The following is a 61,433-nucleotide window of genomic DNA, read 5'->3' as shown; positions in this document are numbered from 1 at the left end:
TATCTTCTAGTACTTCCTACCCCCACGCCCCACCCTAGTAGACCCAAAGTATTACCCTATGTTTTATGGCTCTGTGCCTTTATATCTTTGCTTGGAATACCCTTCTTCCTCTCTCTCCCTTGTGAACCCCTAGTCATTCTCCACAGCCCAGCTCAATTGTCATCTCCTCTGTGAAGACTTTCCTGAATTTCATCAAGCAGAAATTCAACTTCATAGCCCTTAATTTTTTTAAGGGCTTCCCGCTGAGGAGGGAGCCCAATGTGGGGCTCTATCCGAGGACCCCAGGATCACGACCTGAGCTGAAGGCAGACGCTTAATGACTGAGCCACCCAGGTGCTCTGGGTGACCTTTATTAGTGTAATTGACCTTTATTAGTGTAATTCCCCAACTAGACTGTGAGTGAGGGTATAGACTATATCTTATCCATCTTTGTGTTCCTGGAGTATAAAACATAGTAGACACTCAATAAATCTTCATTGAATGGATTAATGAATGATGAGGCTTGTGTTATCCACAGTTGTATCTGCCATGCCACAACAGTGCCCTGAGCTGGTAGTTTTCATTCAGTAAATGTTTGTTCACCAGCTGTAACCTGATATCATTATTTAATCAGCCACAAGTGTGACTATCATCACCCCTCATCCCCTCTGAGGGGCCCGAATAAGTATGCCACTGAGAGAGCTATATCTGAATGCCCAGATTCCAGGTATGTGACCTAGATTCATGCCCAGGTCATCAAGAGATTCTGAACCCACAAGTAACATGCCATGAAGCCATGGGTCCCCTCCTGTCCCACAAGGATCATGCATATAGAATCATGATCTCCTGGAATAGAGCCAGAATCCAAAGTGTTTAATCATGGGTGTAGTGTGGGGGTTGATCAACACCCACCTCCTCATCCTCCCCCCACCCCCAGCCTCCCAACCCCCGCACAGACACAAGCTGCCAGGAAGCCATATCAAACTGCCTCTTGAGTTGCTTGGTTGTGTTGCTGGTTGTGGAAGGTCCCAAGGGAGAAATGTAGTGCTGATGTAGGGGTGTAAGGGCGGGGAACACTTGGAGGAGGACTCCCAGCAGCTATTCTTTATGAACTGGGACAGAATATTTTCAGTATCTTAACAGTGAACATAAACCTTTTTTTTTTTTAGATTTTATTTATTTATTTGAGAGACAGAGATCACAAGTAGTCAGGCAGAGAGAGAGGAGGAAGCAGGTTCCCCGCTGAGCGGAGAGCCCGATGCAGGGCTCGATTCCAGGACCCTGAGACCATGACCCGAGCCGAAGGCAGAGGCTTTAACCCACTGAGCCACCCAGGCACCCCCAGTGAACATGATCTTATCAAAGAATGTTGGTTGGGTGCCAGCTCTGCCTTGGGGTGACACCCATCTGCCTCCCTGTCTTTAATTATTTCCAATAGAACTTGAACTATTATATAAAGAAAAAAATAGAGAAAAAATTTTAAGCTGCAGTTGTAAGGACTGAAGCTAGACATGGGAAGGACTTTCCTTACAGCTGAGAGCCACTAACGGGAAACTAGAAGGAAACAAGACTCCTGTGGTCTCTGGAGAGAGATCTGTTTGGCCTGGGTCTTGGATTGTGCATTGGAGACCAAGGGATGATGGAGCAACTTCTGGGGGTTACTTCTTGCCCTGAGAAAGAGCTGCTGTGGGTGCTGGGGGATCAACCCGATATCCTAAGACATGTGCTGGCCCATCCAGAGGATGAGGCTGCCCTGTGTTTGGGATGCCCTGCCTGGAAGAAAGGAGGACAAAGGGCACCCAGGGCCCCCTTTAAGAGAGGTGAATTCTGTCGCTGCTGGGTGCCCTGTGCACATCTAACTCCCCTCACACACTGACAACAAACCTGGCCAAGAAAGAGGCCTTTGTCCTAGGACATCTGAGGCTGCTGGGGGAGGGGAGAAGGCTACAGGTGAAAGGACACATCAAAGCAGCCACTGCCCCTCCTCCCCAAAATAGCTCCCCTCCCTCTCTCCCAGACCCGAGGCTTTCCTTAAATAAAAGCAATGCCCTAAAAGCCCACTTGCCTTAACAGCTGGGACACTAGACATTGGGTCCCTATCTTCAGCAGCTATGACTCAGTTTCCCTGTCCCTAAGAGAGTTAGGGGGCAGAAGGAAGGAGGTTAGACTTGTATGAAGTTTAGAGGTCACCTTGGAGTGGGCCACTAGGTTGGATTTCATCCTATGCAAGGGAGAAACGCAGGCCTGGCTGGACTCCTGGTCTCGGAAGGAGGGCTGAGAGGCGCTGGAAGCCATGTGTGCCCCCGCTGGCCGGGAGCAAGGTGGGGGGCGGGGTGTGGGCAGAAACCACACCGGGCTCAAGTTTCCTCTCTTGGCCAGAAGGGGCAGGAGGAGAGGAGGGCCACGGGGAGAGGGGAGGGCTGGAGGAAGGACGGAGAGCTCAGGCCGAGGTCTTCAGAGAGGAGGCTGGTGCGCCACCAGGCGCTCCCCGTGCTCAGGCCGAGCCTCCACACTCGGCGCTCAGAAATGGCCCGGGGGCGGGGCGCGGCCTTCCCCCGTTTCCAGAGGTAGCAGGGATCCTCACCCGGGAGGTGTCAGCGCAGGCCCAGCCTCCCCAGAGACAGCAACGGGAGCCACATCTCTCTCCTCGCCCAGCTCGGACCCTGCCACAGGTGCCTGAGGGGCGGGGTGGGAGGTAGATTCCAGTGGGATCCCACGGGCGAGCTGGGGAGGTGGAAGGGGCAGAGGGAGAAAATGACCAACTTTCCGCACACCCGCAGGAGACCTCGGGCCTTCCCTGGCTGCCCCTGGCTTGGGAATTAGACATCTTTGGGAATTCATCTGGGAGAGAACCTAGATGGCTTATTGAGCACTCTTGAGATTCTTGGGTGAGAGGCTGTATGTAGGTGGGGACCAGACAGTCATCCTCTGAGGCCCCTTTGAGGGGGTGGGGGTGACCCCGAGTAACCCTTCAGCAGGAGGGTGACCCCCCCGGGGGGGTAGCCAACAAAATCTTAGGCCTATGGTACCCCCCTTTCCTTTACTCAATTCCATCATGCTGCCCTGACTGGCCAGCTGGGAGGATTTGGGGGAAGGTGAGGAACTGGAGACCCTGGATGCCTGGATACCTGGATGGGTGAGGAGCTCTGCAGAAGGATGGGATGGTGGGCGCAGAGCTGTTGAGGTCTTGCCTCCTTTGCTCCTTCTGGGCCTGGGCAGTTGAGCTCACTAGAACTGACAGGGAGAAGAAGGCATCCTACCCCGGTACAGTTTCTTCGGACTGGAAATCTTAGCAGCTGGGAAAAAGTAGGAGGTTGGGTAGCAGTGGAAGAGAAGAGGGGAGGTAACAGATCTGCTGGGGCTGGGATTCTCTAGTCATTGACCCCCAAATGACTGGCGTTTGGTTTCTAGGACCGAATGAGGATAACAGAAACTTGTTCCTTTCTGCCTTGTTACCATCCACCTGTTTGAGTTGTGTATGTCCTCAGGAAACTAAATCTCACTCTGATCAACTCTCCCTCTCTCTTCCGGTTTCCTCTGTTCACCTCTATGTGTCTCTCCCTCTTTGGGGATGGTTCCTAATATTTCTAAATAGCTTGCTCACCTGCCACTCCACACCCCAGGTTTCCCTGATACTTTCCCATCTTTTCACTGCTCCTGTTGACACAGGGAGAGGTGGGTTGACCTACTAAACCTCAGAACAGGATCCCAGAGGCAAGCACCTTCTCTCGTTCTCTCCATCAAGGCACCCCCACAAATGGTCCTCATCTTGAATTCTTGAATATAAAGCTGTGTGTCATTCTGTGAGTACTCAGAGACTGTGATAAGAGCTTTCTGGGGAGCACCATCAGATTAAGGATCAGAGTAAGGAGGATGGATTATAGCCCCTGGAGATGGCGCCAGTCCTACCAGGTACATGTTGGTAGGGAGGAAGAGGGCTGTGTGACTTCAAAGTGCAGGTTAAACTGGAAAGTGGGAACTGTTTATTGTAAAGCAAAAGGGACACAGGGAGGCCGGCTCTAGTCTCCCAAGAGCTGTTGTTTCTGCATCCTCTGTGACGTTTCGTGAGTCAATTCTGACTATGCCGTCCTCCCTACTCTATATCACTAGCTCCCAGTCCAAGTCACCCAGGCCCCCAGGCCCATCCTTAGAAAGGTAGGCTCCTAAGGTCCAGAGGGGCCTATGCCTGGTGTATAGACCACCAACAACCACTGACTATCTAGGGGAAACCATACTATTCCCCTTTGACCCGGTGCAAGCTTGCCACTGCTCCAGAGAGGTGGTTGGAACTAGTTGATCTAGAGATTCTCATCAACTCCCTCTTCTCCGACCTCCTGCCTCCCACAGGGACCCTTCTGGATTCTCATTTCCCTGTCCCAAAGGTGCATGAGGAGGGGCTGATATTCTAGTCTTAGAGACCAGGACAGCCTAGAACCCAGCCTAGCCTGGTCTGAAGCCTGCGTCTGGAGATCATTTGCCAGGCTCTTTTCTGGCTTTGTGTTCTTTCCTGTAAGTACATATGGTTGGACTAGTTTAGCATTTTTCAAGGTGGGATGGGCCTCTGGCATCAGAAACACTAGGGCACTTGTTAAAATGCTGCTTGCTGGGTACCCGCACTTATGAATTCAATTCAGTGGGCCTTGGAGGGGCGGGGATACTGACAGGAGCCTGTGATTTTAGAAGTACGACAGGTGAATTCGGTGCATAATCAGGTTTGTGACTCCCTGAGCTAGATGCCGTGTACTGCAGCATGGAACTTCTCTGGTCCTATCTCCATTTGATGGAAGAGACTGAATGGGGAACTGATTTGACCAAAGTCATGCTTTTGGAAGGCCAGAGAACCTGGTCTCCTGCCTCCTAGGGCAGGATCTTTGCACTGCACCTACGAGTCAGATCCAGGAAGATACAAGGAGGGACAAAGTTGGGGTGGGGTGGGGGGTACGGTGTGAAGGACTATGAGGCAAGAGTCATTGTCCCTGCCCCCTAACCCCCTTCTCCATTCACTTTGCCTTTGGGCAATTTCCTCCCTAACCTGGGTGGGGGAGGGTGGGGTTCCGGTGTTGAAATGGCATCCTGGGCAGACATAAACACCCCACCCACTTTGCCCACGGGCCAAGCTCCTGGGCCTACACCAGCTCCCAGCTCTAGGGATGGCAGTATAACAAAGGGGCAGGGGGCTAGAGCTAGGGAGATCCTCCTTCCAAAAGATAATTTGCAGTCCTTACTAATTTTGGATTAAGTCAAAGAGTGGATTTCATATTGGATAGCTGTGATAGGCCATCCTTGTAGTGATCTAAGGTCATGCAATTTGAGGTCATCCAGTCCTGGCCTCTGTTCTTTTCTAAGTGTCTCCCTCTCCCAGCCTGCCTGCCTTTACTTATATGGTAGGGGTGGGGTGCTGTGTCTGGCCAGAAGATATTGGGAGGTCCCTGTGAAATCTACTTGTCTTCTCTTGTTGAAGGCTGGGGGAGCAGGTGCAGGGAGACAGGTGTTAAGGAATAGGGAGGTGGGATGAGGAGAGGGGCAGATAGAAGGGAGAAGATGAAGACAGGGGTGAGGGTTTGCTGAGAACTGTAAGCTGCCCAAGCAGAAAGGGACCTCGAGTTCGACTTCTCCAACTCCCTAGTTTTATAAATGAGGAAACAGAAGCTCAGAGCAGTGTGACAGCTTTGCCCAGCCTCACATGGCTGCTCTGTGGCTGACTGGCAGCTAGAGCCCAGATCAAACATGGGTGGGGGTGCTGAAGGGGACTGTGTTTTTAAAATTCCAAAGAGATACTCCCCCAGAAGAAAAGAGATATCACAGGATGAACTGACTGAGGTGAACCGCCAGGAGAGGCTCGGAGTCTGGAGACTCAGGAGTGGGATGGGAAGGTGTCTGAGAGGCTGCTGCCTGCTAGCAGAGTCGGCTAGTAGACATTCCAGATGTATGCCGGCTCTTTATAGGGTTGAGTCTCAATTTTTGAATGGACCCTATAGAATCTTTGTGAAAATCATTCTCAAACTAATTCTTGTAAAACATCAGCATAGCTCTTGACAGTGCTTAATAAGCTTTTGCTATGGTTGTTGTATTCCCTTAGGAACCTTGGAAGCCTGGTGGTTTGGGTTGGGGTATGGCCAGGATGACCCTGTAGGGCCATAGGACAGAGGTCCAGTGTCTCCAGAGACCATTCCTCCTCTGCTGCCTCCAGCTGATAAACCTCTTATCAGGCTCAAGCAGGGGAGCCCAGAGTCAGGATAGGAGGAGAAGGCAGAACTGCTATCAGCCACCAGGCCTGGGCCATATCTCAGAGAAGGGGAGGGGCTATCTGCTTGGCTCTTCCCACAACATGCTCCTTGGGGATCCCGAAGTACTCACTCTCAACCTTGGATGATGAGACAGAGGAGGAAAACTGAGGACCGAGGGGGAAAGCAGGAGTGATCCCTGGAATTGCCCCAGAAAATGGGAGAAAAACAACCCCAGAAGATGTGACTTCTTCCCTGCCCGCTGATACAGTTTTGGGGAGCAAGAAGAAGGGGAAAGGGAAGGCACCTTGTCTGAAAAAGTAGGTAAAGACCTACTGTGCTCCCAAAGGACCTGACTACAGCCACAGCAGGTGAGGTGGAGATCACATGGCAGGGAAAGCCTTTATAGCATAAGGAATTGGTTGATGAGGACAACAGAGCTGAGGGCATGAAGCCTCTCCTTCTCTCAGCTGAGGCTGCTGGGAGATCTCCATGGAGGCAGGACAAAGTTGCTGGCCCCTAGCGGGGCATGCTTTAACCTAGATCTTTTTTTAAATCTCTTTCTCCTTTGACACAGGTTGCTGGGGCCTTTTGGGCTTTGGGGACCCGGGACCAGGCCCTGGCCCAGTAGGATGCCCCCGTGTCCTCCCCAGCAGAGCAGGAACAGGGTGACACAGTTACCTGCTCTGGAGCTGGGTGAGATGGAGTTGACTTGGCAAGAGATCATGTCCATCACTGAGCTGCAGGTGAGCAGGGTCGGGGGTACCTGGGAAAAGGAAGAGCAGAAAAATACAGAGTCTGGCTGGGACCTGAGGCAGGAGGCTGGAGCAAGCAGGGAATGTTCCAGGCACTGGAAAAGGATGGGCTGGAGTAGGAGGGAGATCTGGATGGAAGACCAGAATATGAAGGGGAAAAGGGTGTGGAAGAGCAGGGGAAAGGAGTGGTGGGGAAGAAAGGATCTGACTGAGAGTATAAGCTCTCTGGGCAGCCACACTGCTCACATCTCTCTATCCCACCTTCTGCTCCGCCTTTCTTTTCTCACCTTCTTCCCTTCTGAACTCCTCTCCTCCAATCCTGCCCATCTTCTTCCCTCATTTCCTCCCCCTGTCTTCAGATGCTGGGCCCCTTTCCCTCAGGTAGCAGAGCGGTAATTCAGGGGCCTGGAGAAGGGGGGGTCAGACTATGACAGGGTCCTTGCCTCCTGCTAGTTGGACAAAGGGGTGTCTGTTGGTCTAACAATGATGCCTTTGTCCCATCTGGGCTGGAGCATGGTGTCTCCTCCATGTGGGTTGGGGGCCCTGTTTTCCAACATGTTCTCTCCTCCTCTCTGCACCTGGGCAGGGAGAGAGGGACTGAAGAGGAGAGGGTAGAGCTTGGGCTGGCTCCCCAAGGTGCCTCAGCCCCCAGACCTGGCTCTGCCCACTGACCCCACCCCTCTTTTCTCCCCTGTTGCAATGCCTGGGTCCTCAAGATCTGCCCTGAGCCCTCCTCCTGCTCAGCAGCTCCCTCTGCTGGGAACCCATGGGATGGCCAGGGTCTGAATTTGACCCTTTGACCCTAGATAACCACAGCAGGAAAGGGTTTGGGGAGGTGGGAGGGTCATCATAGATAACAACTTCTTGTCTTCCTGAAGGAACTAAAGGAAGAAGTGCCACTTCAACCCAATAAGAACTTCTCCTGAGGAGGAGGAGATTCTATATTGTTGCAGCCTTAGATAGTCCTTTCCCAAGTCTGACCTCAGTGACTTCCATTCCTGTTTAAGCTGCTTTCTGATTGAAATAGCTTCAACCTTACAAGAAGCTTTGAATGATTTTTAGCACTTTTCTGTTCCCCTGTTATCTCACTGTATCTTTCAGAAGGACCCAGCTTCTTCTGGAGAAAGAACTGGTTTCTGTCCCTCAGGCTGTCTCCAAAACCTCTTTGTCTTTTCTTGCAGGGCCTAAACGCTCCAAGTGAGCCATCATTTGAGGCCCCAGCCCCAGCCCCATATCCTGGGCCCCCACCACCCCCAACTTACTGCCCCTGCTCAATTCACCCAGATGCTGGCTTCGCCCTTCCTCCACCACCTTATGAGCTTCCAGCACCCACATCTCAGGTCCCAGAGCCTTCATACTCCTATGGCAACATGGCCATCCCAGTCTCTAAGCCACTGACCCTCTCGAGCCTGCTCAGTGAGCCCCTCCCAGACCCCTTGGCTCTCCTGGACATTGGGCTGCCAGTGGGGCCCCCCAAGCCCCAAGAAGACCCAGAATCCGACTCGGGATTATCCCTCAACTATAGTGACGCTGAATCTCTTGAGCTGGAGGGGACAGAGGCTGGTCGGCGGCGCAGTGAGTACGTAGAGATGTACCCAGTGGAGTACCCCTATTCACTTATGCCCAACTCTTTGGCCCACCCTAACTATGCCTTGCCACCTGCGGAGAACCCCTTAGCCTTAGAACCCTCTTCAGGCCCGGTGCGGGCCAAGTCCACTGCACGGGGGGAGGCGGGGAGTCGGGATGAGCGTCGGGCCCTGGCTATGAAGATTCCCTTCCCGACGGACAAGATTGTCAACTTGCCGGTAGATGACTTTAACGAGCTGTTGGCACGATACCCACTGACGGAGAGCCAGCTGGCCTTAGTCCGGGACATCCGACGGCGGGGCAAAAACAAGGTGGCCGCCCAGAACTGTCGCAAGAGAAAGTTGGAGACCATTGTGCAGTTGGAGCGGGAACTGGAGCGGCTGGGCAGTGAGCGGGAACGGCTTCTCCGGGCTAGAGGGGAGGCTGACAGGACCCTGGAGGTCATGCGCCAACAGCTGACGGAGCTGTACTGTGACATTTTCCAGCACCTGCGGGATGAAGCGGGCAACAGCTACTCCCCTGAAGAGTATGCTCTCCAACAGGCTGCTGATGGGGCCATCTTCCTGGTGCCCCGGGGGACCAAGATGGAGGCCACAGACTAAGCTGGCCCAGAGGGATGGGACTGGTGATGGAGATTTCCTTTATTCCCTTCTGATAAATGTTCTCCCCAGAAGAAGCTGGGTTCTCCAGACCAGAAGGGGACAGTGGGAAACCTGGCATTTGGAGGACCCAAGGTGTATTCAGTAAGGCTTGCCTTGAGACAAGTGTATGAGGGGAGGTTGGAATCTCTTTTCCATGATTCAGCTTCCTAGGTCTCCAACCTCCACCTCTTGTTTGAGCTTTGGTCTATAAAATGCTCTACACAAATAGCCTTCCACTGTGTCTTCCTTTTCAAGAGAGTGATGAAGCTCAGTACTGAGTTTAGTGCTTGTTAGTGGCGGGAAGGGAATCCTGCCAAGCTTGTTTCTTTCCCCAACAACTTTGTATGAGAGATACACAAGAAATTTGGGCTTGAGCAGTGTGATTTACCACCTTTATTTCCTTTTTCAGAGCCCGAGATCATGGGTGATCTGAGGAATCACCAGGGAGGCCCACCCTTCCTGGTGGCCCACTATTTACAGAGCAGGGATTGCTGGCAGCACTGGCTACCTCTCTGTGCAAGGTTGCTGAGGTTTAGACCTCTCCTTTGTCAGTCTTTGGAACACAGAAAAGTCTAGAATGCCCCTAGGCCTTTTTTCTGTTCTCTCCCTCCTGCCTACTAATATAGGATGTCCTCATCCTGATGTGCCAGAGCTCTCTCAGAAGACAGAGATGCTCTTGATTGGAGAATTTGACTGGACATTAGTTTCGAGGGACTTCATACCCGAGTCTGGGCAAAACCTGCTCTCCTGTGGAATAGGTTATGCCTTTTGGTGAACTCTTCTCCTTGGTTACATTAGACACACTATCCAATCTTCATTTCAGGACATCCCTTTTCTAGATCTTCAAAGATCTAGGTCTCTTACTTTCTTGAAGTGAATGCATTAAGTTCTAGAATCCTTTATCACATTGAAGTCCCATCAAACTTCTCAGACACTACACCTTCATCTCCCTGGATGGAGTTGGGTGGTTCCTGATCTTTCCAGTCACTGAATTAACACAAATTACCTCTTTGCGGGTATTTTACTTCTATTTACACTTCTACTCAACTTTACTAGCTCCAACAATGAAAACTTACTTTCGAGTTCTACACAAATAGCTGTGAGCTATGAAAAGCAGATGATGATCAAAGTGGTATGGAGTCTTTATGCTTAAAGATTCTCAGAAATGTGGTTTCGAAGCTGGGTTAGGGAATGAAAAGTTTAAAGCTTCTGATTCCTAATAGATCTGGAAACAGACACCTTGTCAACTTTCTCGAGAAATTGAAAATGCAGAATCAAGTTGTTTAGGGAAGTGCCTGGGATTACCTGTTCAGAAATTTGTTCACCTAAGGGACATCAGTCAACATTTCACTTCTAAGGAAGCTCCCAAGTAGTAATTCTGAGGCAAAATTTGACCCGTACCCAACACTGAGCACATAGGTTCTAGTACAGTTCTAGGCACTGGATTTTATAATGGGGAAAAATGCCCCCATCCCACAGATAAACTGCAGCAGGTCAAGACCATACAAACAACTTAATACCTAACTAAAGCAAAAGGTGGAACGGTTTGGAGTATGACCTAGGTTCTATTCTAGCGGTTGCAAAAACTTGCAACAGGTAATCATCTAAAATTATAGAACTTACCATCAACCTTGTATTTGTAAAGCATGTAGCAAAATACACGACAGATGCAGGACTCCATTTTTTTCAACAGCAATGTTTTGCACACTGGTGGCCTGAGTTGCCCTCCTTCTAAACCTTGACCGTGAAGAGAAACCTGTTCCAGGTAACTTCAAGCAACATGTGAATCACAATGGAGACTGCATATACATTTACACCTTCCTACCCCTTCTATTAGCTGAAAACTGAGGCTGGATCTTCTCTTGAAGATGATTAAAGTTCAAGCATTTGCTGGGGGATTTAATTACACCTCCCAAATTTTGGGGTCACTTCTGAAAAACTTGTTCTTCCCCTCCAGTAAGCTTTACCTGGTTCCAGATTTTTTGGAAGCCAGAGATAGCTGGCCAATAAAGGCTTGTGGAACAGTTAACAGCTTACTTCTAAGTGGGCAAGAGCCAGTTTCATTTCACTAAACCATGCTGCTGATGGGATAAATTTTACGTATTAATGTTAATAGAACCACTTGCATTCCTAAAGGCCAAATAAGTTATCATTCACTATTTAGTTTGGGGAGAGGTGGGGTGCGGGGACAAGCACTCCCAACAACCTAATTGTTCCCCCTGAATCTCAATTTCAACCTGTAATTTTAACATATTTATGTTGTCCCACCTTTAACATACCTATTTTACTTGTTCATTTAGAAGGATCCAAGGAAGCATAAGTTAAGGAATGAAGGGGAAGGACTTCCAACTCCACTAAAAAATTCTGATTTATCATTATCGTGAAAGGAAAAAAGTGAAACAGAACCAAGTTAAAAGCATTTTATTAAAAAGTCCATTCAGAAAACTGAATGATTAATTCAAGCTGCATAGCAGCTAATAACCCCATGGCAGTGAAAATGAGGGGCAGTGGCTCAGATAAAGGTTGTCCTCATTAAGGAAGGATGTTGCTGCAAGAGAGAAAGAAAGAAAAAGTTATGAAGTGTTTACATATGCACTTGAAAGATTCTGCAATTACTCATTCTGTTTACTGGGAATTCAACTGCTTTAGGTATTTTGTGGGCAAAATGGTAGACTATGAAATCCCATTTTTTTTTTTTGTTCTTAGGCAGCTTGTCATTCTCTACTTTGGTAATACCAAGCACTTTTGCTGATCAAGTTCATAAAAAGCTTACCTTTTAGCCATAAATTTGGACAGATGAGTTTCTGATTTTTTTGTATTTTTTTTGTATTTTTTTTTGTTTTGTTTTTTTAAAGAGAGTTGATTAGCCTGGAGTAGCAGACTCCTCCCTAGAAAAGTAAACAACCTTTAGAACTAGCTTTTCTGAGACCAAGTCCCAGCTCCGGGTAAATCCCCCCACCCGCCAAAATTAATGGTCCACCCTCCCTCCCACCATGTTTTGGGGAAGATTCTAATGCATTACTTTGAGCCATTGTTTTAAGGAAATGGATTAAAGGAAGGCATGAAATAAATCAAAATTAAAGGGCAAAAATATATTGTCATAGAAGAATTAGTGTTTACTTCCTTCATTTGGGAGCCAAGTCTAGGGTGTCAATTTAAAGCAATTGATCTCCAAAAAAACCAAGTTCAGCTTAACTGGACTAGTATTGGCTCAATACATTTAAGAAAAATATAAAACTGGATTTTAGGTAACACTATATGGATGGAAGTAAAATCTGTTCTTACCTACCAGCATAGCAATAAAACCTTTCCTCCTGGTTCTGACTGCTAGTCCTAAGAGTCAGGTGTGCCTTACTCTTGTCTGCCTCCTTTCTTGCGATGGTCACTGAAACTTCACTCCCTCCGTGGCCTGCCCCTGGCTTATCTGTACTCCACATACCACAAGTGTCTACTCTCAGCTGTAGAGTGTCTGAGCTCGGAGCCATTCGCGCTATACTTGCTAGCAGTTCCTAGTAGCTGAACATCTCTCCTGGATCTTTACAAGGCATTGTCACGAATCCTGAGGTATCTGCAAACTCCCTCAATAGTTAAGGTTCCACCTGCCATTGCAAACTCAGCCAATATCAAACTCATGGAACTATCAACCATGCTTTCCCACCCACCTCCCCTCCACCCCCCCCACCCGCCTCCCCAAACTTCCAAGTAACACACCCATGGGATGGAATACACAGTCCTAGTGATAAACAATTCTCTATGCTACCAGGTACAATGGCACTGAAATTGAGGGTACCAAGGGAGGGCTCAAAAGAACCTATGTAACAAATAACAATGATTGGATATTAAGTAACTGTAAAAGGCTTTAAATAAAAATCATTTTCTATACAATTAACATTTTAGGATGGTTGTGTGATGTACCATATTTAAAGGAAAACTGCAGTTAACATGAATATAATAAGGTTCCTCACCATCTCCATAATTTTAATGTCCAAACAGATTCAATAGTATGGTTAATCTATAAACCTCTATTAGGGACCCACCCACCAGAACCCAAGTAAAACTGCTGTTTTCCTTTAATGTAAGCCTGTTTTTGTATTAAAAATAAGATATTCTTACTGGTGCTGGTCAGTTTAAAAAGGTCTCCCAAACACTTCTAATCTGTGGACTTATGGGGTGGCATTAGCCAGCAGCTGGTTTCTATTCTCTGGCAGAGTTTTGAACTTGAATTGTGATAGAAGCATTCAACATTATGAGGGGTAGTGGGCAGGGAAGTCCAAAGCTCTGCCAGTCCCAAATCCATACAGTTGTCATTCCATTCAAGAGAATATTAAATCGTTTATTGATTACACATGATAATGGATGATACACAAGCTTTAATCCCATCTATAATTTTATCTGATACCATAATTCAATTTAGATATATTGCATAGGATGTGCCAACAATCATATTAATAACCAAATAAACTCCAGGACTTGCTTGGGTGACCTTTTAATGGTGAACTCCAGGTCACAACACATTAACTGTCAGTTCAACTACACCAAGGTTTGTGGAGACAATGGCTTCTGTGCCCAAGCAGGTTGCAAATAAATTTCGAATGGAACCTGGCATCACCCTGAAGGAATTCTAACTTCACACTGTTGGGGTAGTATACCAAGATGGCTTCAGAGTAGACTAACTTTACACAGCACATTTAAAAAAAAGACACATTTATTCAGCGTCATGATCAGACTATTACATTTAGCAATCAACAGCATGGGTGCAAAAAAAAAAAAAAAAAAAAAATCTACATTAAAACCCTTTGTTGGAATGCTTTACACTTTCCACAGAACAGAAACTAAAATAACCTGTTATACAATTAGTCACAAATACAGTCCTCGAGTTTTTTTGCCCATACACATGAGTATTGTCTAAAACATGTCTTCTTTGTAGCAGCTAGGCCCTGCCACCACTGTGCTTGGCTGAGTTCACAAATCTGTTGTAACCTGTAGCTTCCCTGTCACTTCTCTGGCTCTCCTCTCCTGCTAAGCTTTGTTTCCTGTTGAACAATATGGAATAAAGTTGTTAATCTAAACATATTAAGACTCAAGGCTACAATCCAATAGCAAGTTTTTGTTTCCCACAAATTTTGCTGATCTGAATATTAACTTAATATTCAAAATTTTACTGCAATTATAATGTTAACTACTTTGCACTGCTCAGCTACATTAGGGTTACTGGGTTCATTATCATTTACAAAAATTAACTTGTAAGATAAAAAGTTGTTTACTTACCTGGCAGTAATTAAAACCTTCTGCCACTGCCATAGCTGCTGCTGCTGCTGGAACCACCATAGCCACCTAAGAACAGAGTATGTCCCTGTTAATCTTTGGAAGTGCCAACAAAATTTTTTATACTGGGGGCAACAGATGTCCATATTTTCCAGAGTTTGAGCTCACTTGACTTTCCCAATTTGACTGCATATACCTAAAAGCTTTGAATTGTCAGTGTTTCACTACTATATAAACATTACCTAAAAATTAGTATTTTTTTGCTAGAACCAGCTACAGGTAACTAGCACTTCCAACACTGCATATATACGATACCTTGGTTTCGTGGTTTGGCGAAGTATTGGCCTCCACCACCATAAGGGCCAGAGCTTCTGCCTCCAAAATTGCCTCCTTTCATGGGTCCAAAATTTGAGGATTGATTGTTGTAATTGCCAAAATCATTATAGCTTCCACCACCTCCAAAGTTGCTTCCTAGGAATGAGAAGAGGGCCTTTATATGCTACTTGAAGATGGCAATTGTGAATTCTATTTTGTCCTCAGAGCCAAAAAAAGCTGCATGTTCTGCTTGCCTTCCTCCCAAACTGATGACTCCAACGTTTGATTATCTGTTTCATCCTTTTCTGGGCAAGGCACTCAGCTGAGTAATCCACTACACTTTAACAACGTTTACCCAACTTACCATGGGGTTAACAACAGATGGTCTAGAGCCTTTGAAGGCTACTACCCATCAAGGGCACTACAAACACATGCTGGATATATCAACTAAGTGCCTAAGATCCCAAAGGAGTTGAAATATTAAATTCTGCTAGAAGCTAATCTTATTCTGATTAAAGACACCGCTATCCACTTAACCATCTATCTATCTTGGGAGTGAGGCGGCCCCAGCTTAAAGCTAGGAGGAGGTAGCATTAGCAAGCCCATTAAAAAAGAATACCATGCACTGTACCACATAATGCTTTTAAGAGCATCAAATCCCCTTATGGGCGTAAACTCTAAAGGGCTAATCTAGCTGTTGCACCAAGTACTTGGATCACTGGATACCTACCACTACCACCGCCATAGCCGCCTCCGCCTCCTCCGTTGTTATAGCTGTCATAGCTGCCACTCCCGCCATAGCCACTGCCCTGGTTTCCATAACCCTGTCCACCACTTCCATAGCCTCTGCTTCCTCCAGAGTAACCAGGGCCGCCTCCTCCATAACCACCTACAAGAATACAATTCTTCTCAATAAGACAAAAGTATTCAACAATCAAAACCTGTGCAAATGTAATGCCTAAAAGCCTGCACACCGCATGCTGTTTGTTATCAGAGCTAAGCTTGTCATGCACTAGTTTACTAACCTAGTCTAAAGGTTGCCAAACGAAAGTTCACCTATTTACTCCTTAAACTTACCATCATTACCAAATCCGTTATAGCCATCCCCACTGCCACCATATCCACCACCACCTCGACTGCCACCAAAGCCACCTGGAAAAAACAAAACAAAACAGAATTTTAAACTACTTTTTAAAGTATATAAATTATATACAATTTATGCCCTTAATTTTATACTCAAGATTTAACCTTCTGGTTAGTTGAGAAGCCAAAACTACACTTAGATAAAATTTAACTTTAGGGATAACTGAACCACAAGGCTCACTATTAATTCTTAGTGGTAAACTATAACCACACATACCTCGACCACTGAAGTTTCCTCCGCGACCAAAGTTGTCATTCCCACCAAAACCACCTCCACGACCACCACCAAAGTTTCCAGAACCACTTCGACCTTTAAAGATAAGTTTTAAAGGTTAAGTCATACAGATTATAATTATTTAGCTGTCTGTAAGAATTATCAAATAAACCCACCTCTTTGGCTGGATGAAGCACTAGCCATCTCTTGCTTAGAGAGCGCTTTCCTTACTTCACAGTTGTGGCCATTCACAGTATGGTATTTTTGAACTAAAAAATTACCGAGAAAACACGATCTCAGGGCTTTGAACAGAATGTGGACTTTAGAACCCCTAGCAAAGAGCATGCCCCTGATACTTACTGACAATCTTGTCTACAGAATCATGGTCATCAAATGTTACAAAAGCAAAACCCCTCTTTTTGCCACTGCCTCGGTCAGTCATGATCTCAATCACTTCGATTTTCCCATACTGTTCGAAATAATCTCTTAGATGATGTTCTTCAGTGTCTTCTTTAATGCCACCAACAAAAATCTTTTTCACAGTTAAGTGGGCACCAGGTCTTTGAGAATCCTAATAGAAAAAGCCCAATTAAGTTTCTTGTATCAGCAAAAGTATCCTTAACAAAGATCACTGAAGTGTGTTAAGAACCCCAAATGGGAAATGCACTTAGTGACACACTTCTAAATCGTCAGAGGCAGGAAAAAGTATCACTCACTTCTCTTGAGACAGCCCTCTTTGGTTCCACAACTCTTCCATCCACCTTGTGTGGCCTTGCATTCATGGCTGCATCCACCTCCTCCACAGTGGCATAGGTGACAAACCCAAAGCCTCTGGAGCGCTTGGTGTTCGGATCTCTCATTACCTGAAATGTTAACTCATTTAAAACACAGTAAAACCCCAGAACCCCTGGTCATTTCTATCCCGGGTAACGTAAAAAATTCTTTTCAGCCCTTTATGCAAAGTCCTCCCGTTTCCCACTACCCATCTAATCTAAATTAACTAGTACCTTCTAATTAAGTAAAACCACACCTTCCCTTGCCAAATTATTTTCAACCACAATCCTGTTAACAATCTTCATAAGCACAGTACTTAAACAACAAAATAATCCAAGTAAACGGACTAGTTCTACTGGCCTTTTGTCTCTCCCAAGTCTTACCACACAGTCCGTAAGTGTTCCCCATTGCTCAAAATGGCTCCTCAGACTCTCATCGGTTGTTTCAAAGCTCAGACCTCCGATGAAGAGCTTCCGCAGCTGTTCAGGCTCTTTGGGAGACTAGCAGCAGGGGAAAAACTCGTTACATATGGGCTATAACGCCAGACACCTTTCAGTTAGAAACCGCAAAACCAGGCAGCAACGTTACGTAGCCCTTATTGTTCCTTCGGGTCACAGCAAGCCACGTGCTTCTCCCCATTAGTGGAGACGTGCGTGGGGGCTGGGAACCACGAGCGCATGCGTCTCTACTGTCCCTCCGACGCACGCGCAACAAAAGGACTAGGCTAAAAAATACATAATCAGCAAGGAACTATAGCTGTTCTTTAGAAAACTCGCCCCCTGTGACGAGGTAAAACAAAACCAATCGAATGTGCCTAACTGTTTTGCCAGGAGGGGCAAGCCTGGCGTGATAACCAAATGTTGCAGGACGGCGGCCTCATGGCGACGACGAGGACAAAATGGCGACCTGAACTTTGGGAGGGGTAGGCCCTGGCAGAAACCGAAGAACTGCCGCAGGAGCTGGCGCGAGCAACCCAACGAGGCTACATCCTACAGAACTCAGGAGGGAGCGAGGAAGAAAATGAGATTGGAGACAGCGTGTTACTCACCTCTGACTTAGACATGACGGCGGTGGGAGGGGAGACTTTAACGATGCTTACTCGGCGGCGTCCACAGGCAGAAAGGAGTAACCTAACGAACGTATCTGCCAGCCTACCTTCGGCCTCGCTTTTTTATCCCGCCTCCTCGCTTTAGGCATTGGTAGACTCCGCCCCTGAGTATCTCTGATTGGATATTTACAATAGCTTCCCCCTGCTATTGGTCTGTAGTCCCGCATTGCTGTATAACGTCATCCGTTTGGGCGTTCTACGTAGTCTCCACCCCTTAGAGGCCATTGGTTCCCGAGTAATATTACCCTTAACTAGTGTGATTGGCTCGCCAACCAATCATTCATATTTGAATGTACCTAAAGTATTTAAGTAAATTTTTAATCCTTCATGGCCCGAAATTACGTTCAACTCACTTGACAAGGCACGGTTAATACTATGTATTAGGAAAGAAGTTATCAGGTGACTTTTTTTTTTTTTTTTTTTGCAACGACCGCCTGCTGAGCGCATGTGTAGTAAAATGGCGAGTTTACGCAGGCGCATTAAGAAGTTCCGCTTGGCGCTTGGAGCACGTGAAATGGCGGGCGGGAGACGGCGGCGAATCTACAGCGCCTGCGTAGTGGCGGGAGTTGTGCCTCGTTTTGCGCAGGCGTAATGGGCGGAGAAAGGGTTCAGTCCCAGGATTGGTCGCGCAGGCGCAAGGAAGGATCCGTTTTGGCGGGCGGTTGGCGTTGCGCAGAAGGCGGCGGCCGTGGTGTCTTGTGGTCCGGCCTCACCACAGAGGATCAGGGAAGACATTAGCGTGAGTGATCGGTCTCGATTCCGGGTAAGTGGCGGATAGTCTTGCCTACCCATACTAGGTCTTGAACTGACTCCAATTGGGTCCGTTATTGTGTGAAATGAATGGACCGCGGGGTGGGGGCTAGTGAAGGGGGAGCGGTGGGTTCGGCCAACCAATGGAAGAACAGGGGCGGGATGTTTTATTCCTGTAAGTTCTGTGGAGCGTTGCAGCCGGAGAGTTTGACTGGCTTCTGTATGGGCCAATTGGCTCTACTTTTAGCTGCCGACTGATCGGTCCTTGGGCCATCGGAATGTGGGAGGCGGGTTTTCCGCTCCTGAGCAGCGTCTCCCTAAGCCAATGAGCACGGAGCGCGCGGTAGGTTGGGCTCCTCCAAGAGGCAGCGGGTTGACTCCAATGGGGAATGCCGGAGTCGGGCGGCTAAATGGATGGACCAAATTTGGAGCCAGTAGGCGGGTACCCTACGGAAAGCGCTCGCGCAGGTCGTCCAATCAGCGTTCTAGAAGAGGAAGGTCTTAAATTTGGGGTTGTGACGAGGATTCAATGTCTGTGATGGCGCGGCGGGCACGTATTTTATTCACAGTGACTTCTCTAACGAAGTCTTTTAGGCTCCCATCCACATAGCTTTCTGGTAGGGAAACTATAAGTTTGCTCCTGTGTTGCTTCGAATTTGGCATCCCCCCCCCCCCATATCGTTACTTCTCACCACTTCACACTTTTTTAGGTTTTTTTTTTTTAATTAACATATAATGTATTTGTTTCAGGGATACAGGTGTGTGAACAATTCACAGCACTCGTCATAGCACATACACTCCCCCATTGTGCATCATCCAGCAACCCTCAGTTTTTTGGTTTAGAGAGGGGCAGGATAGGTCTTTGGGAACTCACTTCTTTAGGACGACTGACTTGCAATGTTTGAACCAAAAGGATAAATCTCTAGTGTCGTGGAAAGGCGCCCAAGAAAAATCTACATAATGATGCATGTTTCTACGGACAAATAGATATTTGTAAATCCATAGAAAAAGTTTTGGAAGTCTACACACTAAAGTGTGTTATCTTTAGGGAGAGACTGAGATCTAGGGCGTTGGATCTCTAATGTTTAAGTCTTTCAGGGATTGTAATTTGTGTATAAAAATGAAAAAGTCAGTTTTTGTGTTTCCAGTCATAATCACCTGCTTCTCATATTCTTTTTTATCCTTACACCTGGAGAAGGTGCTGTTTTTCCAAAGAACTAAAGTGATCCTCTGGATAAAAATACAAATTTTTAAAGATAATTTTTTTGTGTGTATTTAGTACCTGCTAGGGGGACATTGTGCTAAGGACTTTATAAGCAATATTTGTGTCTCAGTGCTTTTATCTTAGTCTCTTCTTTGAGGAACTTTACACCTTTAAAGAGAGTTTCTAAGCCTTCTTTCTGCCCTTCCTTTAAGGATGCCTGAATTTTGATAAGTTGCTTAACAAGGGTGGTATTTAGGGTGGTAGGGACAGGAGGAGTCAGCCATCACCTGGATTATTCCATTGCCTTGATTATATTTCCTTCAAAGTGTTTTACAGACATTGTAATCACCTGTTGGTAACAACCACTGAGCTGATTTGAAGATGTTTTATAAAAATAAAGAAATTTTCATTACATGATGGCTTTGTCAGAACCTAAATTGCTCTCTTGTTCACTGACTTAAAGTTAATAGAAAAATGTTTAAATACTGTAAGTTCAACTATATATGAAGTACACTTCTTTTTTTTTTTTTTTTTTTTAAATTTTATTTATTTATTTGACAGAGAGAAATCACAAGTAGATGGAGAGGCAGGCAGAGAGAGAGAGAGGGAAGCAGGCTCCCTGCTGAGCAGAGAGCCCGATGCGGGACTCGATCCCAGGACCCTGAGATCATGACCTGAGCCGAAGGCAGTGGCTTAACCCACTGAGCCACCCAGGTGCCCCTGAAGTACACTTCTGATTACAGACCTTTGTGACATTGTACAAAAGAAAGTTAGTTTTACTTGCTCTTAAAATGAACAGAGGAGAGATTTCTGTGATCTCTGACACTTGCAAGAGGACAAATCAGTTTCGTATCATTAAAAACTGTTTGTAGGTATGCTAATAATGCAGCTGCTTCTGCTGAGTTTATAAGAACTAAAGGACTCTAGGTTAAGGTTATTTGTCCCTAATTTATTTAGGTTCAAAAGGAATACAGTCTTGATCTATAGGGTTTCTTGCAGCATTATTGATGTTTTGAGCTAATATATGCCTCTCACCTCTTCCCTCACCCCCATTTGTGACTTATTAGAATGCCTCTACACGTTGCCAGATGCCCTCGGGGTGTCAGTGGTGGTGGTGCAAAATCACTCAAAAACTATTGATGTAGGGGCGCTTGGCTGGCTTGGTTGGGGGAGCATGTGACTCTTGATCTCAGGGTGGTGACTTCAAGCCTCATGTTAGGTGTGGAGATTACTAAAAAAAGAGAGAGAGAGAGAAGAAAACCATTGATTTAAAGTGACAGATGCTGGGGGTTCCTGCATGGCTCAGTGGAGGAACATGTGATTCTTGATCTCTGGGTCATAGGTTTAAGCCCCACATTGGGTGTAGAAATTACTTAAATAAACTTATAAAAATAAATAACATGACAGATACTGGAGTTGATTATCTTGTCAAAATCTTTTATTTTAGTAATTGGAAATTGGAGGGAGAAGATGGGTGAAGTGTCTAGGAAGTAGCCTTTGATAAATGGATCACTAAATCCATTTAACGGTTATCTCTTCAGAAGTAGAGAGATCATCACTCCATTGGATAAAAGGAGAATTTAATTAAGTTTTTACCATTTCTTGCACTCTAAACACGATTGCATCCTGTGTTTGTTTGGCTGCCTAAAATAATGGCAAATGTGTTTTGGATAGAGGTGGACTTTGCATTAGATGCTTATTAGATTTTCTCCTCCTTTAAGCCTTTCCTTTCCTGGAATTCTTTTGGATAAATGTGTCTCAGACTTTTGATCTTGACCCTTGCTAAGATACACATTTACATTGACCCCGTACACATATGGAAATAAGTTTCACTATATGAATATATGTGCAAAGCAGTCTGGTACTTTCTCATCTACAGTACTCTTTCATTTTTTTAAAAATGCAGGTCGGTTTTTGGTGGTTTCGTGGCTGTGTTTAGACCACAGATAGGGGAAAAAAGAAAACTGATCTGAAGAATAGGTAAATCATGTCGTCTTAGAGTACTCTGAATGGATTCCACCCATCTCTAGCTGTGTTTAGACCACAGATAGGGGAAAAAAGAAAAAAGAAAACTGATCTGAAGAATAGGTAAATCATTTCGTCTTAGAGTACTCTGAATGGATTCCACCCATCTCTAGCCCCAGCTCCTTGGATTTATAAACAAATTAACCTTGACCCTTTATTTGATTATTTTAATTTGAAAGATTTCAACATAAGCTTCTTGGTTTACTATGGTATGCAAGTACACATTGCTTTTTTGTGAATTCTCTTACAGCGTTAGAGTTAAGAGGTCTGATGAACATTTCTCTCTGGTAGGGAAATTTTAGTGGGTTAATTTTTCATTGATATTCTGAGACTATCACATTGAAAACTTTTTTTTTTCCCCTTAAGATTTACTTTATTTGAGAGGTGCGTGGGTGGCTCAGTGGGTTAAGCCTCTGCCTTCAGCTCAGGTCATGATCTCGGGGTCCTGGGATCAAGCCTGGGATTGAGTCCTGCATCAGGCTCTCTGCTCAGCAGCGAGCCTGCTTCCCCTCACCCCCAGTCTGCCTCACTGCCTACTTGTGATCTTTCTCTCTCTGTGAAATAAATAATCTTAAAAAGAAAAAAAAGATTTACTGTATTTGAGAGAGGGAGAATGTGCACGCTTGTGTGCAGGAGTCAGGGGCTGGTGGGGGCAGAGAGTAGGAGAGGGAGAGAATTCTTAGATCCAGATGCGGGGCTTAATCCCAGGACCCTGAGATCATGACCCGAGCCAAAATCAGAAGTTGAATGCTTAACTGACTGAGCTACCCAGGTATATTGAAAATCTTAAGTTTGGACTGACTGACTTGCCTTTGGAGAACCTGGTTTGGTTCATTTATACTGGTCTGTTAACAAGACCAGATGTTTAGCCTTTGTTACAAAATTAAATTTCAAGTACTTGTGCTTACAACTTAAGGATATATTATATTATTGCTGGGACACCTGGGTGGCTCAGATTGTCTTCAGCTCATGTTGTGATCCTGGGGTCCTGGGATTGAGCCCCACATCAGGCTCCCTGCTGAGTGTGCTTTCCCCTCTTCCTTCCTCTCTCCCCTGTTCATGTTCTCTCTCTCTCTCTCTCTCTCAAATGAATAAGTAAAGTCTTTTTTTTTTTTTTTAAAGGATATATTATTACTGCCAAACCTAAAAGGATTAGTGTTTACTAAAAGGGAACATAACACATCTTCACTGGTCTGTCTGAAAACCAGTAAGACAGCTATCTGGATAGTAGGTGAGCAGGATAATGGTTGGGGCAAAAAAGGAAAAAGAGAACATTACTCTGCAGTGGCTGGATTTTTATATATCTGGGAAGGTTTTGGTAGTTTTTTTTTTTTAATATTTATTTATTTGACAGACAGATCATAGGTAGGCAGAGAGGCAGGCAGAGAGAGGGGAGGAAACAGGCTCCCTGCTGAGCAGAGAGCCCGAGAGCCCGATGGAGGGTTCAATCCCAGAACCCTGGGATCATGACCTGAGCCGAAGGCAGAGGCTTTAACCCACTGAGCCACCCAGGCACCCCTTGCTTTGTCTGTTTTTATTTTCAGTTACTTTACGTGAAATTGGATTAAAGCTGTGTGCTGTGGATATTGATTTTAGAAGTAGTAGATTACAGGGGCTCCTGGGTAGCTCAGTCAGTTAAGCGGTTGCCTTTGGCGCAGGTCATGATCCCAGTCTCCTGGTATCGAGCCCCACATTGGGCTCCTTACTAAGATGGGAGCCTGCTTCTCCTTTGCCTACCATTCCCCTTGCTTGTTCTTGCTGTCTCCCTTTCTCTCCCTTCTTCTCCCTCTGTCAAATAAATAAATAAAAATCTTAAAAAAAAAAAGTAGTAAATTACAATGTGAGATGCCACTTGTAACTGACTCAGTATGGCTGCTATTTACACATTATTCATGAACTTGAATTCTGAGCAATTAAATCTTTTTTCTCTGACATAAAATTTGATTTTCTTTCCTCCTTATAAAGGATGCCTTTTAGCTGATCATTGTACTAATGGGAAAGAGTCCAGGTCATCCTGAGAAGAGTTGGCTTGTGCAGAATCCAAGATACAGCTTTGTTGAATTTCTGTAAGCTACTCGAAGCCACATATTCATTTCTGATGACAACTTTACACTTGTGTTGGCAGAACACCCACAGTGACAACTGGTGCCTATGTTTAGTCTGTCCAGGAGCTCTATCAGCTAACATGTTTGGGGAAAAACCTACACTGTTCTTGTTAGCAGCTATGTAAATATTAGACCTTGCGGAGTTTGTCTTCCTGATCTGCCAGTATTTTGTGGGGTAAGTTACATTCTCTGTTTGCCTCAGTTTACCCTTTGAAATGAGGAATTTAAAGGTTTTAGGCATTCTTTGGGTTACTTGAAGTACAATTCTTTTTGGATTAGTAATTGGGTTTATATATATCCAGTTTATGATTTTTAAAAAATTTTATGTCCCCTGTGTAATAGTCTCCTGTGGCTGCTAGCCCAAATTACTGCAGACTTAGTGGCTTCAAACAACAGGTATTTATACTTAAAATTCTGGAGGTCAGAAGTCTGTAATAAAGGTGTTGAGCTCCCTCTGGAGGCCCTAAAGTAGAGTCCCTTAATTGCCTCTTCCAGCTTCTGGTGGCTGTCAGCCTCACCTCTCCCTGCTTTCTCTTCTTTGTCTTCTCTGTGTCTCTGCCTGTCATAAGGATGGATGTGATTGTGTTTAAGAGCCAACCAGATACTCTAGGATACATTTTTCCTTTCGCATCTTTTGCCATATAAAGTAATGTTCATAATTTCAAGAGATTAGGACTTGGTTATCTTTTGTGGGGGGCACCATGCAGGCCACTACACCCTTGTTCTCTAACCCTTATCCATAAATTTTACCTAGTTCACAAAATAAAAAGTTATAGGGCACCTGGCTGGCTTAGTCAGTCGGTTAGACTGCCGACTCTTGGTTTTCATGATCTGGAGTCTTGTGAAGGAGTCCTGAGTGGGAATCTGTTTCACATTCTCTCCCTCTAGCTCATGTCCACTTGTGCACTGTGTGCTCACACTTTCCTTCTCTCCAATAAGTAAAATTTTCTAAAATAAGGAAAAAGTTCTTTAAGTGATTTGTCTTTTTGGTTTCAAGAAAAAATTATTATTTTTTAAAAGACTTTATTTATTTGACAGACAGAGATCACAGTAGGCAGAGAAGCAGGTGGGGGGAGGGGGTGGGGGGGACGCAGGCCCCTTGCTGAGCAGAGAGTCCGATGCAGGGCTCTATCCCAGGACCCTGGGATCATGACCTGAGCTGAAGGCAGAGGTTTTAACCCACTGAGCCACCCAGGTGCCCCAAGAAAAAATTATTTTTAAAGATTTTATTTTACTTACTCCACTAGCACACACACAAGCAGGGGTTAGTGGGAGAGGGAGAGGGAGAAGCAGGCTGGAGCTGGATGTGGGGCTTGATCCCACAACCCCAGGATCAAGACCTGAGCTGGAGACATGATTGAGCCACACACACACCCCAAGAAAAAGTTACTTATTTATTTTTGAGAGAGAAGAGGGGCAAGGGAGAGAGAGAATCTTAAGCAGTTTCATACCCATCGTGGAACCTGACCCTGGGCTCTATCTCACTACCCTGAGATCATGACCTGAGCTGAAATCAAGAATTGGACGCTTAACCGACTGAGTCACCTAGGTGCTCCAAGAAAAAGTTATTTGAAAAATGAGAGGCAAGTGGGAAAAAAAGCTCAGGAAACCTAGATTCTTTTCCCTCTTCTGTCATTAACTACTGATAGAACCTTGGTTGAGCCATTTGCCCTCCTTGGTCCCTAGTTTCTTCATCTTACATGGAAAGAATTGGATAGGTGATTGCCAACAGTTTTCTAGACCAAAGACTTTGATGAAATGACTCCTGAATTGTCTTGGAGTTTGTTTTTTGAAGCCAGTGATTTTATTTTTTTTTTATTTTTATTTTTTTAAGATTTTATTTATTTATTTGACAGAGAGAGAGATCACAAATAGGCAGAGAGACAGACAGAGAGATGAGGAGAAGCAGGCTCCCTGCTGAGCAGAGAGCCCCATGCGGGACTCGATCCCAGGCCCCTGGGATCATGACCTGAGCGGAAGGCAGAGGCTTAACCCACTGAGCCACCCAGGCGCCCCAGAAGCCAGTGATTTTAAATGTGAGCAAAGAACTCATTCTAGTATTTTGGGCCAGTGGAGGCCTTTGCCTAGGATTTGAGGGATAGATGATTGACTTGTTGGTTGGCTGTCAAATCCTTGGGGTATTAACATAAGGTAACAAATTTGTTAATTGTGTGTGGTTTTCAAAAAAAAAAGGTATTAATGGACAGGTTGGGCCGTTTTTCACACTCATCCTACTGAGGCTGTGGACTGTATAGTCTGGATTTCCTTTCCAGGAAGAGTAGTTTGTCAAAAACACTGACAGATTTTTCTTCATGAAACTAGATTGTGAAGCTGGTTCTACAATTTTTCACATGCAGTCATACTCTTCAGACTTAACTGAGTGCCTGTTCGATCATACTCCATTGCTAGAAACAACACTTAGAAAATGTGGGATTGAGAGGGTGTTGTTGAAGGCACTATTCAAAGGTCAAATTTTTAGTACACTCTTATTATTACATGGAGAGGAGGAGGAACCAAATTGAATTCAAGTTTTTCTCTGATTATAATCTTCATTTCTTAGAATAAAGCAAGTTCATATCTGAGTCAGCAGGCATAATTATGTCGGAATAAAGTGCCCTGCTAAAGAGGTCAACCAACAGGCTGGGAAATCTATCTTAGGTTTGGTTTCTGTGACAGATCCTTGAACTCCATGTACCTTCTTTCTCATCCCTAAATCAGTAAGACTCACTTACCTCACAGGGAGTTGTGGAGGGTAATATACTGCTAATTTGTTCAGTATTTCACAACAATAAATTATATCTAGGGATCTGATAAAACATTGGCAAACTGCATTTATATGAGTACTTGGAGACAAGCATAGATATAACTTAGAGATAGTTCAGAAAATTTATTAAAAAGTTATTTTAACTTCCTCTGTTATCAGATATCTTACCTTCTGTTTGCCGTATACTTTCCAAAGAGTTTTTTTGTTTTTTTCCCCTAACAGACATGAGGTTAGGTAGGGCAGATAGCCAAAGCCTGATTAGATGATAAAGGGATCAATTCATTGCGAAGACACAAGAACCCTAAATTTTACATAACTAATAATAAAACTTGAAAATAAATGAAAGAAAAACAGTGGAATTGAAATATATACATTATAACTATATTAACACGCTTCTATGTAACCCATGGATCAAAGACATCACAAAATTAGGAAAAATTTTGAACTGAATAAAAACGATGACATGACCTTAAAATTTGTGGGATATAACTAAGACAATGCTTAAAGGGAATTTTATAGTATTAAATGCTTCAGATAAAAAGCAGAAAGATCTAGTCAGTGACCTACATTTCTACCTTAAGAACCTAGGAAAAAAAGAGTAAGTTAAATTCAAATTTAGCAGAAGAAAGAAAATACTAAAGATAAAAACAGAAGGTAGTTGGTAAAGTATAAAACAAAAATAGAGAAAATCAATGAAAATCAAAGTTGGGTTTTTTTTATTTATTTTTAATTTTTTAAAAGATTTTATTTATTTATTTGACAGAGAGAAACACAGTGAGGGAACACAAGCAGGGACAGTGGGAGAGGGAGAAGCAGGCTCCCTGTTCAACAGGGAGCCAGATGTGGGGCTCAACCCCAGGAGCCTGGGAAACTTGAGCAACTTTCGAAAGTTGGTTTTGGAAAAGATCAATAAAATTAATAAACCAAGCAAGTCTGATTGGGGGTGGGGAGGAGACACAAATGACCAATATCAGGAATAAGAGAAGGAATATCACTACCGATCCTAGAGACAGTGAAAAAGTACTAAGGGACTATTATGAACAATTATGCCAGTGCATTCAGTGTCTTAGATGAATTGAATCATGTCCTTGAAAAGTAAACTGCCAAAGTTCACTTCAGAAGAAATACAGAACCTCACTAGCTCCATATTTATTAAAGAAGTAACATTTGTAGTTGAAAGTGTTCCCCCCCAGTGAAAGCTCCAGGTTTGAATGGCTTCACTGGCAGGTTTCACCAGACCTTCCCCCCATCCCCCTTCCTTTAAGGAAGAGGTAATATCAATTCTACAAACTCTTCCAGAAAATAGGTGAGAGAGGAACAATTACCAAAGCATTCATTTTTTTTTTAAAGAGTTTATTTATTTGACAGATTACTAGTAGGCAGAGAGGCAGGCAGAGAGAAAGGAGGAAGCAGGCTCCCTGCTAAGCAGAGAGCCCGATGTGGGCCTCAATCCCAGGACCCTGGAATCATGACCTGAGTCAAAGGCAGAGGCTTTAACCTACTGAGCCACCCAGGTGCCCCAGCATTCATTATTTTTAACATCATCTGTTATCAGGCAAGCTTCTATTTCTGTGTGTGTGTACATTTATATAAATATTTAAGATTTTTTTCCCGAAGATTTATTTATTCTAGAGAGAGAATGAGCCTATGGGGCAGGGGAGCACAGAGGGAGAGGGAGAGAAAGAATCTCAAGCACACTCCCTTCTGAGCATGGAACCTGATTCGGGGCTCTATCCCCAGACCCTGAGATCAAAATCAAGAGTCAGACGCTAAACCAACTGAGCCACCGAGGTGCCCCAAGATTTTATTCTTTTTTTTTTTTTTTTTAAGATTTTATTTATTTATATGACACAAAGAGGGATAGAGACCTTGAGAGAGGGGAGACAAGCAAAGGGAGTGGGAGAGGGAGAAGCAGGCTCCCCACTGAGCAGGGAGCCTGACGTATCAATCCCAAGACACTGGGATCATGACCTGAGCCAAAGGCAGCCGCTTAAAGACTGAGCTACAAAGTCTCCAAGATTTTATTCTTTTTCTTTTTTTTAAGAGATTTTATTTATTCATTTGACAGAGTAAGATAGCAAGAGAGGGAACACAAGCAATGGGAGCAGCAGAGGGAGAAGGCGAAGCAGGCTCTCCGCTGAGCAGGGAGCCCAGTGTGGGGCTCGATATCAGGACTCTGGGATCATGACCTGAGCTGAATGCAAATGCCTAACCATCTGAGCCACCCAGGCACCCCATCAAGATTTTATTCTTTTTTTTTTTTTAAAGATTTTATTTATTTATTTGACAGAGAGAAATCACAAGTAGATGGAGAGGCAGGCAGAGAGGGAAGCAGGCTCCCTGCTGAGCAGAGAGCCCAATGCGGGACTTGATCCCAGGAGCCTGAGATCATGACCTGAGCCGAAGGCAGTGACTTAACCCACTGAGCCACCCAGGCGCCCTCAAGTTTTTGTTCTTAATCTATACACCCAAGGTGGGGCTCAAACTCAACCCTGAGATCATGAGTCACATGCTCTACCAACTGAGCCAGCCAGACACCCCATTTATATTTTTAAAAGTGTTGTCCAGGTTTTTTTTCTTCCCTTTGCAGCAGACCTATGAAGTAAGTAGGGCAAATAACACCGTTAAGATGAACTGAACTGTTTAGTTTGACCTTTAAGTTATCAAACTGGGAGAGGACCACATCTCTTTATTCCTAGTCCTCATATTACTACTGCTAACAAGCTGCCCCTTCAGTAGCTTTTTTGTAACAGCCTTTGGGGACAGGACTAACCAGTGCTGACTTCAAGGAGAAACTTAAAATCCTCAGCCCTTAAATTGAAGACTGGGTTAGACTCTGCCCATGCAATGCTTGACACTTATCAAGCCCTCAATAAATATGGCAGAACGAGGATCAGAATTGCAATATTAATCATCCCTTCGGCATAGGATTTAAATTAGGATTGCAGTTGGAACTGGATAAAAAGAAACATCTTATTTGGTTTAAGGAACACATCAGAATGCTCAGTGGAAGAGCTGGGTGGTCTGAGATTGGCTATCCCTTTTAGCCGTTAATCTGGTGGTGGCCTTTCTTAACTATCAATATATCTGAAGTGTAAAACACACTTTTATGATATTGTGGCATAGTAACTCACACTTAAATGTCAATAGAGACACTTGCAAAGACCTACAAGGTTCAATAATTTCTGGTGTGGGTTTGTTTCTCCTGTCATCACCCATTATGTATTTTTTTACAGCTTTTAAATTGCCACGGAGAGAAATTGGTCAGGATCATAATAGATGGCCAAGGAGCTGCCAAGGATACTGTTGCATGGATGGGAAAAAGTTCAATACTGCCTTGATTTTATTTATCTAAATTGTAGGCTATGACTTCAATATAATTCATGTTGCTAATATACCAAGGTAATGGCAAAGCACAAAATTATGCCATATGTTGAAGGAATGCTTTTACTCCATGAAGTTTTACAGTCTGAGATACGGTTCTAACTCCAATTATATAAAAACTCCTTTTTGTCAGCATGTATTAATCAGATTTTAGCATATTGACTTAAATTATAATCGCATCTCAACAGTTAAATTAGAGATATTTTAGAGTTTTTAGTTTATGGTTATGCAAATTAATTTTTATGTCTCTTGAATGTCTTCTCTAAACTAAGGCTAGGAGAGAGTATAAATTGTCTGGTAATAGCAGAGGCTTTTTCTTAAAATAGAGGATTTGTTAGAATAACCTGAAGGGGTCTTGGTAACCCTTAAGCTGCTGATGTCCAAAATCTGTGCAAGCTGGATGATGCCAGATAAGCACCGTGTCTTAATTTTATGGCTGTTTGAAAAATATGACTGTTACTTTAGTTGGGGGTGGATACTTCAGTTCTCCTTTAACCCTTCCATGTTTTGTGAATATGCTCTGCCAAAGTAGAGTATGTAAGAACCCAAGATTCATAGTAACTACTCCAACATTGCTATAACCCATTTTTCTTAAGATTTATTTATGGTGAAATTGCTAGGTTCGTCATGAAAGGTGACTGGATCTACTAGTTCATGCTTTATTCCATTTAATTAAGAGAGGAGTGGGTGTCAGAGTAACACCCACCTGGGACTGTGGTGCCTTAAGGGGAGTTCAGTACATTACAAGGACAGAGTTGTTGGAAAGCACCATCTGGAAGACATTTGCCCATAGTGGTGCCAAATTCTACTTTCTCATAAATCTTGGAACAATTGCATATCTAACCTTGCCCAGTGATGGGTTTAGGTGTGGCCTAACTAAATTTAAAGAGGACTGACACTTGAGAGAAGAAATTCAGTAGATTTTAATAAAGGAAAAAAAAATACCATGTAAAATTATTTTGTGGGATTGTGATCTTGTAATGAGATATCAAGAATTTGTGTGTTACTTACAAATATGCCAGTGAACTAGACTGATAACTTCAAGCAGTTCTGAGAATTGCTATCGTACACATTCTTTTTTTTTTTTTTTTTTTTTAAATGGTGATCAGAGCTTGGAGGAGACTACAGCTGAGTAAAATTTATAAGGCAGCCTTTATCTCTATTTATAATGTATATGTTTTAATCTAAAAGAACAAAAGGCCCTTTACTCCCTTGCTCACTGGAGCAGGAGGTTTAGATAATCAACAAACAGGATACTTTGCCCCCGAATAATTCTGTGACTGGATGAGGCAGTGCCTTGGCCTGATTTTTAAAGATTCACAAACTGGAGTTGCGCTAGTCAAACGGAGAGCAGTTCCTCTCTCCACACTCCTTTCTATTAATAAAGTTTGTGTTGTCTATATGTGGCTTGTTAATGATACGGGTGTTAACGACCACAGTTAATCTTCCTCCTCAACTCTTTCTTAATCCAGTCTCTTAAATAGACATTTAAAAAGCTTTTAACTCCTCTTGAATTGGGTGCTCATGGGCTTTTGGTGGAGGTGGGGTGATAGTTATCAGGCCATTTAACAAAACCTGAGACAGCCAGGACAGCTGTAATGTGTATCTCTATGCCGTGTTTTTGTTAAAATGCCACATGGCTAATACTTTGGAAATCATAAATCTAGTGGAAGAAAACATCTTTATGGAGGGTATTTTAGTTTTATGCTGAATGTGTTACAAACTTAAAATCATTGGTGCTTCTAGATCCATAAAGAACAAAGAATACAGACCAGATTAAAACGGTTCTGTAGGGGCGCCTGGGTGGCTCAGTGGGTTAAGCCGCTGCCTTCGGCTCAGGTCATGATCTCAGGGTCCTGGGATCGAGCCCCGCATCGGGCTCTCTGCTCAGCAGGGAGCCTGCTTCCTCCTCTCTCTCTGCCTGCCTCTCTGCCTACCTGTGATCTCTCTCTGTCAAATAAATAAATAAAATCTTTAAAAAAAAAAAACGGTTCTGTAAATTTGGTTTCTTTTCATCTGTTTTATTTATTACAATAAGGCTATATAGAGGATGCCTTGAAGACAGTGCTGCAGCTGACAATCAAATCTTCACTTAAGCCACTAACTTTCCCAAAGCCCTTTGGGGACAAATGGGAATTTCTCAAGCCTGGGCCAACTGAAGTCACCCATCAGCAGCATATTTAATTAATACATGTGATACGGAGCTTTGCCTATGCCCTCATTCCTTTCCCCTCTTTCTGGAGTCTTTCTTTCTGGAGAATTTTACCTTCTTACTGGGCTTACAGATTTTATATTGGAACTCTATAATAGGGGTGCCTTGTTGGCTCAGTCGGTAAAGCATGAGACTCTTTATCTTGGGGTTGTAAGTTTGAGCCCCACGTTGGGTGTAGAGATTATGTACATATAAAATCTTTGGGGTGGGGGAAGAAAAAAGAAACTCTAAAATGAAGAGAGAGCTCACTGATGATGTGTTTTGACATTTAGCCTGACTACCACCTCCAGATAGTTCAGTGGGTGGTTCAGTGAGGCAGTTTACCATTTGGTTCTTCATTACTTTTTTAAAAATAACAAAGCAAGCTCAGAGAAAGATTTAGAATTTTGTTGTATATATACTTTTGCTCGTAAGTAGTGATGAAAATAAAATGTGCTACACCAAGATCTAAGAAAAGCCACCAAGACAGCTGGCATTGCCAAGTAGTGACTGGAGGGACTAGAGCAGAGCCTGAACTGGACAAACAGAACCCAGAAACCCTATGTGGGCGATTCTGTGAATCCAGGATTGACAAATGGAAATAGCTAACCATTCCCTCTGTTCTGGATTGCCCCAGTTTTCTCTAATGGCTTCTCTAACTTCTGGGGACTTACAGTTTCTTACATATTTTTTCTAAAAACCTTTATAACGAGTGGAGTTTTTTGGTCCTCTTTCTGCTTCACTTCCTCACCTCTTCCTTCCCACCCCCCTCCCGTAAGATTTATCTGTTAAAGAAGTCTGTCATCGACTTGGAATGTGGGTTCTGCCTGTGCCTGACCACAGTGCTCTTTGATGTTTTTCCAAGGCTGACTTCTCACCAGATCCCTGGTTTAGGGGATTTTTTGCCCAGCACTCAGAGGCCTGTAAGGTAAATTTGCCTTGTGTCGTTGATATGAACGGTTGGTGGGGCCTGCTCTTTTCTCATGTCCTGATGGGCAGTTAAATTGCCAGAATCTATGTGTAGTTGTTGATGCCTTTACCAGAGAGTAAGGGCTGAGAGCTGTTATGTCTGAAAGACTTTAGAAACTTGAGAAGCTGCTCACCCCTTCCTATGGAGATTTCCACAAGGATAGGGTTGCACTCAGAGGCTCATCCTCTCTTCCTTCGTCATGGTATCGGGATTCTACCTTAATCACTCCATCATCCTGCCAGCCATGCCTCATTTCTCATACTCGAACGCTGCCTTCTCTCAAGCTCATCGTGAACCACCAGTCTTGATGCTTTATCTGGTACAGGCTTTAGCCCTTAAATTGTCCGTCTGGCTTTGTGTTTCATTTGACCCTAATACACTGGGTCGCACTGTCTAAAAGAAAATTATGTCCCCTCCGATGTCTGAGTGCATTTCTCATTTCTTACTGCTGCTCCTGAGCAGATCTGTAACTTCAAGGTTAAGATAAGACACATTCCATCAGAACTATGTCGTCATCCTTGCCAGCTTCTGATCTGTGACTGTCCCAGAGATTTACAAGACAGTTGCGTGCCATTCTTTACAGAATATTATGGTTGGACTCTGACTTCTGGCATCAGGCCCAATTTGATTTGTCAGCTGTTACAAAACCCATTTCCCAAAGAGAAAGGGACCTTAGCTGAGTGCCTTTTAGGCAGTTCTTGAAGAGGGGAAAGGAGGAAATTGATCTGACATTATTTCTGGACGTTTTAGGAAGGGGGTAGACACCAGAATATTTTTGTCCTTTTCCTTGTTGATTTCACTTTTTTTTTTCCTGAAAGGTTTCACTAAAATAATAATGTTGCTGTCATTTTTTCCTTTATCTCTTCACAGAATTACTGTTAGTCTTTTTATATTGCCATTTCCAGTGCTTTTCTGAGTGTTAGGGAGTAAGACTAAGTATTTTGTCTTTAAGAGAGAATGTACCTTGTTCTCTGAAGCTTTATTAGTTTACCCATACCCGTACCTAGTTAACAAAGATAGTCCCCCTTCTTTCTTGCTGTCTACTAACATTTTGAGCTGCAGGAGTTACTGCATGTGATAAGGTTTACCGGCTTAGGAATTTGGAAGGTCACATATTTCCTGCTGTTGAATTTGGCCCTATATTTTTACAAAAGCTTCTCTTTGGGGGACTTACCAGCTCCTTGGTCTCTATTTAAACTCACTGTTTCCCTAGGAGGTAGGCAGTGGGGATTTGGCCCATTTTAGTGATTCTGAGGTTAGGTCTCAAACTATTTACTCGAGATCATACATGGCAAGTTGATCACACAGTGAGAACCCTGATCTAATTCCTTTCCATTGTTTTTATATCCCTTAACTACAAAAGTATTAACAAGTTAGGAAGAGTCCAAAAAGGCCTTTTAATACCCAGAGATTTTTCTGACAGGTATATTCAAATTTGAGGAAATCTTCTGTAGTTAAAAACTGTCTGCTCTCATATCCTATAATTTCTTCTGTTTGATAACTAAAATAATCACTGTTCTCCACCTTTTCCTCAGTTGGGGTCTTTGCTTTTGATTTTCCCTTTTTCTTACTCTCCTATGACAGCTGCCTAAAGCTGTCTTAAAGACCAGAATCCTAAAGCAGAGGGAAGGCTTTGGAGCTCTCCAAAATGGTCTTTAGGGCCAGGAGAAAAGAAACTTGATGGGACTGCTATCTCTAAGTAGCTCTCTTCTTTATTGCAATCTTTTTTCCAAGTATTAGGTATTATTGATATATGGAGTTTTAAATTACTATATAGTAATTATTTAAAAATTTGTTTCAGGGGCGCCTGGGTGGCTCAGTGGGTTAAGCCGCTGCCTTCGGCTCAGGTCATGATCCCAGGGTCCTGGGATCGAGCCCCGCATCCGGCTCTCTGCTCAGCGGGGAGCCTGCTTCCTCCTCTCTTTCTGCCTGCCTCTCTGCCTGCTTGTCATCTCTCTCTCTGTTAAATAAATAAATAATCTTTTAAAAAAATAAAATAAAAATTTGTTTCATAATATTACAATAACAATTAATGGAAAGTTTTTTTTTTTTTAACATTTTATTTATTTGAGAGAGCAGAGAGTAGTAGCTGGAATAAGGGGCGGGGAGTAAAGGGAGAGAGAGAAGCAGACTTACCGCCGAGCAAGGGAACCCTGTGCAGAGCTTGATCCCAGGACTCTGAAGTCATGATCTGAGCCGAAGGCAGATGCTTAACTGACTGAGTGAGCCACCCAGGCACCCCAAAACGTGTTTTTTGTTTTTTGTTTAGATTTTATTTATTTGACAGAGATCACAGATAGGCAGAAAGGCAGGCAGAGAGAGGGAGAAGCAGGCCCCCCGCTGAGCAGAGAGCCCCAGGAGGGGCCCCATTCCAGGACCCTGGGACCATGACCTGATCGGCCAAAGGCCAAGGCTTAACCCACTGAGCCACTCAGGCACCGCCCCCCCCCAAATTGAAACAATAATGAAACAATAATGGTTGTGGCTGGACTGCTGTCCTCTTTAAAAACTACTTAAGGATTACATTTTTTTCTACTTGTAATTTCAATGGATAGGTTCTTTGGTAGTGCTTCAAGTGTCTGGATTCTGTTTCTGTATCTAATAATCCCTCAAAGAAGGAAAGTTGTAGAGTATTTTGAAATACTTCCCTTCCCCCCTTTCTGTTATCCCGCATTCCCCCAAGCAATTTTAATTAACTGTTCAGTGACAGATGGTAGAAAAGGCCTTAGTTAAAGTGTTTCTGCTGTGCTGGGTTAGGGGTGAGGGGTTTGTACTGATCCTGTTGTAGAGCGACCTAGCTTTTCCCCTCCCCCTTCCAGTTGAGCTATAATCCTGTTAGATGATCTTAAAATGCTATTGATTAATTCCCGGTGCTCTTAGAGCAATAAGCACAGGTTTGGGGTTTAAAACCCAAGAATCAATTCCCTTGAGTTCTGAATGCCTTCGCTTTGAGGCTAGGAGAGTACCTTCCAACTTCTCCACCCAGTCTTCACTGAAAAGGAAAGTTAAGCCTTTTAACTTTTCCATTTGCTTCTCCGCACCCCCCCCTAGTCTAGTACTGCTGCCAGTTGCCATGGCAACGGGCTGGGACAGCTGCGCAGTGGCTCCCAGGCAGCTGGGTGGGGGCGGGGGAGCTGCCAGCCCGCCAAGCCCCAGACCTGGGAGGGGAGGCCCCTCCTGTTAGCCCAGAGGGAAAGAAAGAACTGGGGCGATCCGGTAGGTAAAGGAGGGAACCCCCATTCATCTTCTACCTTTGGGGCACCTCTTCTGCATGAAGGTATAAAGGGAGATTTTCCTCTTTCCTCCCTCAAACTGAAGAACACATATGTAAATCCTTGTTTTTCCTCGTGAGGCAGGGGAGGCCATAGCCACAATGCTTAACTGCATGCATCTTACCCGGGGCTGGTTTTAACCCCAGCGCTCTGACCTAAACTGCTCAGCTCCCGGAAATTCCAAGGTGAGTGGGGGTGGGGGTGGGGTACTCTCCCTGGAATATGACATTTCCTGTCTCTGGTGAGATCGGAGGCTGTTTGTATTTTAGATAAATAAGATTTTTTTTTTTTTTCTTGAAGCTTAGGACTCTCTTCTAAATTCATGGGAAAATTATTTTGAAACTCCTGTCTACATTCTCCCCCTCCATCCCCTCTTCTGAATAAAGTACTTTAATAAAATCTCAAGTTTTTTTTTTTTTTTTTTTTTTTTTTTTTATAGGGGAGTAATGGGTACAGACAGTTTTTTGGGTAGGCAAACCTATTTATTGCTAATAGGTTCTGGAGATACGATTTCCAACTAGATGTTCTTGGAATAATTCCTTAAATTTTGCTAACTTGAAGTAAATTGATAAATGCAACTTTTTATGTTACTTGACTTGAACACAATTCTGAGATTAGTAGTAGCCTTCCCTGTTCCTGGGAGATGTCTTCTAGTCAGGATGGAAATATTTTTAGAGAGTGCTGAAAAAAAATCTTTTAAGAATTACGGAAGAATGAAAATGGAGTTCAGCTAAGAAAACAGTTCTGCTACTCTATAATCCAGACTGTAGGCACCATTTAACTTGGTTAAAGAATTCTTAAAAGTGATTATAGAAACAACAATGTGGGAATTTTAAAAACTAGATCTGTGTTGAGTACCCCCTGGTGTGCATATTTCTGAGCTTAACTCAATTTCCATTTGTGTTGCTCTGCTTCAGCTTTCCTTGGGCCTATGAATGGTTCCTCTGTGTTTTGAGGCTTCGTGTTGATGTGAGTTTGGGGCCAGACTTCTTTTTCCTCCTCTTCTTCCTTTGGCCCAAAGTCAACTCCAGTTAAGAGAGGTACCTCCTTAACCATTTGGATTAGTTGAGCCATGAGAATTACCGAATTTTTTTAGTTTTTGGACTAAAAATGTTTGTTGTTGTTCTTGCCTATCTACCATCCCTAAGTGGAAAAAAAAGGCTTCATGTATCTGAGATGCCAGCCTTGCTTTTGTGAACTGATGGACGCTCTAGGGACAAGCTCAGTTTGTTTGAGGGAAAGATATACCAAGTCGCTGAAGACAGTGGAGAAAGATGCCTGAGCAGGCCTTTTTGTGCTGCCAGGAGACTAGTCAAGATCCTCAAAGCAGGGGAAGGTTACATTTTGGGGCTTTTCTTTTTTCATTTTTATGAAGAACCTTATTCACCTTAAAGGTAAGGTTTTAATTTTGTCACTGTTCATTTAACTGGTAGTTTTCTGCATTTGTTTGAGATCCTGGCTTGTTAACAATTATAGAGGTACCCAGGAGTAACATACCACACCACTTGTATTTTGGAATCTGAAATTAGAGGAGTTAGTTGTGTGTATAATAATGATTTTGGTCTTGTGAGCGGAAGAAAAAGTTGTTTTCGGGAAAGTGGGGATTGACCGTTTTCTCCTTATATTCTTAGGAACCGTCTGTAGAATGCTTCAAGACCCAAGCGAAGGGTACATGGCAACTTTGTGTTATCCCCTCTGCATTCCATCAAGAAAAGACAAAGTTTTAATTCCTTGCATGGATTTCGATCATTTTGTCCTTCCTCTTTGCAGGAACCCGGTGGCCTTAGTCCTTCAGGTGGAGCAGCGTGCAACATGGGAAAGAAAACCAAGCGGACAGCTGACAGTTCTTCTTCAGAGGATGAGGAGGAGTATGTTGTCGAGAAGGTGCTAGACAGGCGTGTAGTTAAGGGGCAAGTGGAATATCTTCTGAAATGGAAAGGCTTTTCTGAGTAAGTGTCTTCTTTAGGCCTTAGCACTCTGCAGAGGTGGACACCTTTGGTTTCCTTCTCCATGAGCCACTGCCATCTTCGTCTTTTTCTCTCCTCACCTGCACCCCTCCTAAGAGTCAGAAGACACAGCAATAAACTAGTCTCTCCCTTCAAGCTGGTGTTCTAATGATAATGCTTTTGAGAGATAGTATAATGAATTGGTTAGGTGCTTAGATGAGGAGCCAGATTGCTTAGGTCCAGTTTCTTGTTCCACCACTTATGAGCTGGTTGACCTTGGTTTAGTTATCTTTTCCCTCCTCAATACAGTAGGAAGAGGAAATAGATGTTGGGTATATGTAGAGACTGACAGACAGGTAAGATCAGTGTAAATATAAGCTATTATTAGGGCTGCCCCAGTTGGTACAGCATGTGACTCTTGATCTTGAGATTGTGAATTCGAGCCCCATGATGGGTGTAGAGATTACTTAAAAATAAAAATAAAATCTTCTTTTAAAAAAAGTATAAACTGCTACTATTAGTATTCTTTTGGGTATAACTAAGCTAAGATATATACATTGAAACAAAAGTCATCCATTCCATAGCCCATAGCTTTCCAGAATGATCCTTGGATCTCACAAGTGACCTAGAGTGAAGGACTCCTCTTAATGAGAAACTTAAATCTGAGGCCACGTTTTTTTCCCTCCCAATATTTACTTTTTTAATTTCAAATCTACAGCTTAGGCAAAAGAAATTGAACACTCAGATACATACCACCTAGTTTCTGCAATTAATACTTTAAAATCTGTCTGGCTTTTTGTTATTGTTTTTTTGAAGACCTTAAAAAACCTTTTTTTTTTTTTTCCAATGAGCTTTAAGAACGATACTGAAGTATTTACTAGAATGTCTGTTAGGAAATAACTGGTTTTAGGCTGAAGTGCTAAAGGTGATTATTCTTTTTCCTTGGAATAAACACAACTAGACACATTGAAGCACAGAGGAGGTAGCTTGAAAGGTAAAATATGTGTAATTGTTAGACATTTTGCCTCAGTTTTTGATTAATTCTCTTCCTCAGGATGACTGATAACAAAGAATGGATTTTCCAGAACCCAGTGCACTGGTAGGAACTGGTACAGGCTTCTTGGAGTGGCTTGGATATAATGCAAGGCACATGGGGAATTCTACATTTCTGGTGGCCACATTAAAGAAATTTTTTAAAAAAAGATTTTATTTATTTATTTGACAGAGAGAGAGATCACAGTAGGCAGAGAGAAAGGGGGAAGCAGGCTCCTTGCTGAGCAGAGAGCCTGATGTGGGGCTCGATCCCAGGATCCTGAGCCCGAGGCAGAGGCTTCATCCACTGAGCCACCCAGGCACCCCAAAAGAAATTTTAATAATTTATCTAACAGTGTATCAAAATGCTTTTTCAACATTAATAGTATAAAAATAAAGATATTTTACATTACTTTTTTCATGCTGAGTCTTAAAAATCTTGTGTATTTTACATTTTATAGCACATCTCAGTTCAGACTAGTCCTATTTCAAGTGTTCAGTTAGCCACATGTGGCTAGTAGTTAGCACATTGAACATCACAGCTTTAACATGTAGGACTTATATGTACTAAATGGTACATATAAGTACATATAACGTTACTAAATTTTGACGGTACTTTTGGACAAAGGTCTGAATCAGGAGCCTTTGGAACATACCTAAGGTTATTTTATTACATAAGTCAGCGTTTCTCATTTGGAGCACTTTTGGCGTTTTAAGTAGGACAGTGCATGCACTACAGGATGCTTAGGATCTCTAGCACAGAGAGCATGAAATGGGGCTAGCACAGCAATCAGAGTATGTCCTCCATATTTCTGAAGAGGAGTGATATCACCACATCCTTTAGAGTTGAGAAATTATGAGTTTGAGAGACCTAGAAATAGGAATTAAAATAACATTGAAAGATTTTAAGGGTGTTTATTGGGCTCATTGAATTACCATTTGAAGTTGTTGGTCATTTCGAAGGTTCGTGAGACTGTCTGTATTTGAGTTACTGGTAACTTAATAGATTAAAGAGGGAAAAGGAAGTTTGAGGTGGATGGATTAAAGCACTTATCCTTACTTTCTCAGAAGTGCCCAGGATTTCATTAAAAGACTAAAACAAATTTTGCCCTGTTAGCATTAGCTAACTAAGTACCTACTCCATGTTGGGCAGTGGTCAGATTCTTCTACTTCATGTGTTTTCTTTCATTCTCATAACAGCCTTTAGAGGTATTTTCAGTTTATAGTTGAGGAAGTTAGCGAAGCTATTTGCCCAAGATGGCATAACTGATAAGTGCTGGCACAAAGATCTAGTATCAGATTTCTTTGGCCCTAATGCCTAGGCTCTTTTTAAATTATACCATGCTGTCTTTTGGGTGGAGATTGGTTGTTGTAGAAGCAGCAATACCAATATGGTAGGAAAAGAGAATCCCATTATAGGACTGTCTTTCCTTGCTATCCATAGAGATTTGCTCCTCTCCCTCCAAGTCTGCTTGCTTGTGTTCAGTGTTGGCACACCTCTTGCTTTTGGTGTCTTAATTTCTTTTGGTATCCTAGAAGAAACTATGTGGTTTGTGGATTTGGGGGAAAGTTACTGTATGAGATGGGGTTTTTGGTTTTTTTGCCTTTTGCTGAAGAACCAAGAAGGAGAGGCTTTTCTAGTTTTAGCTCAAATGATTTTGAAATAAATCTTGTCTCATTTTCAAGCTCTTTTTGCAGAAAGTTTTAAATCTAGAGTAAATACCATATTTTTTCCATTATTCTCCTTCGAGTCTAATTATGGTGTGTGTTCAAACCACGCCCATCTAAAGATACCGTATTTGAAAACCAAAATATTTTAAATGGATAGTACATACATTAAATAATTTTTACCCAGGTCAATGAAAGGATTGTAGAAACTTCCTATGATATATTTCCAGATATACTTTAATATAAACTAGTCCTTACTATTTAACCAAAAGAACTTCTGCCACTGGCTAGGAGTGAAGAGGATGCCTGGTCTGGTTTTTCCTATGGAGGTACATCTCATGATTTGATTCCATAAGCCTATAATGTAGTTGATAGTTTGGTTTTCTGAAACCCCTGCCAGGAATAGAGAACAACTTTGTGAATAATAACTGTTTTCCTCATAATAGGACTCCCTTGACTCAAGTTTAGTTAGATTCAGTTATTCGGTTTTTTAAAAATATTAATATTAATATTAATATTTGTTTTTGTTAATATAAAAATGTGTTTTGACTGCCTGGTAACAGTAAACTTGATTCCACAACATTGAATTAATGTACTCCAATCCCACTTCTGAGTCGTCTTCTTACTGTTCACCTATATTCTAATGATTTAAGCCCTTATACTACCTTTTTTATTAATAAAAATCTTGCAGTACTTCCAATCTTGAAATACTTTATTGACATTTGTTCAGAATGTAAGTAACATGTTAAAGATAGTGTAAACTGGGGATGCATGCTTTGTTACATTCTTCTCAGGATTTGCATAGACGATTATATGAAATCACATTTTATAAATCAGAATTCATATTTTGAGTTTTAAAAAACTTTTGAGGTATCATTTAGATATTATAAAATTCATTCATTGAAAGTTTACAATTCAGTGAATTTTAGTAAATTCATAGAGTTGTCAACCATTACCACACTCCAGTTTAGGATACTCCCATAATTTCCCCAGATTCTCTTGAGCTCATTTATAGTTAATCTCAATCCCACATTTTGTCTCTAAATGTGTCTTTCCTACATTTCATATAAATGGAATCAGACAATATATAGTCTTTCTATCTGGTTTCTTAGCATATTATTTTTGAGGTTCTTTCATGTTGTGGCATGTATTAATTAGTATTGTGTACCTTTTGTTGCCGAATAGTATTCTCCTTTATAAATGTACCACATCTATTCATCCATTCACAAATTGATGGACATTTGAATTGTTTTCTGTCTTTGGCTATTGAAATGCTGCTACAAGAAATTGCAAGTTTCTTTGTGGATATATTTTTTCATTTCTGTTACCAAGATTCCTAGGATCCAATTTGTTATCTCTTTTAAGTGTAGGTTTTTGTTTTTGTTTTGTTTTGTTTTTCATTTTGCCTACTTGTCTTCTTTAAAAGAAAGCACTGGATTTTTTCCCCTCCTCATTCTCTTCTTTTCTTTCTTTTTTTTTTTTGAATTCTTTGTGCCCAGGGAGCACAATACTTGGGAACCTGAGAAAAATTTGGATTGCCCTGAGCTAATTTCTGAGTTTATGAAAAAGTATAAGAAGATGAAGGAGGGTGAAAACAACAAACCCAGGGAGAAGTCAGAAAGTAACAAGAGGAAATCCAATTTCTCAAACAATGCTGATGATATCAAATCCAAAAAAAAGAGAGAGGTAAGCTTCTTTCCCCGCTTTTTCTACAATTGTTTTTGCCTCTTGCTGGACTCTCCTTACTCCCCAAGTGGTATTTTGGTGGTTTCTGTTCTAATGATGGCCTGCAAGGTAAATTGTTGAACAAAAGAGCTTCCAGGGTGGTGTGTTGATTAACTATAGCGCCCCCTCATGGCTGAATGAGAAATGTACTGTATATTTCACTGAATTGTATTAAAGTGGCAAAATTAAGACCCTGTAAAACAGCAGCTACTCCCTCTTTTCTCCATAAATGGGCAGCTAAGTTATCTTAGCAAGGGAGGGACTTGGTGAAGTTTTTAAGGGTAGAAAATGGCTTTAAAAAGTTTAGTACTTCTTGGAGCACCTGGGTGGCTCAGTGGGTTAAGCCTCAAATACATAAATAAAATCTTTTTTTAAAAAAAGTTTACTAAGTCTTTCTTCCTTTTGTTTCAAAGATAGCACTTATTTTCAAACTTTTATATTCCTTTTTTAAAATTGATGTGAAATTCACATAACACACAACCATTTTATTTTTTATTTTTTTATTTTTTAAAAGATTTATTAGAGGGGCGCCTGGGTGGCTCAGTGGGTTAAAGCCTCTGCCTTCAGCTCAGGTCATGATCCCAGGTCCTGGGATCAAGCCCTGCATCGGGCTCTCTGCTTAGCCAGAAGCCTATTTCTCCCTTTCTCTCTGTCTGCCTCTCTGCCTACTTGTGATCTCTGTCGAATAAATAAATAAAATCTTAAAATAAAAATTTATTAGAGAGCGCGTGTGCGAGTTATTGGGGAAGGGCAGAGGGGAACGGGATAGAGTCACAAGCAGACTCCACCTGAACACAGAGCGCAACGTGGGGCTTGATCTCAAGATCCTGAGATCACAACCTGAACCAAAACCAAGAGTCGGATGCTCAACTCACCGAGGCGCCCCACAGTTAACCATTTTAAAGCATACAGCTCAGTGGCATGTGTATTCTCTTTTGATTCTATTATTTCTGCATTTTCTAAATAAATTAATTTTCATCTTCCTTTTGAATCTTTATTGTTCAGTTTGAAAAGTATGCTTATGAAATTTTGATTTGATGTAGTTGCTTTAGTTCTTCTGATCATTAATTCTTAAGTAACTCGTATAAGCACTATTCTTGCCTTTCTTTTTTCATCTGTATCTTTTTCATCTTTGTACACATACAGACACACACATTCCCCCTCCCAGCTTCCATTCCTTTCATTTATTTCAAGGTTATGAAGACTTTTGTGGTGAAGCATGTATCATACCCTTAACGTTTAATAAAATAAAAGCACAAGTCCACTTCTGAATCTTCTAGCATCACTGCCATAAGCATCTCTGTTTATCTTCATTCTGCTTGATACCCATCTTTCCAGAACGTTCATTCTCAGCCCTGGCTCACATTAGAGTCATAAAGGTAGGGCGGGGGGATTTTTAAAAAGACCCAGTATCCAAGATTCACCCCAGACTAGTTAAATTCAGATTTCTGTGAGCTGGACCTAGGCACAGAATTTTAAAAGACTGACACAAGTGATAGAGAAAATGGGAGATCAGTGTTCCAAAAAGAATTGAAGTAAGTGAAAAATTGGAGGCTGCAGGTGGAAGTGGACTCTAGGTTTGTGTTTGTCTGTTTCCGTGATTAATTTTATTTTTTACAACCTTACTTTTAAAACCACTCTATTCTGGTGAGGTATGTATATCATTATGATATAGTGTACTGATAAGGAATTTGAGAGTGCCTTCTCTAAGGAGCTAAGACTTGTTTCTTTCTTTCTATTTTCTTTTTTATTAGTCCTTTGTATTCTGGCTTTTGGCATTTGATTCATTTTCAAACTAAGTAAAGAGACCAAAAAACAGCACAGCAGAAGACTTGTGACTAGCCATTTGTGACATACAGTGTGTATTTCCTCAACCTAAGGTTTCTGTCCTTTTCAAAAAGGAGCAGTCTGGCTTTAGACCTGCTAGCCAACATAGAGAGTTTCATTCCTAGGCCAGGTTCTGTTGCTGCTGACCTTGAAAACAACCCCCACACGTCCTTTGTAATGTTCACCTGGGGCCCCTGGCAGCATTCTCAGCAGTGCTGGCGGCTGTCAGGTAGATAGCTGGGAAGATAGGTGATTGTATGTATTAAAGGTACAGGAGGGGATTGCGTTTCTTTCTTTAGACCACTGCAGAAGAAATTTGTTAGTTGGCATTATGCCTGATTTAAGATTACTGCCTGTGTGATGATTTTAGCATTTTCCTCGCCTCGGCTCCTTTTCAGCAGCTTGAACATTTTTCTTCCCTTCCCTCTCTATGTGGCAAACTGTTTTCAGCCCCCAGCTATGATTTACGACTCCGTTCATGCGCCAGCATTCCAGCTGTGAGCAGCTGTGTGCACATCTGGGAACCTCCTCCCCTTAAGCGCCCCCAAAAGAGGCTGTGTTTTTGAGTCAGTATCTCCCCTGATCCGTGGATGGAATTTCCTTCCCAGTGTGGGTTCTGGTATCTTTGGGGACCACCTGGATCCTGAATACTTTGTATCTCTCAGAAAAAAGCAGGGTGAATGTCAGATCAAAGAGATTTTATTATGAAAATCAGACATCGGAGATTTAGTTCATTTGGGCAAGTCTTACTAAATCTTTTTTATGTTGCCACTAGATAAGTTTGCACAATGTTCCATAATAAGGTTTTTAAAATTACCTGGTTTGTTTAAAATGTCACTGTTTTGTGCTTAGCAGTGCCAGCACACCCGAATCGGACTCTGCGCCTTGTCTCAGTGGCATGATTGCATTTTGAATAATCTTCAAGAAAATTGCCAGTTTGTTTTAAGTCATTGTCCAGTTCTATTCTGTAGTGCTAACAACTCATCCACATCAGGAGGGAATAAGCACAGACTAGGGCCTCTTCTCCCAAATGTGTGGGTGTTGTAGTATGTGAGCTCTGAAGGAAATCTGTTTTATGGTACTGCCTTGAATGATTCTTACCTCTGTTCTTTCATCAGTATAGACAACTGTGTGAAAAGAAGTATTAAAAATATTGGTCAGTGTTAAAAAGTATATATATATATATTGGTCGGTGTTAAGGTAAATTAAATGTCTAAGAAAATTAAGATTGAGAGGTGGTATATTTGAAGTTTGTAAAATGAAAAAGGCTTTAGTTCAGATAAGCATGGACTTGTTTATTATCTCAGAAGCAACAATTTAGGGGTATCAGTTCATAATATCAAGGAGATTAGAGAGTTAGAGTTCTTAGGTGATGCCTCCAGAATATCTTAAGGGCTATGAACAAGTTTTAAGGGCTGCTTCTAATTCTTGAAGGAGTATGGAAGAACAACTGCATCTTCTTACAAAAATATTTCTTGGCATCACTGTCACTGGCTGGCCCACTACTGTATTTCTTAAGTTGTAAGAATTCTTTGAATTGGTGACCAAAATGAACTTAGATTGTGCTTTGTTGAACTGAGAAACAAGTTTTTTTGTTTTGCTTTCTTTTTTTAAGCTGTAATCTTTCTTTATCTTCTATTTATAGCAGAGCAATGATATCGCTCGAGGCTTTGAGAGAGGACTGGAACCAGAAAAGATCATTGGGGCAACAGATTCCTGTGGCGATTTAATGTTCCTAATGAAATGGTGAGAGAGATTGGGCCTCACTGTACAGTTGTCTTCTTTGCTGGTGGCTTGAATTTGTATGGAAGATAGGGAGGGAAGATGGAGTATTCCCCAACTAAGAATTTTGATTATCAAGGATCTTTGGCTAGTATCACCTGTTAGTATTAATAGAAATTGTGGTTGGAAGTAGATTTAAGACATTCTCAGGCTTTGGTATTAAGCGAAATTATTTTAGCCCCAGTACCTAAGATAGTTTTGAGGTAGGAAACATATAGACATGACCTAACCATTTATTTACACAGTTCTGAATCATTTACCGTCAGACCATGAGCCTGTGGCCATAAGATAGGAGTTGAGTGAGGCTTTCTGCCATCACTGAGGATCAGAACAACTGAATAATGTCTAAAGAGAAGAATAATCTCAACAAAAAGCATTAAGACTAATACTAGCCAAAGTGTAAGTTACTTCATCCGGTGGAGGGGGCGTCTCTTAGAGGAAAGCGTAGTTACTTCCCCTCAATTGGGTTTCTTAAAGACAGGGTGAGATTTATGGTGTGGCCCTCACTGCCTCTCTGTTTCCAAGTGTTCTGGGCTTGTGATTTAAATTCGGTCTCTAAATAGAGGCTTCATGCTGCATTGCCACTGAGGAAGCTAATTTACTTTAAAGTTGTAGAATCAAAAGGTTTAATATTTTATCTGATCGAAATTTTGCTGGTAAATTACCCAGAAGCCTCGATTTGAAGAATCATTATACTCTGTCAGAAATAAGGAGCTGTACTGACTCTTTTTCCCACTCAGCCATATGTGTTACTTACAATTTACATTCACATACTAACTAGCTTTTTTTCCCACCACAGTCCAAATTTGAGTGTCTGCTCCGAGCTGTGTGTTTTCCCCTCCTCCTCCTCACTTATAATACTTAACCTCTATGAATTAAACATCTCAGTTTTCTCGAAAGGGAGGTAGTTGTCTTTGCTCAAATCTCAGTGGAATTTTAATTTAAGATACTTTTTTTTCCCCCTCAATTTGGAATACTGGTTAAGGGATTTGCTAGATTTTTTTTTTGTTATATATGGTAGTAGAGCCTTTGTAACTTGGATAATTGAAATTTGCAGCTAATTCCTACATTTCACTTTAGTGACTAGATTTTACATTCTCTCTTATTTCCCCATATGTGAATACTGTTGTAGACATGAGTTTCTGTTTTCTTATTATTCCAATCCATAGTTCTCACTGAAAGGATGAGTGTTTAAAAGGCCAAAAGATGAGGAAGGTTAAGACCCTTTCAGTCAGATGATCCGGAAACTGGATTGAACATTCTGTGCATAATCAATAGGACTGAGTGTAGGTTTGATTGTGTTCACTCAGTACCTACAAATCAAAATTATGGGAGTAAATTTCTATAACTTCATTTTCAGCCTTTTGATTAAGCCTGCTATGTTTTCCATCTAAGTTCTAGCTGAAGACTTCTGGTTCTGTCTGATGTGGTAGTTAAATGATACTCACTGATAATTTATTCACTTGAATTTCTCCTAGATAATATTGAGCTGTTAGGGTCCTTCTCACCTTGAAAGGAAGACGGAGAGGAAATTAAGTCGGTTAAACTCATATCAATATAAACTTTGGTTTAGGTAGATTCTCTCTCACTCTCACTTCCTCTCCTTCTAAGTCTCATATTCTCTCTTTCCAGGAAAGACACAGATGAAGCAGACCTGGTTCTTGCAAAAGAAGCGAATGTCAAATGTCCACAGATTGTGATAGCATTTTATGAAGAGAGACTGACGTGGCACGCATATCCGGAGGATGCGGAAAACAAAGAGAAAGAAACAGCAAAGAGCTAAAGGAGGGGGTGGTCTCTGTCATTTCTCTTTGTATATAATACATTCACCTCCCTGCCTCCTCTCCCTTCTGCCCACCCCCTTCTATCCTAAACACATCCATAAAAAAATGTGCTTATCACTGTGCTCCACAGGAGAAATGTTGGTATTGGTTCTCTTGTAACATAACTGATGGTCTGATTCATGATAAGTGTCTCTCTGTGAAGACCAGGCATTTACATACTGTGTGTAATTCCCACAATATTTTCCTTTGCCCTCATCTCTTCCTTCTGCTTCCCTGTGACCTCAAGATGAGTTTTAACTTTTTAATCACCTTAGAGTCTTGATCTTTTCAGGGTTGGTTGCTTTTTAGATTGGGGGATTTTGTTACAATGATGATGAGTTTTGGTTTCTTGCTTTGGTTCTTAAACCTGTTGATGACCAGCTAGCTTTTGTTTTGAGATGTTGGGATGGAAAAGATGTTCCCATCTTTTTTAAAAAGCCAGTAGCAACTGCCTACCTGTTGGGGCTTTCCCAACCTCGTTCAGCTCTACCCAGTAGAAGACAGGGTTCCTGGTGTGGTCATCTGGGCCACCCTCTGCTGTTCGTCTCCACTCATCCTCGCAGAATAGCTCTGTTCCTTGGAGAACTTGAAATGTTACACTCAGATTTGTCAAGACACTCTCAGCCCCAGGACTTTTGGCCTTGTTTCATAGCAATCCCTGATTCTGCTTCTGCAAGGTGGTGTAGTCTGTCCTAAAATGACAAATTATGAACTGTGGAGATTTTTAGCTATTCGTACACGAGGATGTTGGGGTAGGATACAGTTGTCTTTATGATCACCTTTGGTATATATGTATTTTTTCCTCCATCTCTCACATTTGGACTATATATGTAGGTGTGAGTGACTGCCTGGTGCTTGCTTGTGCCAAGGTGCTAGGCACCCTCCAGCCCTGCCAGCTTTTGTGGCCTCCCAAAGCATTCCTGGTACCAAAGAGGCTTCAGACCTGACCCTCACTTCTCAGTGGACCCAAGTTTCCCCTTCATGCCATTATTTTCTGTGGGGAATTCTTGGAGGGGAGCCATCGGCCACAGTATCAATTTTAAATATTCATAGCGTTTGTAGTCATAAATTTCTTGCTTTGTTGACTCTTGGATTTGCCACCAAGAGTCCCCAAAGGATTACTGCTCTTCCCTTTTTCCACCCTCAAACTCTTTGTTGTATTTTATTTTTAAAAATACGTTTCTGTGGAAGACTATCGCCTCAGAGTGACAGGTCCTGGCATTAGCATGTTGACAACAACCACCTGTCCCTGTTCAGAGTATTTCCCTTTTGCTTCTTTCTGCCCTGCCATTATATTGAGAGATTATTACCTAATCTTATCCTTCCATCCTTTTCCCCCCAAGAAATGCCCTATTTCTCTTTAGCCATTTTCTTTTAGTTGGGGGTGGGGGTTGGCTAGAGGATCAAGACTAAAAGTAAGGAGATAGCAGGGTTATGAGCATCCGTGTCCCAGTCCAAAGCTGAGGAATTAAGAATAAATGCTTGAACTAGCCTTAACTCTAGATTTCACCAGCCATTGAGGGTTTTTTTGTTGTTGCTTTTGATTTTTAAAACATATAGCTTTCTGGCCAGGAGCAGTCAGCCATTTCTAGATTCAGAGTAATCAGGGGAATGGATAGATTGCTCCAGTCCACAGATGAGCTGAATAATATGCAAATCATATACCCATTCATAGCATTTGTTACCATTGCTTTCCTGCTCAGCTGCTGATTGAATTCTGTGTGCTTGTATAAATTATGTCAAAAATTACACTGCACAGTTGAGAAGACAGCTGTTGCTGCAGTGACATGACAGACTGGAACAATGAAGCTTTTGGTTTAAGTCACCCAGGAAAATCCTTCTGAATGGTAATGTGATTGGGTGAGAACTCCTAACCCATACCTCAAGTGGGTAGGAGTTTTTAATCTCCATCTTTCTTTACTCTGAAAGAATTCAAGGCCTAGATCGAGTGCTAGATAATTGACAGTTGGTTAGTACTTAATCTGATGGGCATCTGAAAGAAAGAAAGGATAGTCAGGAAACAGATTTGTCATACAAGTAGCCAAGGATATAATTAGGATAGACAAGAATAAGATAGAAGTAGGCCAGAGCCCCGGAGGAGGTAATCTGGGCCTGTTGATTTGCAGGTGGAGAAAATGACAGCTTGTCCACAGAGCCGGTTTGTGTCTCCCAGGGGCAGTGGGCATGTAAACTACAGTGACTGTTTTTCAGACCAAAATCAACATGTGAACAAAGAAAACAACAGAATTAGTTGGTGCTGAGATTGGTCCTAAAAAAGCTGGGGCACGTGTTTGCTGTGGTTATAGGTAATATTTAAAACATTCATCAAAATGTGATTTTCTTTTAGCAAAGGAAGTGCCATCTACTAGTCAGCTTTTTAATATCTCACTTTTCACTCCATCTTTTCTGTTCATAGTTTACTGAATCATGATCTTGTACTGAATGCTGCCAGAGCAGTTGTTTTCTCCCTGCCTACCCACAACTGCTTCTGTAGGAATCTAGGGAGCCAGAGGCCAGCTCTGGCTTTAGCCCTCAGAAGAAAGGAAACCAGATGCCTGCCTTGTGTCTCTGGCATTTGTTAGTTCTGAGCAGCTCTCCTGGCCCTTGCAACCTCAAATGGAAATCTGTCCTTATGGGGCTTTTTCCTCAGAAGAGTTAGTAGCCATGGGCTAAGCACTCTTAAACATCTAGGTCTATGGTGTTTGAAGCACATTTTTGCTGTATTTATTTAGTCTTCTTCCAAAACATCTTTCTAATGCTGAATTTCTTTTAGTAATCAATGTTCAAGGGTCTCCCTTTCCATAGGAGTTAGCAGAGCAGAGTTTACCAAGGTCATTGTAGCTGCTTTTTGAGTCCTGCACTGGGCCAGTACCCTCATGTTAGGATTAGCCATTAGGTACATCAGCCCTGATGAAAGCACCCATTTTTAACCTGGAGAGAGCCATATCATTTTTCCTCCCACAGTCCAGTTTTAGTCTGTCCAAGGGAGCATTTGAGCCTGTGGTGGTTCCTTAATACAAGTCTAGGTGGTCCTTGGCTGGCCCCCAGCCATATCTGTGTACTGCTCTTTGTTCGTGATGCAGGTTAGTCCTGTGTCCATAACTTGAACAGTTAGGTTATTCTTAACTCTCTTCATTCTTGTTCTGTGGTTACCCTACAGTCCATTTTCCTGCTGTTCAGGTCAGATCCTAGGGCATTTTGGAAGGTACTTGGCATTTTCATCATGCCATTTTTTGGATCTGTGTTTAGTCCAGCTCACTGAAAGTACAGTAGGAGTCAGAGGAATCCATCTTGTGTCTGGGCTGGGGAGCACTTGTCTTTGCCCTTAGGGTTTGAGTTTGAGGGCCTAAAATAACTGCCTTCCAATGACATGAGAACCCCAGGCTGGGTTAGGGCATTAGATTTGAAATGTAGAGGTTGTTTCTCACCAGTGAGGTCAAAGGAAAAGCTCATTTTGCATCTGTGATTCCATCCTTTTGGTTTAGGTTTTTAGATGAAAAATTGTAGTGTGGAGGTCTTTACCTTTGTAATCAGATGGCCAAGCAAGCATACCTATGGCTAGGTGGAGAGATGAATGGTTTCGATCCAGTGTATTCTAGTTTCATGCTGGCTTTTTGGCTAATCATAAAAGTTACATTTTCAAAAACAGATGTTAGCAGCCTTTCACCCAGTAGTATACGATATGTTCAGAATTCAGTGTCCCCACCCAATTAATAGTGGTGGATTTGTATTGAGCTGTCCATACGGCGGCCATCTTAGTGTGCATCAACATTCATTTTACTCCACAAGCATTTTTTTTCGTTTTGGGGGTACAAAGTACAAGAAGATACAGTCCCTGACCTCAAAAAACTTTCATGCTGATGTGGGATGAACTGACTGTTAATAGTTCAGTGTAGTAGATGCTGCAGTTGGGTACACATTTCTGTGGGGGGACAGTAGGAGGGTGATGGTTCACAAGGGCATAGACCTGGACCTTGGAGGAATTGAGCTAACTGGCCATAGATGGACTACAACAAGGGCTTGTTTTATTCTAGAAAATAAGGATAACTGAAGGTTGGTTAGCAGTGCTGTTGCTTAGAGAGAAAATAACAGGTGAGTGGGGATTGAGAGCCCCTCATTTTGATCCCTGTTGTGGGCTCTTTGCCAAAGTATTTAATGGTCTAGTTAATCCTTGCCTGTGGAAAGTATTATCTGTGTTGCAGATACAGTTCTGTGGTGTTACATTATCATGGGTTCTATAACATTTATTCCTCTCAGACATTTTATCAGAGTTGCTCACACCTTTTTCAGTTTCTCATCCCTTTTGGAAAAATTAACATGAGGTTGGCTTTAAGCCTTAAACAGAGGACATACTTTTCAGTGACAAGGGATTTGCTCAAAAGAAGGCTTGGGGGTGCAGGTCTTAACACGTGAGCATCTACTGTGTACAGTGTAGTTTTATTCAACACTGCAAGGTGGTGATTTCTAGGCAGTCGTGTGTCAGCTATGTGAAAACCTCTCCTGAAAGTGCACATACCCTGGCGTTTCAGATTTAAGCAGTCTAGGGAAGGCTAGAGGGAGGCCCAGCCCTGCTAAGAAACAGTTTGACTTTAAGAAGTTTCTTAATTCTGAACTGTGTAACCACAGAGTTGACTAACTTTGGAAGTCAGAATTCCCAGGAATGAAGAGTAATTGTTCTGGAAAGTTAAAATGTGAAGGTTCTGTGGATAGCTTCATAAAACAATTCTAATTTCTTTGTGCTTGCGCTGGATTTCTTGAATTTTAAACTACCTCATCTTGTCTATTTAGAGTTAGCTTCAGCTTGTCATTGCTACTCTTTAACATCATGCTTGACTTTGGTTGTTTTCTGGCATGAAATTTTTTTTTATGTCCTGACAGCATGTTCTCTTGCCTTTTCATCCTGATCCTCATTTCATCATCTCATATTGTTGTTCTGTCAGAGAAATGTTTTAAAATAGTTTAAAATCTTGGCTTATGGGAAGAAAGTGATACTTAATGGTATTTGTCTCTGGGATCAGTAAGAAAAAGAGTTAAAACAAGATAGTTGGGGGAGGGGACAGAACCTGCGCTGGAGGCAGCTGAGGAGGGAAGAGCCATTAATTAAGACAATTTCAAAGTCAACTGATTGTGATCATTAATGTCACAATAGATCAAAACCTAATTATCACAGCCTAGGTAAGAGCCATCAGTATTAATCGGAAAATCTAATAGGAAACTATTATCAAGAAATTAGGCTAAATTGAATGCAATGAACTTTTTATCTTGCCATTCTGTTTGTGTGTGTGTGTGTGTGTGTGTGTGTGTGTGTGTGTGTGTGTGACAGAGAGAGATGTCCCCTGGCATTGGCAGGTGTGACCCTCAGTTGATCTATGTTCCAGTGGCTAATTCATCACACTTTTTGAGGAATTCCAAACAGACTGAACCTGAACAGTCTTTGTTATTTTAATGTCTTGAACGTTATCCTCACCTGTACTTGTCCATTGTGATCAGCAGTCAGTGAAAAAAGGTTAATATTTAGGGTCTCGGGATAGTTGGTCCTTTCTGGAATGAGAGCATCCCTGGTGGGCATTATACTGTGTGTTGGCAAATCATTCTTTGACTTTCTGATGTATGTAGAGTTGTGCTGCTTTGGCTATTGCGAGGGGGTACAGAGGAAGAGAGGGGCTTTCTGCCTGGAGGTTCTTCAAGGAGACCCGAGAAGATAGAGTTTAAATTGTGTCACAGGGCTTTTAAAGCTCAAGTCCGTGTGTTGCAGTTTCTGGTAGCTTTAGGATGTGATTCTAAGCTAGGACTGACTGTGGTTTTAGTTTTTTCCCCCTAGTTTTAGAAGGGTCATAATGATTACTACCGAAGTCCAGTTGTAAGTTCAGAGGTGGGGAAGGTATTTTTTTTTTCAAGCTTGATTTCATCCAAGAGTTACGCACCTGTCGGGATGTTAAAGAATATTACAAGAGTCTTACAACTAGTTTTAGAGAACACTTTATCCCCCCTCTCTGAATGGAAAACTAGGGGTCACTTTTTATATCCTTATTCTCCAGAACCATTCATGAAGATCCTGCCAACTCCTGCAGTTGGGCTGGCGCAGAAAGGCTGGAAAGATGCTGCCTTGTGGGCGTTGAGGGGAGGGACAGGCGGCAGCAAGAGGGTGTCTGGTGGCCAGATCCTGCCGCCTGGCTTAGCCCGGACAGAGTGCTGTGGCCACCATTGCTGGTTGCTAGCCTTGAGCCCCCTCCTCCGACCTTGCAGCTTAGAGCACTACCAAGACCACCACTGGGGACAAAGGTTCTTGCTCAAATGAGGTCTTGTTCTTGGATTTTAGGGCTTAGGAATAGGAGTTACTCAGTATAGAACTTTGGAAAATCAGTATGACTTACTCCCTCGCCTCTTATGATAAAGTATTTCTTTACAGAAGAATTCATGCCCTTAATGCTTAAAATGTAATTTTATTTGCAAAACATCCATTAACACATGATTTTTAGAAGCAGTCTGTTTCCAGAGTTCCTTACATTATGCCAGATAAATCATAGGCCCTCTGTTAATACTCAAGGGTTGGTTGAGTTCTTCTAATTTGCAGAGTGACTTGTACCTGCTGACTTCCTTTTGCTTGCACATGCACTCCAAGAAGTAAGGTGCCCTAGGGAGTGAAACAAGAATTGAGTGGATGCTGACTATGTGTGCCAACCTCATCTGACTCATAATGGCTGACCTTGGGCAAGTCACTCCTTTCAATGCCTCAGTTCCCCATCTGTCAAATGGGGTTGATGATACTGACCTACCTCACAGGGGTGTTGTGAGGCATTGTAAATCAAAGTTGGTAGAATACTTTAGCCGAAGTCTAAAGTCTAGACCTGACATAGGCTTTCCTCACTGAGCTGTCCCAAGGTTGGAACTCCTAGTGACCTCGGCAAGTTCTCTGCCCCCCACCCCTCATCAAAGCTGCTAGTTCAGATGTTGACAGTGTTTTTGTGAATGTTGGAGTCTTAGTAGTCCAGACATAGGATGTTACGGGGGAAGGCACTTAGTATTTTCCATGTCTTGCATCCACGAAGAGAGGCTGTTTCAGACCCAAGAGCATTGGATTAGGGAACTATGAGGCAGGGATGCTACTGCTTGTTTCTTTCTGCAGGTTGGGAATTAAGGTCCCATTCCCCATGGGATTGGAACAGACTTCAGCTGTCTCAGGAGAAAAGTGAATACAGTGGGCTTAATTTATATCATTGCTTTTATCATGTCCTCCCCCTACCCCCACCAAACTGAGTCACTGCACCCCTTGCCTCCCCATAGGAACAAGCTGGCTCAATAAACATAACCACTTTCTCCTTCCCCTACCAAAAAAGAGCCACCTTGGGAAAATTTTTTTCTAGAGCTATGTTTAACACTCTTAAAGCTTCATCCAACTTAACTGTACTCATTTGTCATCTTTTCTCAGTGTCCACAGTCTGAACCTGACTTTGACCTGTTTTTCCCTCTGGTTTGGGAAAAGTTTGGACACTTATTCCTATTTGCCCAAATGTGGGCTCAGCCAGCTCCTCTTCCCAACAGGGCTCTTTTTCCTTTCCTTCTCTTTGGCCCTAGACGTGTAACCCATTCAAAAGCACAAGGTCCTGGCCCCTTGCTGCAGTCACATTCTGGTTCTCCGTGCTTTATGGACTTGCTCTGTTCCCCAGCTCTGGTGGCACCAGGTAGTTCTGTGGTGTTCTGGAGGATGGAGAGAGCACAGTCTGACTTCCTGCCAAGTAGCCAGGAGTTGATTTACCCATGGCCCAGCAGCCTTGCCGCCTTTCCCACAGGATGGGATGTGAGAGAGACTGAGAGGCTGGGCATCTGCGTACTTTGCCCCATCCTGAATAGCAAAACACATCACATTTAGTAGCCAGATTTCTAAGTGGAAAAATGGGAAATTGAATTCTCTATGGACCTTTTTGGTTTGTGGGGGAGTTTTGGTTGTGTTTCTTGGTTTTAGTTCAGCCAAACATGTCGGCTTTTCATTTTTTAATTTTTTTTAGGGTAAGTGATATATATATATGTTCGCCTTTTAAATGTAAATGTTTAAAAGTAGGCAATTTATGTGTTTCCACAACTGACATTGATGCAGACCTCATTCTCTCCCCCCCTTCCACCCTCCTCTTTTCCCTCTTTTCATACTCTTGTATTGGTTCTAATAAATGGTTGCTTTTCAAATACGGATCCTGAGTGGTGGTTTGAAAATGTGGGTCTGACATCCTTCCTTAATTTGGTCCCTGGAATGTCAGCCAGTTGTCACACATGCCTTTCTGAAAGAGCCCGGAGACTTCCAGAACAAGGGCTTTCTTCTAACAATTGTTGGTCTCTGACTTGCCACAGGGTGGCGCAAACCTGAGGTAGTAAGAGACCCTGTTTCCTGTTTCTAGTCTGTTCCCTTAACCTGGTCAGACTGTGCCTTCCTGGTCTCTGCACTCCTCTCTGCTGCCAGGGGCTCAGAGAATAAATACTAACCTTCAGTAACCCAGAGATCCCAGAAGAGTCAGCTCCTGGTCATTAGAATTTGTGGAAAACCACATTGACAATCTAAATCAGGCTTAAAAATCCCAGTATATGTGAGCTTGCAAATAGAGCTATTTTATTATCTTTTCTGATTTGCTTCACAAATACTAAAGAAACTATTTCTCTGATGACCTGTTGATTGTGGGTCAGGAACGTGATGTGTCTGCATGGGGTGGCAGGGGGGAGCAACTGGAAGTTGGATTAAGAAGGAAATACATAAGTAGCTTACTAATTGGTAAAAGCCTGGTGCAGTTTTAAATCTCATGGACACAGGCAGAAACTCTCACAGAAGAGCAGTGAGGAAGGCAGAGGGGTCCCAGAACATAGACCTGCTCCCACCGAGATAGAACATCCCTGAAGGCTGAGCCCTTTCCCACATCTCGTCTGCAATTTCCCCTCTTATTTTCCCTTCTTGCTGCTGAGTTATAGGGTCTCCCCAGTCTAATCTCGTAAAGTCTTATGAAGACATCTGTAGGTTGGCTGGTTTAATGGTCCATGACCCCATAAACATGGGACAGGAGAGCCATTTGGTCCACTTCAGAGCCAGCCCCTTCTGGACATTATTTATTTCCCACCTCTGAAGCCTGGGACTGTTTGCCCCCTTCCCTTCCCTTTCCTAGTTCTCTCACCCTCACGCCACTTTGTCTCTGCCTAGAGCCTGCGCAAGGCGCGGCTCCAGGGTTTTGACACCCACGCTCCCACTCCTAAAACAACTGTGTCTTGGTTTTTGTTTCCCTCCAGTGTGTCAGGGGGGACGTCTGCATGGCACTCATTCAGGTGAGCTCATCATCGCACATAACTCTTCTCCCAGGACTGTTGCCTCTCAGTGTGCTGGAGGAGTCTGGAGCCCGGCTGTTTTGCCTTCCTTTTGTCTCCACTAAAGGGCTGCAGAGCTAGTGGGATGGATGCAGCACCGGCAGCCTGGGGAAAATGGAGGACCAAGTACAGGGGGTCTGTGCTTAGGTGGGCTGCCATGGGGCATGCGCTCTGTTAGAGTAAGAGGCCCCCCACGCAGCCTCCACCTTTGGAAGGAAGCAGGAGCCCCGGTGTGGAGGGCTGCTGCCCATGTCATGCGTGCTTGCAGACGGGAGCCCATTACAGCCTGCGGACATGTCACGCTGCTCCCCAAGCCTTGAGGGTGACCTGTGGAGGGGCATGGGGGCAAGCCAGACAAAAGCAGAGGGGTCGGCTGGTGTGATGAGCCTGCCACGCGGGACTGGGGGGCTCTTCCGCTAGCAGGGGTAGGGGAGGTAAAGACAGAAAGCTCACAAATGCTTTCACTCAAAACCCTCCAGCTTGAAGTCAGGGACAGCCTGAAGACACATGCTGGGAGGGGTCTGGTCCTGAGCTCTCTGGTTCCTTGGCCTTTGTTTCCTCCTCCCCTCCCTCAGCTCTTCTGCTTCCCCCACCCCCTCTGCAGCTGTTAACATCTTGCTTTCCAGGTGCCGGCTCCCTCCTCTCTCAGCTTCTGTCTTTATTTGTGTGTCTGTATTTTTTATGGTTTCTCCCCTTTGTGTACTATATCGTGTGTGTTTTTCTCTTTCTTTGTCTTTTTTCTTCTCATTTCTGTTCTCTCCACCCCATGTTCTCTCCACCCCCTTTAAATTTCATAAACAGCCTCAATTTGGACATTTAATTTCAACCCCATCAAATTATTATCTTTCTTGCAACAATCTGGGACTCTTTACGAGCTCTTTCTACCCCATGCCACCTCTGGAAACAGGTGCATCTCTTTCTGTGTATAATGGGATGCTCCCTCCCAGATGGGGAGAGGCGATGCCTCATGCCTTTTCTGAGCAAAGCCTTGTGGTGTGATCATTTGGTTATGAGCCAGGGAGAGAGGAAGAGAGGCTGAGAATTGTGCTGGCTGATAAATCTGGGGGCTGCTGAGATGAAAAGGTTTGGGCTTATCGTTGCACCTCTTCCTTTCTTTCCCCTTCCTGCTGCTCCTCTCTTTTGGGGAGGAGGCTGGCGGTGAGCTGAAGGATGGGCCCTGGCTACTGCAGGCTGCAGCGAGGAAATTCTGTTTCCATGTCTGCAGCAAGGGTGAGGGTGGGAGGAGGTGAGATCTGCAGTGCGGGGGAGGAAGGCAGGTGAACTGAAGCCCTTGGCTGTGCTGTGCACACACAGGATGGACCATACCTTCCCGCTATTTCCAGCACCATGAAGCACCTCTGTGCTGCCTGTTCCCCGATAGCCCTGCCCCTGCTGGAACCCTCTGCTGCCTCACGTTTCAACTCCCAGAGACCTGTGCCTGATTCTGCCCCTTTTGTCCTGTCATGCAGCCCCCTCATCCAGTAGCCCTCTCCTCTAGTTCCTGTCTCCCTGTTCCAGTCTTACCTGCACAAGGAGCAGGGAGGCAGAGGGGAAGAAGCCACCAGGATCCTCCCAGCAGGGGGCAAGGCTGGTCCCCCTGTTTCTTGGAAGTGCGGAGGATGGGGAAAATCTCTCTTGCTCTGAAACCAGCACACAGGATGCTCCCTTTTTCCATCTTTTCTCTGCCCTTTCTGCCTCTTTCTTTTACTCCTGTGCATGTCCTTTCTCAGTACCTTTTTCCCTTTTTTTCTCTCCCTGTTTTAATTTCAATGTTTCTAGGAATAGACAGCTAATAAGAGGGCTCATGGGAAGGAATTGAGAGGGAAAGAAAAGTACAGATTTTTTTTTTCCTCCTCCCCTTTCTGCTCCTGGGGAATTGGAGCATCTCTCCACCCTCGACCCTCCTGATTCTCTCAGCAATGATGTCTACAACAGGGACTCTTAACCTTGAAAAACCGCTTCTATTTTTAATTGGGTTCTTCACATTTTTGTGTATGAGAGAGACCTTTGTCATCCCCACCAAAGCAGAGTCAGTTCTCTGTGGTACTTTTCTGGTAAAAAATTTCGAGGTGTTCACTTTTGATAATTTCATAACTCTCCTTGAGGTGATGGGAGTCTGGGGTGTTGCTGTTCAGCTACACCAATTGCATCCTTATTTCCGTCTGAATTTGTGGCTCCCTTTCAGCATAGGAATATAAACTTCCTTCTAGGGGCGGGTGGTGTCTTGTTGCTCCATTCATCAACCTAAGGGATCATGGGGCAGGTAGAAACTGTTTCTCTGATTCCCTCCTCCACCCCTAAAAGGCAGGCCCAGCCTGCTGATAGAGGGAGGCAGGGAACAGTGGTTGGGTGTATTATCCCCACCTTGCTTTTTTTACTCAAAGCAGAGAAGAGGGTTTCCAGTTGGATTAGGGAGCTGGGTCCAGTGTGGCTAGGAAAGACACTGCTTGGATAGAGGGCGTGGAAGAGAGAGAGAAGGAGGCACAAGGTTGTCTCTGTGAGAAACTGGGAGGATGGAATGAAATGAGGAAGGGTGGGAGATGAGAGGCTTGGAAAAACCAGATGCTGTGCAGGGATGTGTGTGTGCCCTAGCCCAGATGCGAGGACCATGGAAGCTCACAGAGGAGCCTGCAGAGCCCTCCGAGGCTGTGGGCACAATGTCGTCTTCACCCAAACACAGACGGCTGGCACTTTACTTCTGAAGAGCTCTGGGCAATGAATCAACTTAGCATTTACCCTCATGTGTTTGGAGTCAGAATAGTCTTTGCTCTGAACCGGATGAGTGCCCTGAAAATTTAAAATATATTTCTGATTACTTCAGGAGGCCCTCTGCAGCATCCTGAATGACTTCAATCTCTACCCTGGCATGAGGGATGCAAGGCCTGGAATCCTCCTGTTTTCTGCTCTCCATCCCCAGTCCTGCTTCTAGTGTCTCAAGAAGTATAGGGGGAGGGGAGATTGTGGGTTGGCAGTGCAGGGGTCTCACTGGCTGCAGAGAAGATGTTCCATCCCTCACAACTGACCAGCTCTTGCTGTCGCCAAAGGAGAGGAAGCCAGCAGCTCCCCTCCCTCCCAAAGAAATGGCAGGCACACACAATTGTGTGTATATGAGAATTCGGAGATAACTCTCAATATACATTTGTGCTCATATGAATCTATTAATCTCCACATAGTCCAAGTTGAGTCTAATGGAGGGGAATAAATGGTCTAGGAAATTCAAGGTAGTAGATAATTCTCGAATCATTTATGAATATGATTGAAAGGTGCTTTGGATGGCACACAGGCTTTGGAAGGTGCTTTGTGGGCTTCTCTGGGCCAAGAGGAAGAAGTTGTTAATAGAGGCAAACGAAGGCAGTTCTCAGCTCTGCACCAGGACAGCCATATGGTTCAGAAGCAGAAAATTGCAGGCAGCGTGTCTGTTCAGGTGGAAAGGCAGGGAGGCTGGAGAGGGCCTCAGGGGCAGCATGCGATTGGAAGGCCAGTCAGCATGTTGGAAGGCCAAAGGCACAAAGAATGGCAGGATGAAGTGTAGATTGAGAGAGGTTAGGAAGCAATAGAAGCTCATAAATGACCTCACTCTAGAATTGGCCAAAGCACCAGCCCAGAACAGCCCTAGTACTG

At 43.3% G+C, this 61,433-nt stretch overlaps 3 protein-coding genes across 15 annotated transcripts; 2 read left to right on the top strand and 1 right to left on the bottom strand.

Moving 5' to 3' along the window:
* The first annotated feature begins 2,352 nt into the window (after nt 1-2,352).
* On the top strand, nt 2,353-13,071 carry NFE2 (nuclear factor, erythroid 2). Of its 5 annotated transcripts, none has more exons than XM_082741575.1 (4): nt 2,357-2,651; nt 4,327-4,488; nt 6,781-6,949; nt 8,140-13,071. In XM_082741575.1, exons 3-4 carry the CDS (start codon nt 6,836-6,838, stop codon nt 9,145-9,147), a joined length of 1,122 nt encoding a protein of 373 aa, XP_082597701.1. In that variant the 5' UTR covers nt 2,357-2,651; nt 4,327-4,488; nt 6,781-6,835; the 3' UTR covers nt 9,148-13,071. The 5 variants fall into 5 exon arrangements, with proteins under 5 accessions (XP_082597702.1, XP_082597701.1, XP_082597703.1 ...); XM_082741577.1 differs by having other exon boundaries at nt 4,327-6,574; nt 8,140-9,412; XM_082741579.1 differs by having other exon boundaries at nt 2,393-2,651; nt 8,243-9,412.
* HNRNPA1 (heterogeneous nuclear ribonucleoprotein A1) lies at nt 11,593-18,109 on the bottom strand. Of its 4 annotated transcripts, XR_014314367.1 has the most exons (12): nt 17,946-18,084; nt 17,281-17,397; nt 16,840-16,986; nt 16,484-16,694; nt 16,300-16,392; nt 16,127-16,219; nt 15,844-15,918; nt 15,497-15,655; nt 14,767-14,922; nt 14,455-14,520; nt 11,960-12,074; nt 11,593-11,734 (listed from the first exon to the last, which is right to left on the bottom strand). XR_014314367.1 is itself a non-coding variant. In XM_082741574.1 (11 exons), the coding sequence occupies exons 1-10, from the start codon at nt 17,958-17,960 to the stop codon at nt 14,465-14,467; spliced, it is 1,122 nt and encodes a 373-aa protein (XP_082597700.1). In that variant the 5' UTR covers nt 17,961-18,084; the 3' UTR covers nt 13,499-14,219; nt 14,455-14,464. The 4 variants fall into 4 exon arrangements, 1 of the variants encoding a protein (XP_082597700.1); XR_014314366.1 differs by lacking the exon at nt 15,497-15,655 and having other exon boundaries at nt 11,960-14,219; nt 17,946-18,109; XR_014314368.1 differs by lacking the exon at nt 15,497-15,655.
* Nucleotides 18,110-18,604: 495 nt separating this feature from the next.
* Nucleotides 18,605-56,654, top strand: CBX5 (chromobox 5). 6 transcript variants are annotated; one of them, XM_082741583.1, is made up of 5 exons: nt 18,605-18,768; nt 38,441-38,619; nt 42,816-43,002; nt 46,517-46,614; nt 48,283-56,654. In XM_082741583.1, the coding sequence occupies exons 2-5, from the start codon at nt 38,483-38,485 to the stop codon at nt 48,431-48,433; spliced, it is 573 nt and encodes a 190-aa protein (XP_082597709.1). In that variant the 5' UTR covers nt 18,605-18,768; nt 38,441-38,482; the 3' UTR covers nt 48,434-56,654. The 6 variants fall into 6 exon arrangements, with proteins under 6 accessions (XP_082597709.1, XP_082597706.1, XP_082597707.1 ...); XM_082741580.1 differs by having other exon boundaries at nt 46,514-46,614; XM_082741581.1 differs by lacking the exon at nt 18,605-18,768 and adding an exon at nt 36,465-36,614 and having other exon boundaries at nt 46,514-46,614.
* The last annotated feature ends 4,779 nt before the right edge of the window (nt 56,655-61,433 follow it).

Source organism: Mustela nivalis (assembly GCF_964662115.1).
Source record: "Mustela nivalis genome assembly, chromosome: 7".
Classification (NCBI taxonomy): Eukaryota; Metazoa; Chordata; class Mammalia; order Carnivora; family Mustelidae; genus Mustela; species Mustela nivalis.
Note: the sequence above shows the minus strand (reverse complement) of the source record. Positions and strands in the feature narration are given on the sequence as shown.

What these genes read in the sequence shown, in the direction of transcription:
- NFE2 (XM_082741575.1), top strand. Translation starts at nt 6,836, where the DNA reads ATGCCCCCGTGTCCTCCCCAGCAGAGCAGGAACAGGGTGACACAGTTA. An exon ending in TGTCCATCACTGAGCTGCAG is followed by an intron (nt 6,950 to 8,139) that starts GTGAGCAGGGTC and finishes CTTTTCTTGCAG; the next exon opens with GGCCTAAACGCTCCAAGTGA.
- HNRNPA1 (XM_082741574.1), bottom strand. An exon ending in GAACACTTACGGACTGTGTG is followed by an intron (nt 16,987 to 17,280) that starts GTAAGACTTGGG and finishes TTAACATTTCAG; the next exon opens with GTAATGAGAGATCCGAACAC. An exon ending in CGGCTATGGCGGTGGTAGTG is followed by an intron (nt 14,923 to 15,496) that starts GTAGGTATCCAG and finishes TCTCATTCCTAG; the next exon opens with GAAGCAACTTTGGAGGTGGT.
- CBX5 (XM_082741580.1), top strand. Translation starts at nt 38,483, where the DNA reads ATGGGAAAGAAAACCAAGCGGACAGCTGACAGTTCTTCTTCAGAGGAT. An exon ending in AAATGGAAAGGCTTTTCTGA is followed by an intron (nt 38,620 to 42,815) that starts GTAAGTGTCTTC and finishes CTTTGTGCCCAG; the next exon opens with GGAGCACAATACTTGGGAAC. An exon ending in TTAATGTTCCTAATGAAATG is followed by an intron (nt 46,615 to 48,282) that starts GTGAGAGAGATT and finishes CTCTCTTTCCAG; the next exon opens with GAAAGACACAGATGAAGCAG.